Source organism: Trichosurus vulpecula, chromosome 8, assembly GCF_011100635.1.
Source record: "Trichosurus vulpecula isolate mTriVul1 chromosome 8, mTriVul1.pri, whole genome shotgun sequence".
Taxonomy (NCBI): Eukaryota; Metazoa; Chordata; class Mammalia; order Diprotodontia; family Phalangeridae; genus Trichosurus; species Trichosurus vulpecula.
Window position 1 is genome coordinate 51,925,820 of NC_050580.1, and position 71,939 is coordinate 51,997,758.

Here is a 71,939-nt window from a genome sequence, read left to right on the forward strand (position 1 = left end):
CAGGACCAATCTGTAGGAAGGCCTTATTAAATCTAACATTACATAACATTGGCTATGGTAAAGATACTGGTTATTGTGATTTGAGATTACTATATAAAAATCTTAAAATGTTCCCTTGAAATGTTCAATTAATTATCGTTAACTCTGGAAGCATTGGAGTTTTCTGCCTGGGGAAACTAGCCACACCCTGTCAACATTAAATCAAATCCTTAGGTCTCTTTTTGCTTGGGCCAAAAGCAGCAGTACAACTCAGAGTCTTAGGGTTTCAACCCAGATAACCTAGCAGGGAAAAGATATTGATATTTGGCATTAAGAAATTAGTTTTATTTGCCTCAGCTTACTGTTCTGTAAGGGGATAATAATGGAACCCACTTCCCAGGGATGTTGTGAGGGTCACATGATTGTAAAGTGCTTGGCATAGGAATAATGCTATCTGAATGTTAACTGTTTAATTAAATGTAATTGTTTCATACTTGGTAACTTTATATGAGTTATCAGCACAACACCAATGGTGATGAGAAGAATGACTTTCTGTGTAAAGTAATTTGGAAGCACACCCAATTAAATTAAGGTCATCTGGTTTTGGAAGCACATCAGAAGGTCCTGATTGGTAATTAAGTGGTTTTGTTTCAAGTTTAAATTGCATGATTCTAAATCATAATTCTAAATCATCTTATATTGTGTAATTTTGTAAACTATTGCATCACCTATGTTGTTGGAAAAGAAATTTTTCTTGTGATCTAGATGTTGTTAGAGTAAGAATTGTACTATCAGAAAAAAATGAAGGGTTAAGAAACTGTTAGGTCATTCTATCTGACCCTGTGTTGTAATATTTTGAAGTACTGTAATTTAAGAAATCATAACTTCCAAGTTTTGTCTATATTTTAAAAGGGAAGTTTCAGCTAAAATTAAGATCTTCCCTCCACATTAATCCCTTTAATAGGTCTCAGGTGGAGCTGGTTAAAGGAAGCTTGATTAGGGGAGGCTTGTTTATAGGAAGGCCCACACCCTTTTGCTGAGTTGATGTGAAGAGGGTATATATACCCTGAGCATAGCCATTAAGCTCAAGAGAGAGAACTGGAAAGGCTGAGAGAGTGAACTGCAAGGGCTCTCAGAACTGCAGGAGGAGAGGAGGCAGGCAAGCAAGCAGACAGGTATGATTTGTAAGTGAGTGAGTGTTTACTGGAAGGCCCCAGCAAGGGGGAAGGTTGTGGAATGGCTTTTCTCCCTGTGGTGATATTGTGTTTTAATTTCCTTGCTGTTATAATGAGGTGGACTTACTGGTTTTGGGATACAATTGATGCTATGTCGAATTGGAGTTGTTGGCTTTGGGATTTGATCCTCTGATGTCTGAATAATGTTTTACTTCTTCTGCCTTCTATATGGAGAGCCTCATATTCTGTGATACTGAACTGTACCTATTACCTTACTGATACAGGCTCTCACTTCTAAAAATTAGATTGTTAACTAAGCTATCTGGAGAATTTAGTTTATTATAGTAACATCAGGATAAATTGTAGTCTGTTCTTAACAAAGGGAAATACTTTTTTTTAAAATTTTTAAATTTTTTTAATTTTAAATTTATTTATTTAACATATTTAGTTTTCAGCATTGATTTTCACAAGAGTTTGAATTACAAATTTTCTCCCCATTTCTACCCTCCCCCCGACTCCAAGATGGCGTATATTCTGGTTGCCTTGTTCCCCATTCAGCCCTCCCTTCTGTCATCCCACTCCCCTCCCATCCCCTTTTCCCTTCCTTTCTTGTAGGGCAAGGTAAATTTCTACGCCCCATTGCCTGTGTATCTTATTTTCTTGTTGCATGCAAAAACTTTTTTTTTTGTTTTTGAACATCTGTTTTTAAAACTTTGAGTTCCAAATTCTCTCCCCTCTTCCCTTCCCACCCACCCTCCCTAAGAAGTCAAGCAATTCAACATAGGCCACATGTGTATCATTATGTATAACCCTTCCACAATACTCATATTGTGTAAGACTAACTATATTTTGCTCCTTCCCAACCCATCCCCCTTTATTGAATTTTCTCCCTTGACCCTGTCCCCTTTCAAAAGTGTTTGTTTTTGATTACCTCCACCCCCATCTGCCCTCCCCTCCATCATCCCCCCCTTTTTTTTATCTTCTTCCCTCTTCTTTCCTGTGGGGTAAGATACCCAACTGAGTATGTATGGTATTCCCTCATCAGGCCAAATTTGGTGAGAGCAAGATTCACTCATTCCCCCCCTCACCTGCCCTCTCCCCTCCTCCCACAGAACTGCTTCCTCTTGCCACCTTTATGCGAGATAATCCACCCCATTCTATCTCTCCCTATCTCCCTCTCTCAATATATTCCTCTCTCATCCCTTAATTTGATTTTATTTCTTTTAAAAGGGAAATACTTTTATGAAGAAATGTTTTGGGGCAGCTAGGTGGCACAGTAAGTAGAGCACTGGCCCTGGAGTCAGGAGGACCTGAGTTCAAACCCAGCCTCAGACACTTGACAACTAGCTGTGTGACTTTGGGCAAGTCACTTAACCCCAATTGCCCCTGCCTTCCCCACCCCCATGAAAAATAAATTTAAAACTTTTTCTAAAAAGAAATGTTTTGCAAAATCTTTTGTGTGATTTTAGAAGGCCTACTAAATTTCCATTTGCAAACTAATTTGTTGCAGTAATAATTTGATATTGATGACAATTATGTCCAAACCTACAGTGAATTTCGAGTTTCATTCCTAGTTTTATTGTGTCCTTGGACTGGCCTTAAATGGGTGCTTCAGAGAGACAGAGTCTCAGTGGAAATAGCATCAGAGATCTAAGGCTAGTGATTAATACTAAAACATCTAAATTACTGTAATGAGCTGTAAGTGGGAAAGATCTTGCTGTTTTAGATCTGAATTCATTCCATTGCCTAAAAAAAGAGTTAAAATTAGTGTTTGAACTTATCATATGTATAAGATTCAATTCTTGAAGTATCTTGCTCTTTCAGATTGAGTCTGATTAGAGAAGGGTAGATAAGCTTGAGAAACAGAGATGCTAATCTATTGAGTAGTAACTTATGAACTATCTTGTGTTATCTTAATGGGAAATTTGATTTTACTTATGTTATTTAATCAGGAACCTAGAACACATGTAGGAAAGTATGCGAACTACCTAAGGCTCACCTTGAAGATGTTCCCATTGATTCTGAGAGCAGTAGTATTTTTCTGTGATGATGGGCACATACCTGAAACTCCGATTATTGGAACTTGCTATTCAAGACCTTATGGGACAGTTAATTGACATTATTCTTAATCTGACTCCAGGTATGCTTATCAAGGAATGCTATTGAGCCACTGATCCATGATGCCAGTCACCCTGTGGGGTCCATGAATTACATCTGTGAATTGCAGAGGGTGGTCTCATGGGAAGAGTTGGGAGAATGACTATTCCATATGAGCTGAGGTAAGATTCTCTTGACTCAGTTTCCCCAATATGAATATCCCACCTGGCAGACTTTAAGCCTGGCTCAATGAAGTTGGCCATCTACATAACTTCTACCTGGAATTGACATGAAGTTAGAGAAACATTGTTCCTTTATTATGGTTATGTCCCTATTTTTTATGACAGTTTTCTATAATCAAAAAGTTTTATAAACAATATTACCCTGGAACATCTGAGTTACTTGTGTAAGACACAAGTATAAGATTGAGCTATTTGGCCTAGAATTTTAGTCCAAACGACTAAGTGTTTAGCCTTGACATCTGTTACTAGTATATAGTCCTGTATAAGTTAGGTTCCTTAAATTCCTCATAATGGTATGGGGATGATTAGATCAAGGACTTGTGAAACCAGGATATGATTTTGTTATTTAGATAATATCATAACTGTCTCAGTTCTGTTACAATTAAAGAAAAATGGCTTCTGGTCTATCTTGTAAATGGCTTAAAAGAAGCACCCACTTTAATTAGGGGTTATCTGTTTTAACATGGCTAGAAACTGGAATTGTTTCATTATAAATAATTTAATTGATATGTACTGTTTTAAAATTGACTACTCAATATGTTTATGTATGTATTGGAGTCTGTTATTAATTCCTTAGTGGAATCTCATCCTCCTGATGGGGGAATGAATTAATGCAAAGTATAAAATTGGGTTTTAATTTTTCTTAGCTATATCAACAAAAGAATTGGTCAAGGTCCCAATTTTTGATTTTATAATAATAGAGACATAAGCGTTGAGTTAACTTTCATTATTTGAGCTGGTTATTGACAAAATAATTTAGAATCATGTTAGAATCATGTTGTAGGAGAGTGAATATAAGAAAGAGGATCTCTACAAGGAGTCTTAAAGAAGACAGTCTGCTGCATACTGCTTCAACCACACTCCAACCAAAAAACTTCATCAGATGATGTCCCAAACACCAGATTTCTGCATGAGATGAGACTTCTGAGCCTTAAATGGATAATTTTATTCATTGTTTGCCTTTTCCCTTTGTGTCTTTTTAGCTGTATATTCTACTTACTAAAAAGAGGGCTGTCCCCTTTGGTCAATACTCAATCAATTTCTCCCTTTTCCCCCCTCCATATTGTTTCCATATTACTTAGTGATTCATTAAGAAGGCTATGCCTCCCGTTAGAATCAAATGCGGGAATGTGAAAAATGATCTTGGAGACTCAGAGCTCCCACCCCCAGCCCCCTTCTCTAAAGCTCTTCACCAAGGACATTACTGATAATGAGATTGCATTGGAAGCTGCTCAGGCTTGGGTAGAGACAGATTCTTCTGCCTTGATAGCCCAAGGCTGGGAGAGGTCCAGCCCCGTGATGGGGGGCAGAGGGCGGCGGTGTGGGTGGGGGGGGTGGGAGGGGAGGTCCTGATAGAACAGGGATTTCCTCTGTCCAGAAGTAAACAATAAGGGGATGATATCAGCCCCTGTTGAAAAGGTGTATAAACTGGGTACCCCAACCCTGAAATTGAGCCAGTTCTGGAATTGGCCCCCTTAGGGGGGCCCAGTTCTGGGTAGTAACTTCCCTGAAATGCATGTTGCCAGCTTGAGAGAGATTAAAATGTGAACACAGCCTAATTTTTGTTTGTCTTTCTTAGAACAAACTCTGTGAAAGGTTGACAGATTAAACACAATCCAAGGACTTATGGTGAAACATGTTAATTACTTTCTAACAGAGAGGTGATGGGCTCAGAGTGCAGATGAAGACACTTTTTTGGACATAGCCAATGTAGGCATTTGTTTTGTTTGACAAAGTCTGACTCATGACTTTGTAACTGAGGTTTTATTTTTCTTTATTTCTCAACAGGGGTGCAGTGGGGTGGGTATATGGTGAGAAGGAAAGAAGGCAGATTTTCATTGAATAACAAATTTTAAAAATAAACGTAATGAAGACTAAATAATATAATTCTAAAGGACCAATTGGTCAATGAACAAATGTAGAAAAAGAAAATTTCATTAAAATTATAATAATGAAATAGTATAACAAAACTATAGGATATAGCTAAAACAGTTCAGAGGGGATAATTTATATGCCTGAAAGTTTTCATTAACAAGAGAAAGAACAAATCAATGAATTGGGCAACAACAAATCAAAAATCCCTAACTAAATAACAAAGCAGAAATTCTGAAAATTAAAGAAGAGATTAATAAAATTGAAAACAAAAAGACCATTGAAATTGACAAAATTTGGAGCTTTTTTTAAAAGAGAAAACTAATAAAATGAACAGTGGGCTAATCTGATTTTTTAAAAAAAGAGAGGAAAATCAAATTGTTCATATCAAAAATGAAAAAGGGGGACATAGCAATTGAAGAGGAAATAAAGGAATTTTTTAGGAACTATTCTGCTCAATTATTTGCTAACAAAACTGCTAACTCAGAGGAAATGAATCGATGTTTACAAAATTTTAAAATATCCAGATTAACAATAACAAAAAAAGACATAAGACTATTTAAATAAAGTGTTTTCAGAAAGAAACCTTACAAGTCATAAATAAACCCCCAAAGGAAAAAAAAAACTCTAGGACCAGATAATTCACAAGTGAATTCTATAAAATATTCAAAGAATTAATTCCAATACCATATAAACTGCAATAATAAGAAAAGAAGACATCCTTTTCATCTCTTTCCATGATACAAACATAGTCCTGATACCTATACGAGGTAAAAACAACATAAAGAAAGAAAACTACAGATTAATGAACATTGATGCAAAATTTCAAATAAAATATTAGTAAGGAGGGTAAAACAACATATTAGAAAGATTATATGCTATGACCATCTTGGGTTTATGCCAGGAATTCAGGGTTGTATCATCATAAAGAAAACTATAAATATAATAAACAATGTTAATAATATAAATAACAAAAACCATATCTTATATCCATAGATAGTGAAAGACTTTTAATAAAATCAAACATTTATTTCTATTTAAATCTCTAGAGATCATAAGAATAAATTGACTATTCCTTAATATAGTAAATAGTATTTCTCTAAATACAAGAGCAAATATTATGTGGGATGAAAAAGCAAATTAGAAGTCTTTTCACAGACCAGGGGTTAAGCAAGGATACCAACTATCAGTATTACGACTTTACATAGCACTTTAAATGCTAGGTATAGAAATAAGCAGTTAGGTGGTAAAGTGGATAAAGTACTTGACCTGGAATCAGGAAGATCTGAGTTCAAATTTGACCTCAGACACTGGGCGATTCACTTAACCCCTCTTTGCCTCAGTTCTTCATCTGTAAAATGAGCTGGAGAAGGAAATGGCAAACCACTCCAGTATCTTTGCCAAGGAAACACCAAAAGAAGTAATGAAGAGTAAGATGCAACTGAAAACAACAAATAGTAATAAGACAAGAAAAAGAAATTGAATGAAGAAACAGAGAAAAAATTATCACTTTTTGAAGATGATATAACGATCTACATAGAGAATTCTAGAGTCAACTAAAAATTAATTGAAGCAATAACTTCAACAGAGTTGTAGGGTATAGAATAAATACATATAAATCATCAGCATTTCTGTATACAACCAACAAAACTCAGAAAGAAGAGATATAATGTGAGACATTTAAAAAGTTCAAGAGACATAGTTTCTGGATAATTAATCATGTTATTAATAATGCTATCATTTTATTAATAAAAGAGGTCTCAAATGCCAAAGTCAGAATCATGATGGTGGGCTCAAGTTTACATGCCCTTAGAAGAGTAGGTGTTCCTAAGGATGGCAATCAACTCTGATCAGTTAACAATGAATGGAAAGAATGAATGTTACAATGAAAGATGGAACCATTCTAATGAAGGGCTGGGGGATATAGTTCTAAATTATCCAGCCTTGGGCAAACTAATCAAAGAATTTATCCCAGCATAAACCTAGATAGAACACAATGGACTTCCCCACCTTAGATTAAATTCCTTGTTAAATTGGGTGGGTTCTGACCAAGATTAAGGAGATTCAATCTCATTATCAGTAATGTCCTTCAAGACAATGAACTTTGAAATTAGGACTATAGAAAAAGGGGGGGAACTCTGCCCAAATCATTGGTTAATAATAATCATTTCTCTCAAATAAAAAATTTCATTCAAAACAACTACAGAAACTATAAAATCCTTTGGAAAGTATCTTCCAAGATGCATGCTGGGACTATGAATCTAACTATGAAACATTTCTTGCAGAAATGAAAATATACCTCAATAATTAGAGAAACATTGTTCATGGATAGGTTGAGTCATTAGAATAAAAATGACAATGCTACCTAAATCAATTTGTTCATCTACTGCTATACCAAGCTCTCAAAAGAATGTTTTATTGAGTTAGAAAAATAACAAAATTGATATGGAAGAAGAAAAGGTCAAGAATCTCAAGGATGATAATGGGAAAAAGTAGGAAGGAAGGGAATCTGTGAGCATCAGATCTCAAAGTGTAATACAAAGCAGTAGTAGATAACCATAGATGTGCTAAAGACCTAGAGAAGAGCAAATTGTGTCTTAATTTCCAAAGGTAGAAGGGATGAAGTCCACAACCAAAATCAGTGAATCTGGCTTTGATTCTAGGCAAAATTCTAGAACGTATTTTTAATGATCGTGCCCCATTGGTTGGAAGGGGCAAAAGACAGAAGACAATGAAATGTAAAAGGGAAGACCTTTCAGGTGTAAATACTCCACGCCTTAGCAGGGGTCGGGGGTTTTAACAACTCATCTGCCTTGAAAAAATACCACCAAAGACAATGAAATTGAATGTGGGTACAGATTGCCTCCATTCCTTTGTCCACAGCCACACATTTGCATTATACCTGCTATCAAATAAGTAAAGATCCTTCACTGAGGGAATCTATTCTGAAGCAGGAAGAATTGTCAAATAGGAGCAACTAGATGTGTCGGTAGGCAAAATGGCCTTTGTTTTCTTTGAGTGACTCAGTTTATCTCATTGAGCCTTGCTGGGTGCTGGGCTCCTGTTAGGGCTAACTCCGGGGAGGCCCTAGTTTACATGTCTGGGACAGCAGAGGCTTTTAGACCACGTGGGTTTAGGTCTGCCTCTTTGTGACGATTCATGCGGCTGGCTAACAGAGCCATGCCCTATTGGGTGTTAACATAGTCTACATGGATGTGAACCTCCCAGGGTCCTGGGGGAGGGGCCAACTCAAGAACCAATTGGCTCTGGTCATTCAGGCAGAGCTTGATGATGTCAAAAACTCTATAAGAGGAGAGAAGACAGCTTGAAGATCCCTTTTCAGTTGGAGCAGCTTTGGGAGCAGTGGCGAACGTGACTCTGGGCCAGCCCTTGTTCTGAGCTCTCGGGCTGAACCTAGTTGTTGGTAACTATGAATTGTATTGGGTCTGTCTGTTGATATTTGTAATTTGTTTGTATTTTATCCTGAAGTTTGGGGTGCTGGTTTTTTCCCCTGAACTAAATGAATGTTCTAAAGTTCAGGGTGCTGGCTATTTTTCCCCTGAACTAACTGAATGCTATGCTCCCCTGAACTAACTAAATGCTGTCTGTATGCTGGATTAAAGTAAGCTTGTCAACCCCTTCACCGTGCTTTCCTTGGTTTTAAGCAGATAAAAAGAACCTGTGCTTTCCCGGCATGCAAGCAGCCTCCGCCCCCAAAGAAGCTGCTAGTCGGATTGTTAAAACACTAGATTTCTCTCACCTCTTGCCTGGAGATGACAAACCAGAGCTAAGGCCCTCAAGGAGACCAAGAAGAAAAGCTTTTGGCATTCCTAGGCTAAGGGTCATTGCTGACAAGAATACTGTTAAGATTCCAGCTAAAAAGGTCGAAGTCATCCAGGAGAGCCAGAGTCAATGGTTGCTAGTCAATACATATTTATTAAGTGCCCATCATGTGCCAAGTAAGCCCTGAGGATACAAATGTGAAAAAAAAAATAGTCCTGCCCTCAAGGAGCTTACAGTCTAAAGAAGGAAAACAACTTGCCAAAGGAAGCTGAAAAGTGAGGGGGTTGGGTAAAAGGCACCAGATATGGGTGCATGGTAGAAAAGTCAGTCCCAGAAGGCCCAAAATTGTGTAGCCAGGTGAGACATGAAGAGATATATGAACTGAACTCTCTCTTTAAATGGAGATCTGGAGTTCATGGCTTCACTCTCCAGAGAGGCAAAGGGTAGTGGTAAGGTAGAGTACCAAGGCAGATGAGATCTTACAGGATGATGAGGCTATCTCAATGAAGTGCTGAAGACAATAGCTACCTACTGAAGATCTGGGGAAGTCTAGTAGATTGACCAAATGACCTGCTTGACCCACCTAGTAGCAGCCCAGACACTGAGCAACCTGCCCTCACCATACCAGGAGGAAAAGAACTTATTCAGCCAAGACACTACTCCCTATGAGGAACGTATGAGTCCAGCAGAGCCACCTGCCCAGTGGAGATACTTTGCCTTATGAGAGGCCTCTTATATCCTAGCTGCAGAGCAATTTGTCCATCACCAACACCGATGCTCTTTCCCTAAAGTGAACTTTGTGAAGACTCTAGAGAAAGAAAAGACATCAAAGCCTACTATTCCAGAGTTGGGAATTGTCTTGGCTGTGTGAATTCCCTACATATATGCCCCAGTTCCTTACTCTGAGTTCATTCCTACTCCTCTCTCTGCCCCCATGAACACTGTGTGCATTTGTAAGAGAGTGTGCCTGTATTGAATTAGGGTTTTAGGCATGATGATTGAACCAGTCAATCATATCATCCCTACCTAAAGTAACTAACGAGATGCTCTGCTCCTTAATACCTTTCCAAACTATTTTGCTCAATTATTTGCTAACAAAACTGCTAACTCTGAGGAAATGAATGGATGTTTACAAAATTTTAAAATATATATAAAATATGCTGAATCCATAAAGGGAATAAACTTAGGTATAAAAAGGTTTAATTCAATTTGGAAGGAGCAGAATGCTTACAGTCATTTGGATGAAATGAAATGACACATACAGGAAATGTGTTGGGATTGGTTGTAGAGGTGATCATGTACTCTGGGTCTTCGCCAAAAACATCCAGTTAGTTAAACAATAGAGAATTCCAATAATAGGTTTGCCTAGAGGTGAAGTTCCAACTAAGCCTCTGAGAGGGAATCTCTTGGGGGGAGGGGGTGCAAAAAAGAACTCCTTCCTCTCCTCTCCTCTCCTGTCCTCCCTCACCTTAACCAGAGGATAACCTTGTGAACTCCCCAAATTGGAAGATTTGGGTCTTGCCAACAGGGTAAGATACTCTGAGGGTAGCTGTTAAGCTCTCTCTCAAAAGAAGAGGAGAGGACCCAGACAAGCAGACTGCTAGGATTTGTAAGTGAGTGTTTATGGGAAGGCTCCAGCAGAGGGGAAGGTTATGGGATGGCTTGGCTCCCTGCTGTGATATTATGATTTAAGTTCTTTGCTGTTATAATGAAGTGGACTTGCTGATTTTGGGATATAATTGCTGCTATGTTGAATTGGAGTTATTGGTTTTAGGATCTGATCCTCTGGGGTCTGAATAAACGTTTTACTTCTTCTGCCTTCTATATGGAGAGTGTCTTATATTCTGTGATACAGAACTATACAGGCATATTCATGGTCACCATCAATATTGTGATACTTGCTTTACTGATACAGGAGGCAGGTCTATGGTTCTGAAGAGATTATGATCAGCCTATATATCATCCACTAATGCTTGTACAGTGGCAGACAGGTGAGCAGGTCACAGGGAGCAAGGATTATTTAACCAGTGACCACAATAAATCCCAGGTAAAACTGGTGAAACCACTATACCTGTAGCCAGGCAACAGTGCTACAAAGAGCTTACATGTAATTCTCATTTCAATTGCTGTGTATTTAATATGCTCCTGTTTTATTTTTTGCTACGTTTATTTGCTTTGAGCGGCATCATGCATTTATTATTTGTTAACTCTGCTTAATTTCTTCTGTGTGTGCACACAATCTGACATTTTGCGTCACTTACTGATGTTATGTTGCTTTGCTGCTTTGGCACATGGATATGTGTGTACCGCTGAGACATACCCATGTAGTCAAAGAATATCCATTTGGTACCTGTGTGGATAGATTAGGGGGAAAGAGGGTGGCTGTACAGAGACCAATTAGGAGGTTTCTCCAGTAGAGAAGTGACAAGGGCCTGAACAGAACAGTGATTGCAGCATCAGAGGAGAGAAGGGGACAGATAGAAGGGATGTCATGGAGCTAGAATCAATAAAACTTGGCAACTGAAAGAAATAGAGGGTGAGTGAGCAGGAAGAAACGAAGATGGCTTCTAGGTTGTGAATCTACCTTCACCAGAAATAGGGAAGTTAGGAAGAGGAATGAGTTGGGGGAGAGCTGATGAATTTGCTTTCAAACATGTTGAGTTTGAGATGCCTATGCGAAGTCCAGATTCACATGGCTAGTAAGCAGTTTAAGATGTGGGACTGGAACTGAGAATAGAGATTTTGGAATCATCTTCCTAGAGATAATAGAGTCCATGGGAACTCACACAATCACCAAGAAGAATTGTAAAGAGAAAATAGAAGAGAGTCTAAGATAAAATCCTGGAATCCATCTAGGCATGGCAGGGGGCGGGGGGGGGGGGGGCGGGCAATGTGGTGAGAACAGGAATGTTAACTTAGCATGAGTAACTCCATCTTGCATTAAGCCTCGATGTGGTGACGGAGTTCATGGGACTGAACTGTTTTTCTGATGGTTATTTTTCAGTAACAAGATAAGCATTTGTGTGGTACAATTTGGTAAACAACATATGTGTGTTCCTAAACAACTGATAAGCATATGTGGACCCTCAGATAGGACAGCCCACCAGTGAGATACTATCGTAAACAACTTTATCATTGGTTTATGTAATCAACTACCAATCATATTACATGGCAAACAAATTAGGTAATAAAACACAAATCAGAACTTGGGTGTAACCCATAATGCCCCTTGCTAGAACTATAAGAAACCCCAATGGAGGCTCCACTCACGAGGCCCGTTCCTGAGTCACTGTTAGGAGAGACTCCTGCAGCGCTTGCACTTGAGACTTGAGCAGGCTGCATTTGCTTGAGAGCAGCGTTGAGTGATGGAGATTTGTCAGAATGCTGCCTTGGAAGGAGACCCCCCAGCCCTGGGTGGGCAGAGAGAAAACCTTGTGGGCACCAATGTAAGACACCATGATAAGATAACACTAGCCAGAACCTTTAGGAATCAAGTCAGTGATTTATTACTAGAGGTATTTGTGTTTGTATTGCTGATACTTTACATGAATAAAGATTGATTGCATGCATTGATGAATGTAAGTCTGATTTAGCATTTCCATCCCATGAATCCAAATACATAGTGGTAAATCCGGTATGGCGCATGATCCTGGGTGTACAGAACATGGATGATGATCCAGCAAAAAAGACTGAGAAATCAGACAAGTAGAACATCAACCAGTCAAGAACAGCATCCTGAAAACCAAGGGAAAGCACAGTCAGAAGGACAAAGTGGTCAACAACACCACAGGCCACAGAGAGATCAAGAAGGAAGAGAACTCTGAAAAACCCACTGAGTTTAACAATATTCTTGATAACCAACATTTAAACAGGATGGACATTATCTCTTCAAGAGGGGCAATCAGGAAAGCCCTGATAAGATGGAGTAGTTCCCCAAACAACCTGAAGAGATTGCAAGGAGTCAGACACTGTTGATCTTTGATTCAAATGGAAGAATTCTCCCAATCAAACAGAGGTGACTGTAAGCTGGGCCACAGTATGCAGGCCTGATAGGACACTGGGGACTCCAGATGTCTGGCTGATGAAAGCTCAGCCACTCCCAGTCTTGATCTATAAAAGTAAATTGGGCACATTCTTAAGAGGTCTCCAGAGGGCTAGCTTTTCCCTCTAACCTTCTTCCAGAAGTGGGGGTAAGAGAAGGAAGGGAAAAGTTTGGTTTGTTCAGCAAACTCCAAAGCATGCTCACCTTTCAAATGGAGTCACAACTATAGGTGGGACTATGAATGGTGGGAGAAAAGTGTAAGAACTCTGTGGGAGAGAAGGACTCAACAGAATGGCAGGTTGCCCCCAGTTCAGGTCCTTTGCAGGGTGGGACTGATAGGGTCTGTGAGTAAGAGTCATGCTTCTGTATTTCTTCTTAGGGGTCCTTTGAGGACTTAGTCTCACATCTTTTGTGGGATGAAATAAAGGCTGTTCCAAACCCAATAACTAAATGTAAAGTGTCTATGTAGGATTTGGAGAATCTACCACCCAGAATAAGAGTACCCTGAACGTAAACTATGCTTAAGTTTTACTTTGGAGTTTTCCTCCATTAATCTAGGTGGAGGCAATGAGCTGAGCCAATAGAGAAATTGACTCATGTTCCCACCATCCAACCCAGGCCATGTGAGCCCAGAGTCCCAGGGGGCCATTGGTCATGGGTCACACCTCATCTGTGCTTACAACAACCCTGCGACATAGTTAATATGGGTATTATTGTTCCTTTTTACAGATGAGGGAATGGAGGTTCAGAGAGTTTTGCCTGTTATCACACAAATAGTAGGTGTCAGAGATGCAATTCACACCGAGGTCCTCCAGAATCCTGATTCCAGAACTCGATCCACTACATATACTGTCTCTCTTGGGTTTGTTTTTGACTTTGCAGTTAGGAAGTTTCAGCCAAGTGTTGGGTTCCATGAGGTTGGAGAGTGGGAACCCTCTTTACAAAGGACAAGAGAATTCCAAAACAGCTTCAGAGAGGCAGTGATGTGACCTCTCAGCCTGAGAGGTAGTGACTGTGGACAGGGAAATCATGGGCTTATATGGTGTCAAGACCTTCTGCACCTTCAACTGGGGCCATGTTATATGGCCTGGCAACAGGAGGAGCAGCAAGGTGCTAAACTCCAGTATGGAGCAAAACCCTGGGCTTTTCCTTCTGCCATCACCATAAGAGATTTTGATGTTGTGAGTCTATCAATCCTAAAGGCTCACTGTTCCTGAGTCACTTATGTTGTAGCCTTTTTTTTTTTTTTTTGGTACATGAGCTAAAAAGTAATCTTGTACTTGAGAGGAAAAAGCGAGTGGCAAGTGAAAAATAGAGGCAACAGCTATAGGCAGTAAAAAGGCTGGGGCCTACAGGTGCAGAATGTTGCATACACCATAACAGTCACTGTTCATTGGTTTTACAATCCTGTTTTTCTTTGTTACAAGGAAAGTTATGCATATAAAGACAAAAGACAGTAGTAAAATATTTCACTTATAAAGAAATTAATTTGGTTGCTGTATACATGATGTGCTTGGGGCAAGGAAAGGCTAGAACTGTTCTCAAATATACTGGGGAAGATTAGCAGAAATTGCCTAAGATTCTGTGTGTGTGTGTGTGTGTGTGTGTGTGTGTGTGTGTGTGTGTGTGTGTGAGTGTGAGTAAGAGAGAGAGACAGACAGACAGAGAGACAGAGACAGAGACAGAGACTGAGAGAGCCAGAGGAAGCAAGAAAGTAACAGAGACAGAGAATACCAACTCTGGGGCCTAATCTAGCCTAATTTTTAGGAGGAGCTGGTTGCTTTGTGGTGGAGCGGAAAGAGCCCAGCTGTGGAAATCAGGACTCCTGGATTGTAGTCCCTGTCCTGACACAATTGTTGCTTGATTTTGTGCAAACCCTTTGCCTTCTCTGGACCTGTTTCCCTCTCTGAAAAGTGGGGGAAATGGTCTTGATAATGTCTAAGGTTCTTTCTGAAATAGATGTAGCAGCAGGGTGCAGGGGAGCTTAGGAGAAGTATCAGCGGTGGGGACCTGAAGGGGGTGGGGTAGGATCAGAGACCTGGGGGGCTCTGAGGGAAAGAAAGGGGTATAGGCAAGCGGGAATAGGAGAAGTAAGGGCATGGAGAAGGGGCTGGCTGCCGGGTGATTCCTGGGCATCTCCGCAGTAAGCTAACATCATGCAAATGAAATGTAAAACCACATGCAAATCAGCTCCAACTATGGTTTGGCACTCGGGGCTGTCTGGGGCGCCTCCCTCAGAAACGGGATGCAGCGCCCCAGTCCCGAGTAGAGGAGCTAACGGCGGCGGGCGGGCGGCAGCCCAGAGCTCCGCCTGCTCCCGCCCCCGCCCCCGCCCCCGCCCCCGCAGCGCCCCCTCCTTCCCTCTCCCGCCCTCCCACCCCCGGCCATCCCCGGCAGGGTAGCGGAGGGTGCCTGGGCCAGCTGCGCCCCAGTCTCTCCCTCTGCCTGTCGGCGTTCACACCGCGCCTCCTTGTTGACGAATCCGCCAATTGTCCTGGGGCCCCGGGTGTGCCCCCACCCCCCACACCGGCCCTTGGCTCTCCTGTCTGCCGGCCCTGCCCTCCTCCCTCCACCTCCCCGGCCCTCGGCTCCTCCCCGCCCCCTTTGCCCGCCCGGGGACTGCAGACTGCGCCCAGCCGCCGCGGGGAACGGCAGTCCTGGAGGCAGCTCCAGCGGCCCGGCTCGTCGCTGAGGTCTGCTAGCGGTTGCGGCCACCCCTCGGGGCGCTCCGGCTCCCCGCAGCCAGGAAGCCCCCGCCTCTCCGGAATACCCCCCCTCCAGCCCAGACCACCCCCCCGCCCGCGGCTCCTGGAAGATGCCCCAGCGGGCACGCACTCCAACAGGAGGGAGCAGCAGCGGACGAGCCAAAAAGCAACAGGTAAGCGGGCTTCCTTCTTCTGCCGCCGCGCCTCCCCCTCCCCGGCCCGGCCGCCTGGCCCAGTCTAGCCCCCGGCCCCGGCCCTCGAGCTTCCTTCCGGACTCAACGCGGGCCCTGGCAGAAAAGTTAGGCTGACTTGACTTCCCATTCTACTGGTCTGGGCTGAGGGGACTGAGGACCCCCCTATCCCTCCCACTGGCGAGCCGTGCGCAGGGCTCCGGGTAGCTCAGAAGCCCCCTTGCTCCGCAGCCCCCGTTGCATCTCCCCCATCCCGACCGCGGAAGGTCTGGGATGGCTGTCTCAGGGTCTTGGCAGGGGAATAGGGAGCCCCCTCCAGCAGAGAGGCGGCCGGGGGTGTTACTGCATTATTGCATCAGGTCGCCTGCCCAGGGGACCCAGAGCTGGGCCGTAGTGGGGTTTCGGGGTGTCGGTGGGGAGTGGCGAACAGTGCCAGCCGAGAGCCAGCACCGCACTCCCAGTGACTGGCCGAGAAGTTCGGGAGCCCGGGGGAGGGGACAGAGGGGCAGCGGGAAAGAGATGGATACAGCCCCTGCCCCGCTCCTGCTTCTCTCTCGGGATGGCTGACCTGGCAACAGCCGGGGGTGGGGGGCGAAGAAGGGTCTGGCCATGTGGCCTTAGGAAGGAGCTGATGTCGGGGTCCCCTCTCCCAGCGCCCTGTCCTGAGGCCTTGTATCTATGGGCCAGTCCGGTCACATACACCGTCAGCCCCCCTCCCCAACGCACACACCCCCCTCCATCTCTTTCCCCCTCCTCCCCCACAGCTGTAGCCTGTGATTGGGCTTTCCGGGACTTAGAGAGAAGGGAACCGGCCGGCCTGCGGGCGGCGGAGCAAGCGAAAACGACCCAGGGTCCGAGGGGCAGGAGCCGGCGGGCCGAGCTGCCAGTGGGCCTAGGGCGCCTGGTGACCCGTTGGGCCCAGAGAGTGACGCCGGATGGGTGCATTTCTAGGCCAGGGACAGAAAGCTGGGCCCAGTACCTGCGTGAGCATGTCCAAGCGTGCATCTTGTGTGTGTATGTGCGTGCACTTGTGAATGTGTGTTTACCACTGTGGATACATGAGTAAGCCCACACGTGCGCTTGTGGCTTTGCTTTTCCGACGGCGGGTCTTCCTGAAGGCTGCGGCCCACTGCAGCTCCTCAGTCAGCCTTGTGTCAGTCGATCCATGTTCCAGAGCATTTCTTTTGCTGGGGACCGACGCCTCGGCATGAATGGATGTGGTGCTTGTGCGCCCCGCCCCCAGTCGGGACCCGCCGGCGGGTGGTGGTGGTAGTGGGGTTTGGATCACAAGTCCCCGGACCCCTTGACCCAGGAACCTGCTGCTCCAGATAAAAGAGCCTCGGTCGGGTGGGGGGCGGGGAGCACAGTGTTCCTGCCTCGGTTGAGATGAAATGAAAGGCTGTCTTTGTGCTGTCTGTGTGTGAGGCCCCAGTGCCCTGGAAGGAGACACCAAAGTCACGAGTGGCTGGGGTGGAGCAGGCCTGAGGCCATTTTAGGCCCCCTTCAACTCAGAACTGGGGAATAGCCAGCTCGAAGTGTTGAAGGGGGATGCACCAGGCTGTCAATGAAAGGACCATGCACCTGGAGGAAGCTAGTGGTGGGCACCATTGGTACTGCTGTGAGGAAAGGAAAACAACCAAGAGAAAGGCTGTGGCTTTGGCCCTTCCTGCTGCCCTCTTTCCACAGTTAAATGGGAGACTCCACCATGGCTGCCATTAGCAGTAACTTTTCTTAAAATGTTGAAATGGAAGGAACCAGAAAGATAGTATAGTCCAGGGGTTTTTAACGCTGGGGGTGCAACAGACATACCACCTCCATCATGAACTTGGATGGGGAAAAAATTACATCTGTAGATCCACTGAGGCCTTTAGCACAGTGCCTGGCACATAGTAGGCCTTTAACAAATGCTTGTTGACTTACTGACTTGACACTCATCTTTGTTTGGTTTCCTTTGTTTTCTTATGTATTTTATTATATGGATTTAAAACATTATGTGCTAAGGTCCATAGTCCTCCCCAGACTGCCAAAGGAGCCACTGATCAAAAATGGTTAAGCACCCCCAATCTAGTCTAACCCCCCTCATTTTACCAAGAAGTAAACTAAACCTAGAGGGAGGAGTTAACATGTCCAAGATAACACCTGGAATGAGTAGTAGAGTTTGGATTAGACCCAGGTCTCTTGACTTTTGTTTCATGATTTGACTTTAATCAGACAGGATCTTTTCCTTCATGGTTGGGGTTCCCAATTTTTTTCAGTCCAGTACTCTTGGCTTTCAATAAACCTTTAGCTAGCCACCTATTCAATATGAAGGAAATAAATTAGAGTTTGTCATACCTATACAAATAAATATTAATTTCTGTGGGATAATAGTTATTTGCCAAATATTGGGAGTTGTTTGCCATTACGGTATCTCAGTTTGGGAACCCCTGCTTTATGAGATGACCTTTTGGCTCCTTTTTGGGAGAGTGAGGTAAAGAAGGGAAGTCTAGCCTTCAGAACTGTACTGATTTGGTGAACCAAATCCAGGGATACCTGGCCATATTTCTCTCCCGCATCCCCTCCCCAACAGCACCCTTTGCACCTGGGGTCCCAGGAGGAATCAGAAGAGAAAGGGCTGGAATGTCTCCAAATTCTAGGAGAATTAGAAGAGCCCTGTCCCCTTTCCCTAGACAGAGGCTGGGGTCCTGCTTTGGGGAAACAGCAGTCTCTGCTATAAAACTGTGCTTAGAGCTCCCCCTGCAGGAATTGTGTGGACTTTTCCTCGAGGTCCTTTCCTGGGAGCATCTGCAAAGAGTAGAGACTTGACCCTTTGAATGAATAACACCGTGGGATTCCTAGGCTCTAGGAATGAGTGGGTGTCTCCTCACACCCTCCTGCCTTAGAATGAAAAGAGCATCTGCTGGTTTTTTTTCCCTGGGTTTGGTTCTGTGTGTGTATGTCCGGGGAGGGGGACAGGACCCGAGAACTGTGATTTCATCTGCAGAGAATTCCCAGTGTGGAAACTCAATCAACATCTGGCAGAAGGCTAGCCTTAGAGAGATGCCCAGGGGACACTAAGAGTTTAAGACACTTGTCCATGAACATATAATGTGTGTCCCAGGCAGGGCTTGAAAAGAGAGCTTCCTATTGCTAAGACCCTCAAGCTGCCTCTGTTACTTGGATGAAGGAGGCTGAAGAGATCCTTCATTGGCCTTTCCATCTTCTGGGTGAGGTGGATAGAGTGGTGAACTTGGAAGCAGGAAAAGCTAAGTTCAGATCCTACTTTGGACACTCAGTAGCTGTGGGATGATAGGCAATCACATAAAGTCTTTCAACTCTATTTCTCATATGTAAAATGAGGCTAGTAATACCACCTACCTCCTAGGGTATATGAATAAAAATGAGATAATGTGTAAAGGGCTATGTAAATGATAGCTACTATTTAAAGTTCCTACTACGGGTAAGGCACTGGGCATATTAAGACAAAATGGGGCAGGGGGCAGGTCCCAGCCCTCAAGGAACTTGTATTCTTCTTGGGGGATATGACATGTAAATAGAGAAGTATAGGTATATGATAGTTTGAGTAGAGAGTAGGGAGCCAGGACTAAGGGGTTGGCGCTTCCCAGAGGAGGCAGCCTATGGCACATGAGCTGAGCCATGAACAAAGCCAGGGACATAAAGAGGAGGAGGGGCAATGCATTCCAGAATGGGGGGAGGGGCAGCATAAACAATATGTAGAGTGCTGAACATTCCAGAGAACAGCAAACAGCCACCAGTTTGTCGGGAATCTAAAGGGAAGGAATGTCCAGTAAGCTTAGGAAGAGTCACCTACTTGAAGAAATCCAGCACTCTCCTGCCTCCAAGCGCACACTTCTTCAGAGATGTGGGCGGAGAGTGGTCAGGAGGTACGGATAGGTGTTCCTTTGGGGATGGATGGGAGAGTTCTTGGTGCTGTTCTTTTCTCACTTTAGGGTTGGGGAAAGACCCTTTGAAGTTATCAGGGAATTCTGTGAGATTCACTTAGGAATGCGCCCTTCTCTTCTCCACACTCCCAAGGGGGGAGGTGCTCATAATCTGAAGCAGACTCTTTCCCTTTAGGGAAAACGGCACCTCACCACCCCCTGCTCCCCTTCCCCAACTTAATCTGATAGTCCCTGAAGAAGCTAGGTGGCTCAGGGGAGCCAGGTCAGACCTGGTTCAGAGCTTGGGGGTAGAGAATGACAGGGACAGGAAGGGAGGGTGCACGTGGGCAGGTAAATACCCCCTTGTGGTCTACTAGAAGGGAAAGGTGGTCTTCCAAACTGTCAGCCCTTTGCCCAATCCAGGCACATGCCAAATTGTTTGATATCTGAGTGGTTATTTAACAGGTTGGGCTGACTCTGCCTCTATTCCCCGAGCTCCCCCTCCCCTGAGAGAAACTAACTTTACAAGCCTTTTGGTAGGGAGGGGGATTCCCAGAGAGACCAGGTTAATTAGGTGCTACAGAGTTGAAACTCTTGAGAGCTCCCTGGTGGGGGCCTACTTGGTTCCTGCTCTATAGTCCATGGGTACAGAACCTGAACATGCAGGGAGGGAGGAGGGCACTCCTCCTACTCATCCTCCAGGATCCTTCCCTGCTCCTCTTACCTCTTCAAAGCAAATTCTTCTTTCTACTTTCCACCCCACTAAAAACCAAAAGCACTAGAGGATTCAGTCCTCCTGGGTTTCTTTTCCTCTAGGCCTGGCCAGCATTAACCTTTGCCCTAGAAAGATCAGGCCTCCGTTTAGAGAGTGGGGGAGGTCATCTGAGCTTCCAGCTTGAAGGTGAGCTGGGTGAGATGGAGATTAGAGGAGAGCCCCTCCCCAAGGAGTTGTCGAGAGAATCGAAGCAGGTGGGAGACCCAGCATCACTCAGCTAGATGGTAGGATCCTCACTCTGGACCTGGAAGAGACCTCAGTCCAGCCCCCTCATTCTACAGCTAGAGAGACTGAGTAAATTGTTCAGGGTGACACAAGTAGTAAGCATTAGAAGTGGATCTTCAATTCTCTGCTTTCAGAGCTGCTTGTTTCTTTCCCTCTCTTTCTGAGTATCAGTTAATTTTTTGGAATTATCATTAGTTTTTTTCTTCCCCCCCCTCCAAGAAATGAAAAATAGAATCTTTGTGACAAATTATTGGTCAAGCAAAAACAAATTCCCACATTGGCCATGGCCCCAAACATGTCTCACTGGGCATTGTTAGTCTGTCACCTCTCTGTCAGTGGGTGGGGAGCATTCTTTATTTATCTGTCCCTGGGAATCATGGGTCATTGTTGCATTAGTCTTTCAAAGTTGTAAATTTTTTTTTTTTTTACAATATTGAGGTTACAGTCTGAATCGTCTTTTAGGTTCTGCTCATTTCTCTTTGGTCAGTGCTTGTGCTGTGGTCCACACTGTCTGTCTTTGAGGGCTGAGATAAGGAGCTGAACTGCCCCAGGTTAGAGCAGGTTGACTTTATAGAGTCACTCTCTTCTCAAGAGGAAGTAGGCATAGCACACACCTTCCTAGCTCCTGGGCCCAGAGTTCCTTACTTACTCCACCCCAAGGTGCTGCCAAGAGGGTTCCCATGAATGGAGGCTATGTGGGAAGGAGGGAGATATTGCTTCAAGGGACTCTGACAATTGGTCCCAAGCATCCCTGTCCTGCCTTCACCGTTTCCTGGCCGAAAGCCTGATGTGGCTGCATGTCATTGGTGGTTAAGAGGGGCTTCCCCTTCAGGTGCCAGTCACGCTCCTGGGGCTGGCATATCTGAGGGCCCTTGTGACATGAACTGGAGTGTGGGGATGACTCATATCTCCTGGAAAGGAAATAAGACCCATGAGTTCCATGCCTTCTGTTTAGGTAGCAGTCAGAAGATAGAACCTTAGGGCAGAGGTGGAACTGTGTTGAGACTCTGCCCCATGGAGTATAGGGAGTCACTAATTGCATGGTGTGCTTCCTAGGAGCCCTCCCTCTCCCCAAGTGGTGTGTAGTGGGAGAACCAGGAGGCCTGGCCTCCAGTCTCAGCCCTGTTACTAGCTTGCTGTGTGGCACAGGCTAACTTACCTCCCCTCTCTGAGCCTGAGCTTGATTTCATCATCTGTAAGATAAAGGGTTTAGACTGGTAGATGGTCTCTACAAGGTCACTTCCAGCCCTTTTCTCCTCATCCCCACTATTCATCCAGCCACAAAGTCCTGTCTAGTGTCCCTTCCTAGCAGAATCTCATTCTTTCTTCTCTCTTTCCGCTTTCCCTACTCTCTTGTAGACCTCTAACAACTCCAGATGGGACGGCCCCAGCATCACCCTACCTACCTGGCTTAGGGCCTCTTTACCTCTCTCTTGGGCCATTGTCCCAGGGCCTCTTCACCTTTGATTCACCCAGATACATCTTAACTCTTGAATCATGTCTCTGTAATTTGGGCAAAGTATCTGGCACAGAAATTGGAACTAGATCTGTGATTTCCTTGGTATGAGGAACTCCCAGGTGAGAAATGCCATCTACCATTGGTGGGCACCAATTTAATCATAGTTGCCTAGAACTCTAAGAGGTTACATGACTTTGCCCAGGGTAATACAGCGTATATGTGTCAGAGTTAGAATTTGAGTTTGAGAATTTGAGTTCATCTCTTCCTGGCTTGGAAGCCAGCTTTATCCACTAAGCCACACTGCCTCTAACATAATAAACGGGTTCAGTTTTGGCCATGAACTCATTATCTTTCCCCTAAGACCCTTCTCTCTTTCTGACCTGCCCTAAGGGCTCCACCATCCTCTCCTCCCACAGGTTCATAACCTAAGTATCCTCACTCTTCCTTCTCTCTCACCACCCCCATACTTACTCAGTTGCCAAGATCTGCCTATTCCCCCTTCTTAACACTCTCCTATGCGCCCCCTTTTCTTTTCCAACCCAGCCACCAGCCTGGTACAGGCCATTATCACTTCATTCTCAGCTCAGTCTTCTGGTTGGCCACAAGTCTCTCTCCACTCCAGTCCATCATCCACTCAGCTGCCAAAGTGATTTTCCTAAAGCCCAAGTCTGATCACGTTACTCCCCCAACTCAATAAACTGCCGTGGCTCCCTATCACCTCTAGGATCAAATATACAATCATCTTTTGTTCAAAGCTCTTCATTACTTGCCTTCTCTTATTTTTTCAGTCTTTTTATACCTTATACCACCTAGCCCCACATACTCTATAATCTAGATGCTTCCGTCTCTTGATGGTGTTTTCACTGGCTGTTCCCCAACCCTCTGCCTCCTCATCTCAACCTTCTTGCTTCAAGTTCCAGCTAAAATCCTACTTTCTTCCAGAAGCCTTTTCCAGTCCTCCTTCCATCAATCAGTTAATATTCATGGAGTGCCTTTATGTGCCAAACATGAAAGAAAGGCAAAAAAAAATCCCATTTTCAGGGAGTTCACAGTCTAACAGGTAGGCAACATGCAAGCAATTATGTATAGAAAGCCTAACTATAGGATCAATTGGGGGCAGTCTCAGAGAGAAGGCACTAAGATAAAGGAGGACCAGGGAAAGGGGACTTCTTAAGCCAAGACTTGAAGGAAGTCAGGGAAGCCAGGAGATGGAGATGAGGGAGAGAATTCCAGGCCTGGGACACAGCCAGGGAAAATACCTGGAGCCGAGAAGTTTTCTATTTGATCCTGGAAGCAATAGGAAGTCATTGTGATTTACTGAATAGGGGGTGACAGGGTCAGACTTACTTTTTAGTGAAGGATGGACTGGAGTGGGGAGAGTCTTGTGGTAGGGAAGCCAGCCGGAGGCTAAAGCAACAGTCCAGGTGTGAAGGTGATGGGGGCCTGGGGGTGGAGGTGGGGGGGTGGGGTCTGGCAATGTCAATCAAGCCAGTCAATAAACATTTATTAAGTACATGTGCCAGGCACTATGCTAAGCATTGGAAATAAAAATACAAATAAAATCCAAGACAGTCTCTGCCCTCAAGGAGCTAAGGGGGGGGGGGAGGTCCCCATCACAGGGGCACAATGAAACAAAGCCCAACAGAAATGTAGCTTAGGGAGAAATAAGAAGACTGTGCTGAGCCTCCTCCTTAAATGGAGGGCCTGAAGCCCGTTGTCTTGCTTCTACTCAGGGGGAAAGGGGACATATAGGAGAGATGAGAAGACTATAGAATAGAGAGGACTTAGCAATAGATTGGATATGGATATGGGGGAGTGGGTAAGAGTGAGGAGCTAAGGACAACACCTTGGCTGTAAGCATGGGAGACCAGGAGGACGGTGCAACTAGATGTCCCAGTGGAGAGATTACTGGGTCTAGAGTCAGGAAGACTGAATTCAAATCCAGCCTCAAATGCTTATTGGTTCTGTGACCCTGGGCAAGTCACTTAACTTCTGCCTGACTCAGTTTCCTCAACTATAAAAGGGGATCATAACAGGATAGAGGGAAATGTAGCTAGTCTTTCACAACATGACTATTATGGAAGTATTTTGCATGACTGCACATGTATAACCTGTATCAAATTGCTTGCCTTCTCAATGAGGAGGGAAGAAGAGAGAATTTGGAACTCAAAGTTTTAAAAAAACGAATGTTAAAAATTGTTTTCACATGTAGCTGGGAAATAAGATACATAGGCAATGGGGTATAGAAATCTCTCTTACCCTACAGGAAAATAGAAGGGGAAGAGGATGGGAGGTGGGGCTGGTGTGATAGAAGGGAGGGCAGATCGGGGGAAGGGGTAATCAGAAGCAAAACACTTTTGGGGAGGGATAGGTGAAAGAAGAGAGAAGGTAGAATAAATAAGGGTAGGATGAATAGGATGAAAGGAAATACAGTTAGCAATAGTAACTGTGGAAAAAGATTTTGAAGCAAGTTTCTCCGATAAAGGCCTCATTTCTCTAACATATAGAGAACTGTGTCAAATTTATGAAAATAAGAGCCATTCCCCAATTGATAAATGATCAAAAGATATAATCAGTTTTCAGATGAAGTAATTAAAGCTATCTATAGCTGTATGAAAAAATGTTATTCTAACTCACTATTGATTGGCGAAATGCAAGTTAAAACAATTTGGAGGCACTAGCTTATACCTATTAGATTAGAGAATAGGATGGAAAAGGTAAATGACAAATGTTGGAAGGGATGTGGGGAAAATGAGACATAAAGGTACTGTTGTAGCTGTGAATTGATTAAACCATTCTGTAGAGCAATTTGGAACTATGCCCCAAGGGCTGTAAAACCATGTATACTTTTGACATAGCAACACCATTACTAGGTTTGTATCCCAAAAGAGATAAAAAGCAAAAAGGAAAAGGACCTATATGTACAAAAATATTTATAGCAGCTCTTTTCTGGGGGTAAAGAATTAGAAATTGAGGGGATGCCCATCAGTTGGGGAATGGCTAAATAAGTTGTGGTATGTGATTGTGATGGAATACTATTGTACTATAAGAAGTGATGAGCAGGATGCTCTCAGAAGAACCTGGAAAGACTTACATGGGCTGATGCAAAGTGAAATGTACTGAGTACAAAGTAACAGTAATATTGTACGGTGATTAGCTGTGAATGACTTAGCTATTATCAGCAATACAATGATCCAAGAGACCTCTGAAGGACTTATGATGAGGAATGCTATCCATCCCCAGAGAAAGAACTGATGGTGTCTGAATACAGATTGAAGCAACTTTGGGGTTTTTTCCCACATTATTTTTCTTTGAGTGTTTTTTGGTCTATGTTTTCTTTTACAACATGACTATTATGTGACTACATATGTATAAAACCTATATGGAATTGCTTGCCTTCTCAGTGAGGGGAGATGGAGAAGGAGAAAGAAAAGTTTTAAAAACAGGTTAATTGTTTTTACATGTAACTGAGGGAAAATTAAATGCTAAATTTAAAATAATGGAATCAAAGTATCCCAGCAAATGGTGCGGAAATAATAATTTAAGAAAAGGATCATAGTAGTGCCTACCTCACAGAGTTGTTGTGAGATAATATTTGTAAAATGCTTAAAGGCCCAGTGCCTGGTATATAGTAGGCATTTACTAAATGCTTGTTTCCTTCCCTTCCTTTCTTCTCCCCTCTCTTCCCCTCTGAAATTGTCTACACTTCTGTATATATTTTGTTTGTATGTAGTTGTTTGCATGTTGTCTACCTTATTAGACACTATGCTCCTTGAGAACAGGGACTGGTTTTCTTTTGTCTTTCTTTGTATCCCCATCACTTAGCACACAGTAGGCATTTAATATGTATTTGTTTACCTGGCATAGTTTTTCATCTGTCTCTGAGCTTCAGCATTGGCCATCCCCCTGGCCTGGAATACCCTCTCTCCTCATCCCAGCCTTGAGGAATCTAACCTAATTGTGACTTTTCTTTAACCCCCTTTAAAAAATTCTGAACTTAAACTTCAACTAATGGTAGCACTTCCATATTCACAGGAGAACAGAGAGGATTAAGAGAAACTGTTAATCATGTGTGCTTGCTGTTGGCTGTTGGCTTGACCGTTTGTTGAAGCACACTTCCCTCCCCACTCTGGGCCCTTGGGATTCCGGGCTCTTCCCCAAACTGTAGCTCTCCCCTGTGGCACCCCACCTACCCTTCCAGCTGGGCCTTTACTCTCATTGCTGCCTTGCATGAACCCTTTGTTCCAGCCAGACCAGGCCAGACGACAAACTGGGATCCCGGAATCCAAGGCCTATACTGATCTCTTGCTCCTCAGAACTTGCCTAATGATTTTGGCTCCCACCAAAGAACGAGCCCTTACATTAGCTTTTAAAGACCGATTCGGCACCCCAAAACTGCACAGGGCGGGGAAGAAGCCAGGATACTTACTGCCTGGCTAGGGCAGCACTCTGTTGGGATGCTGCCTTCTTATATTAACTCATGATTCTCTGGTCTGAGCTCAGCTGTCTCTCCAAGTGCTCTCATTGTCAGTGCCCTGGGACAAAGCCTCATCACCCTGTCCTAGTTTCAAATCTTTTTTCCTGTCTTCCTCTGATTCGCCTTTGTCATCTCGCTCTGGTTTGGGCACTCATGCCCCAAGTACCTCTGCTCCAGCTGCTCTGATGATCAGAAGAGCTGGCACTGGAGCTTCATATGTTACTGCAATATTCCCAGAAATTCTCTCATTTGGGGCACTGAGGAGCTGGTCCATCCTGGAGGCAGAAAAGGGGACTTCCTTTGACCTCGAGATTAGAAGCCCCGATATGCAGTCAACTCAACCCACCATTGGGAATGGGATGGCTAAGTCATTTTTTGTCTTTATCCCCAGCATTCCTCCCAGAGCCAAGCATAATAGATGCATGATGATTTATTGATAAGTGAAATCCATTGATTAATTCAATTGATCAATCATAGGATCTCAGGTCTTCCTCTATCACCATATCTACGCCATCACCTAGTGGTCTCTCAACAAAATGAAAATCCTGATGTTTGAAAAAAGATTTTTCTTAATGATGAGCCTGGAACTTTTTGGTGTAAAATGAAAAAATCTTCTTTTAGGCCCTGAAAGGGTAGAGCTGGAAGGAACCTAGGTGGCCATTGAGTTCCACCTCATCATTTTTATAAATAAGGTTGGGGTTGAAACCACCCCATTTTGGACTTTGATACCTTACTTAGGTAAAAAGGGAATGAAAAGTTAAGTGACTTGCCCAGGAAGTCTAATAAGTCTCTGAGGAGGGATTTGAACCCAGGTCTTCTTGATTCCCAGGACTAATGACTTATCTACTGCAACCACATTGTAGTTCTAAAGGTTGATGACCAGGAAGGGATCAACAGGCATTTATGCAATGCTTGATTCATCATGCAACTTAGCTAAGCAATCATTAAATAGCTTCTTTGTGCCGATGCTCTTCAATTAAGGGAGCTACAGGTTTAGTTACATAGTTTGGTGAGAATTGTCTGCTCAAGGCAGCAGTAGAAGCACCACATGGAGATGGCAGAGAGGCAATTTCAGACTGGATAAAATAAGAAAAAAAACTTTCTAGTAATTAGAAATGTCCTGGGGCGGGGGGATGCAGAGCCAAGATGGCAGCTGGAAATCAGGGACTTGCTTAAACTCTCACCCAAATCCCTCCAAACACCTGTAAAAAATGGCTCTGAACAAATTCTAGAGCTGTGGAACCCATGAAATAGCAGAGGGAAGCAGGGCTCCAGCCCAGGATAGCCTGGATAGTTGCTGGGAAGGGTCTATCGCACAGTGCTGGGAGAGGAACGCAGCCTAGCATGGGCAGTGCTGGGACAGACCCGACCTGGAGTGGACCTGGAGCAGGCTTTAGGGCCATGAATCACTGAGCTGTGGCAGTTACCAGACTTCTCAACCCACAAACGCCAAAGACCATGTAGCAGGTTAGTGGGAAAACTGCTAGATCGGGTTAGAAAGCCATCAGGCCCCAGCCCTGTGGGTGGCGAAGGTGGTGCGGCAGTGGTGACAGCAGCAGCAGGAAGCTCTTTCGGCTGCTTCCAGAGCTCCAATGTCGGCTGCTTCCAGAGTCCCTGGCTCACACAGCGGAAGGAATCAAGCAGCAGACCAGAACGGGAGTGCAGGGCTTGCTTTGCCCTGCTTGGATCTGGGTTGCAATCCTGGTTGGTGGTTCTTGGGGGGAGGAGGAGCACTGCTGTGGCAGAGTTTGTGGTGACAGTGGAGTAGAGGTAGCTCTGAAAACAGCAGTGCAGCCCCTAAAGCTTGGGATAAAGCAAGCACTTTTCACTGTTCAAGCAGTCACACACTGACAAAAAGATCAAAGATCCAGTAGCTGGCTGGGAACACGGCCAGGCAGCGAAAAAGGACACAGACTCAGACTCTAGAATCTTTTTTTGGTGACAAAGAAGATCAAAACATACAGCCAGAAGTCAACAAAGTCAGAGAGTCTACATCAAAAGCCTTCAAGAAAAATATGAATTGGTCTCAGGCCATGGAAGAGCTCAAAAAGAATTTGGAAAAGCAAGTAAGAGAAGCAGAGGAAAAATTGGGAAGAGAAATGAGAGAGATGTAAGAAAACCATGAAAAACAAGTCAACAACTTGCTAAAGGAGACCCCAAAAATACTGAAGAAAATAACACCTTAAAAAATAGACTAACCCAAATGTCAAAAGAGCTCCAAAAAGCCAATGAGGAGAAGAATGCCTTCAAAGGCAGAATTAACCAAATGGAAAAGGAGGTCCAAAAAACCACTGAAGAAAATGCCACCTTAAAAATTAGATTGGAGCAAGTGGAAGCAAGTGGAGCTAGTGACTTTATGAGAAATCAAGAAATGTCCTGAAGTAGAATAGACTGTCTCAATATTAATAGTTAGCATTTTTATGGTACTTTACAAATACTATTCTGTTTTATAGCCACAATAATCCTGGGAGGTAGGTGCTATTATGATCCCCATTTTACAACTGAGAAAACAAAGGTAGATAGCAGTTAAGGTGACTTGGTAAGGTCACACAGGTCCAGTAAGGATCTGGGAGCTGCCTCAAGAAAAAAGATTCCTGCCAATCCAACCAAGATTTGGAGGGAAGCAGGAAACTGGGAAAGAATTTTTACAACCAGCGTCTCTGATAAAGGCCTCATTTCAATTAATTTTTTTTTGGAGGGGGGAAGGCAGGGCAATTGGGGTTAAGTGACTTGCCCAAGGTCACACAGCTAGTAAGTGTGTCAAGTGTCTAAGGCCCGATTTCAACTCAGGTCCTCCTGACTCCTGGGCCAGTGCTCTATTCACTGTGCCACCTAGCTGCCCCTTAAAGGCCTCATTTCTAAAATACATAGGGAACTGAGTCAAATTCATAAGAATACAAGTTATTCCCCAATTGATAATTGGTCAAAGGATATGAATAGGCAGTTTTCAGAGGAAGAAATTAAGGTTATCTATAATCATATGAAAAAATGCTCTAAATCACTGTTGATTAGAGTGATACAAATCAAAACAACTCTGAGGTACCACATCACACCTATCAGATTGGCTAAGATGACAAAACAGGAAAGTGACAAATGTTAGAGAAGATGTGGACAAGTTGGAACACATTCGTTGTTGGAGTCGTGAACTGATCCAACCATTCTGGAGAGCAATCTGGAACTTTGCCCAAAGGGCTATAAAAATGTGCATACATTTTGACCCAGCAATACCACTTCTAGGGCTGTATCCCAAAGAGATCATAAAAGTGGGAAAAGGACCCATATGTTCAAAAATATTTATAGCAGCTCTTTTTGTGGTGGCAAAGAATTGGAAATTAAGGGGATGCCCATCAATCGGGGAATGGCTGAATAAGTTTTGGTATATGAATGTCATGGAATGCTATTGTGCTATAAAGAAATGATGAGCAGTTCAAGAAAATGAACTTCGGGAAAACCTGGAAAGAAATATATGAACTGATGCTGAGTGAAGTGAGCAGAACCAGGAGAACATTGTACACAGTAACAGCCACAGTGTGTGAGGGCTGATTTTGATAGACTTAGCCCTTCTCAGCAGTGCAAGGACTTAAAATTTTTTTAAGGGACTCATGGAAAATGCCATCTCCACATCAAGAGAAAGAACTATGGAGTTGGAATGCAGAGTGAAGCAGACTCTTTTCTCTCTTGTTTTGTTTTCTTTCTCATGGTTTCTCCCATTTGTTATAATTCTCCTATGCAACATGACTAATGTGAAAATGTGTTTAATAGGAACGTATGTGTAGAGCCCATATCAGATTGCATGCCTGTAACAGCAATCACACAGGCACTCCCCAGATGGCTGCTAGCACAAGTTCTTTGATCTGCTTTTCTAAAGGAAAGCAACTTTAAAGAGGTCAGCAATCTTACTTTAATTAAACATATATATGATTGACTTAGTTCAGGGGAAAAGTTAGCACCCTGAGCTTCAGAGAAAATATAAACAGAGATTACAATCAGAGAAAATAGCACAGATCAGCAGACGGCTTCTAACTGTCTGACCAAAGCAATACATACATAGTTACCAGAGAGAGAAACACCAACATCTCGGTTTTCAAAGCAGGGGGCAGGGGAGAGGCCGGGGCAGCGCTCTTTAACAGCTACCCAGAGTCTCATCTGGCAAAATCCCATGAACATTCTTCCAATGAGTCAGCCCCAAAGCAAAATGCTAAGCTCAGTATACATACACACTTCTCAGAGCCAGAGGTCATTCTAACCCTCTTTGACCCAGTGCCTAATTAGAAATTAAGCAAAAGGTATGAACCTTCCTACAAACAAGCCTCCCCTACTTTGGGGAAGATCTTCCCATTCTATTAACATTACAATGCCCTCTTGGGGAGGGAGGGGGAGAAAGTTTAAAACTTAGGGAAATGAATGTTGAAAACTGAAAATTAAATATTTTTTAAAAAAGATTCCATACTCCTAGAGTTTAATACACAATGGTCTCCAAAGTGGGTGGTCAGTTTAATCAAAGAGTGGGAACATGGGTCACATCCCCCGCCATAGGTAACTGCATTTGCCTCACAGGCAGGTTTCCAACACACCCTGTCTCCTCTTTCAGCTCTAGAACTAGGATAAGGCTAATGACTCCTGTGGAACCCGCTTGAGCCCCCTTGAAATGCTATCAGAGTGAACCCCAAAACTAAGATGACTGGGAACATTCTCCTGTTTATGACTGATAAAGACCAGGCTCCTTAAACTAGACACTATCTTGATTAATGGCATTCTCTTGTTGTTTTATGGACAGTATCATATTGTGACACTTTTCTTGTTATGACATTCCCTTCTTTATGGCTGAAAGAAACCAGACATCCTGGGGGTACTCTCTTGTTCTATGGAAACTATAATTTTGGCTGACACAGGCATCCTGAGTCAGGAGGAGAGAACACTTCCTTACTCTATGGATATATAATCTATGCAGCCTGGCCCCAAAGTGAGCTCATTTCCAAATGAAATTTGGAAAGAGAATTTGGAAATTTGAGAGAAATAAACATGCACACACAGCCTAATTTGTTTGTCTCTTGAGAGAGAATGGACTCTTTAAGGTTGACACTCCTCAGTCTTACTTTCTCCCAAATCCAGTCAGTCACCCAATTTTTAATTACTACCTTGGCTCAGAGGATAGAGCACACACAGGGCTGGGAATCAGGAAGATTCATCTTCCTGAGTTCAGATCCAGCTGTGTGACCTTGGGCAAGTCACTTCACTCAATTTGCCTCAGTTTCCTTATTTGTAAAATGAACCTAAGGAGAAGGAAATCACAAACCACTCCAGTATCTTTGCCAAGAAAACCCCAAATGGAATCACTGAATCAGACAGACTGAACAGTAACAGCTCCACAACACATCTCTCATATCCATTGCCTTCCTCTAGTCACATAGCTACCACCTTAGCCCAGTGCCTCCTCATCTCCCACCTCCAAACTGACCTCTTTGCCCCCAATCTCCCCTTCTCATCTTCCCCAAAGCTGCCAAAGTAGTTTTCTTAGCCTCAGCCCTCACAGTGTCACTCCCCTATTCAAAAAATTCTAGTTACTCTAGAATCAAAACTTAGTTCATCTTTGTATCATTCTTCATTTCTATTTTTGTGTTTTCTGATGTACATATTAGTACAGGTGTGTGTGTGTGTGTGTGGTATAACTAAGTACATATATATCTTAGAGGGGGGTGTGCAGAAAAGTTTTACTGCTAAGGCACACCATTAGAAAAATTTGGAGAATGATGTTTTTTAAGCATTGAGAGATGGTTTTTGAGGGATTCCTGCTTGTATTTGAATGGGATTAGATGACCTCTGAGGACCAACCCTGATGATTCTTTGCTAAGGGAAGAGACTCTTTCTAGAGAATTGGCACATGCAGAGAGGTCTAGACTGGGCTGCAGAATATCTGGGTTCTAGTTCTGGCTCTGACCCCAATCCCTGCGTGACTTATAGCCCTCATTGCCTCCTTTTAAATGAAAGACAAGTATTTGTAGATCAAATGAGATTTTTAAAGGGCTTAGGTACCTAGCAGTCAATAAATAGTAAGTATGTACTGAGTGTCAGACTCTATGTTAAGTGCAGGAGATTCAGATGGGGACAAAGACAGTCCCTGCCCTCAAGGAGCTTACAATCTGAGAGATGATCAGAAAAGGAAGCTGAAAGAGGGTGGGGCATCAGAGGGTACTCAAGGATGGGGGAGGGATATTGGTGGAGTTGAACCAAGCCAAGCACCTGCTGAGAAATAAATTTGGAGGAGGTGGAGCTTAACTATCTCTTCCCTCTTCCCCACACCTGACTTTTTAGCAGCCATCATAGCCAAGAACGACAGGAAAGTAACTGCCCTTAGATTTGTGTGTTGTGGTGATTGAATGGAATGGCATTTCCACTGGGCCAGAAGAAATGGTGACTGAGAGATTAGTAGAGCCTTGGATAGAATTAATTGTATCCACTTGTGAAGAACAGATTAATTGGGACCAATGCAATTGGCCTAAAGATCACAAGGATGTAAGGGGGGTGGGGGATGGGAAGTACTGTGATGTGATTAAAGATCTTCCCTGCCCATTAATCCCATTAATAGGTCTCAAGTAGAACTAGTTAAGGGAAGTTTGATTAGGTGAGGCTTGTTCATAGGAAGGCCCATACCCTTTTGCCAATTAGGTCATGAGGGTTGTCAAGCCCTGGAACTCTAAAAAGGGTATATATACTCTGAGTGCAGCTGTTAAGCTCTCTCCCAGAAGAAGAGGAGAGAATGGATGCAGGCAAGCAGACAACTAGGATTTGTGAGTGAGTGTTTACGGGAAGGTCCCAGCAGAAGGGAAGGCTATGGGATGGCTTGGCTCCCTGCTATGATACTGTGTTTTAAGTTCTTAGCTGTTATAATGAAGTGAGCTTACTAGGTTTGGGATATAATTGCTGCTATGTTGAATTGGAGTTACTGGCTTTGGGATTTGATCTTCTGGAGTCTGAATAAATGTTTTACTTCTTCTGCCTTCCATATGGAGAGTCTCATATACTGTGACACAGAACTATATGGGCATATTCATGGTCACCAATAAGTACTAACCTGGCATCCATGAAGTTTTTTTAAAATTCTGATAACTATACACATTTAACTATGACATAGTATTTTATAAATAGTTATACATCAAAATGTTTTGATAACTATATGATTGTCTTGTTAATCCTAAGGATTTTACTTGACTCATTAACATCCTGGTTCTGAGAGGGATCTGAGGCTTCACCAGAGGGCCAAAAGGTGCCATGACCCCACAAAGGGTCCCTAAGTCCTGCTCTGACTTTAAACTCTGCAATTCCCCTCCCATCCCCCCTACCCACCCAGTGACTGACCTGCTGGGCTCATAGCAGGTGCTCAGGAAATACTTATTGATGGCAATAATAATAGCTCATATTTGCAAAATGCTTAATATATTATTGCCTTTGATTCTATCATTCCCACTTTACAGATGAGGAAATTGAGTCTGAAGGAGGGTGACTTGCTCAAGGTCACAGAGCCAGGGTTCGAACTCAAGTATTTCTGAATTTAGTCCAAGCCCAGTGCACTCTCCACTACACCCTCTGACTTGCCCATGGTGAAGGAGGCACGTCCTCAGATTTTCCCCCATTTGGTAGCATGAACTTCTGATAGCCCTTGACAATTGTCTCCATTCTTTCTCTTTCAGAGCGGCTGGTCCTCAATAGGCTTAGGCCCTACGCAGTGATGACAGGGAAGCGGCCACCTGGGCCTCTGGACCCGGTGATATACAACAAGTTGGCCCTCCTCGAGGCAGATGCTGGGCACAGGCCACCTGCTGGGATCTGCAAATCAGGACCCCTGCCTGGCCCAGGCAGTGAAGGCCACCTGGGCTATAAGGGAACATATTTCACCTATCCAGTGGGGAGCCCTGAAGTGGGCCACGAAAGCTTTGCTGGATGGAATCCCCATATGTCCTATGGGGGTGTCATGGCTGGGCAGTCCCTGAGGGCAGACAGCATGCTCATGAACTGTCTGTTGTACCAGCGGGAAGCAGAGAGCATTCAGCCCATGGAGAAGGGCCGGGACCACGCAATGAGGAATCTTCTCCTGGCCCAGGAGAAGTGGGCAGGACATCTAGACCACCGAGACCCACTACTGCAGACCACCCGGGGTTCTCCATACCTGGGCATGAAGGGGCCAGGGCCACCGGGTTGTGCCCCACTGGCAGCACCTAAGCCTATATATCGGAACCCAATGTGTTATATGGATCCAGGCTATGGGCCACCATCATGTTTGGCACTGGGGACCCCAGGGACCGAGAGTGGGACCAAGCGGCCACTGGACATGGACTGGACAGTAGCTGCACCTTTATTGCCTCAGGGCAACCCCCACTGCTCATTGGCCTCAGCACCCACCAAGAGTCAGCACCTAGAGGCTACCTTCCTTCCTTTGCCTCAAACTGGGACACCAGGCAAGGAATCAGTGGCCAACCTTTCTTCCTACCAGGTAGCCTTGGACAAGTACCGTGCCATCCGGAGTGCCCTCTTCCTAGATTCCAAATACCCCCCACCATATGGAGGGCACAAGAAAGCAGCTGAGGGGCTCTCAGGCTCCTGGACAAAGCTACCACAGCCCCCAGTACCCACCTACCAGGAGCGGGCACCTTCCCACTACCCACTAGCACTGCATGAGCAGCCTCTGCTGTACCCACCAGGATATCCACCCCCAGAGAAACCTAATAGCTCTGTGCTTTCCCTGCAATCTCCCAGCCCCTACAAAGGTTTCAACTATAGGGGAAGTGGGCTACCAGGGACCTACCCCCAGCAGCAGACAGCCCGTGGGCCCTGTATCCCCTCCTCCAAGCTGGAAGGCTGTGCCTATCCCACAGGCTCCATTCAGGTGAGCTCACCTGGCCTAAAGGCTGGGACAGCTACCTCCCATGAACCTGAGCCGCCACCTACCCCCAAGTGCCAGCTAGACTTCATCTCTCAGACACCAGGTTATGCCTTTGCTCCTCGGGATAACTTGTCCCTTTATGGTCCAACTCTGGGGGCTGGAGGGATGTCACCTGCCCAAGATGCTCCCCAGGGCAAGCTAGGAGCTAATCAACACAGTGCATTCCAACTTGTATGTCAGCCCACAGGAAGTGGAGGGCTGAACCTGAACACTGGTTCCCAAAGGGAGGCCTCTTGTCCTGTCTCCCGCCCTGGGAAAGCTGAGAAGCCCAGGCAAGAATCTGAGGACAAGAAGTGGTTGTATAGCTTTGGTAAGGAAGAAGCCAGATCCAGGCCTGGCTTGGAAGAATCTCCCACTACACCTATTGTCATTCCAGACAGCCCTGCCCCAAGAACTCCACCTGGCACCGGTCCCCGGAATCCACTACCTTCCCCCAGGGAGCATCCGCAAGGCCTCAGGCAGACCGAGGGCACTGCACCTCCCTGCTCCCCACCCATGCCCATCATCAACAATGTCTTCAGCTTGGCGCCCTACAGGGACTATCTGGACAATCGATGTGAGAAGGTGCCTGACCTCCCCCTGCCCAAGGCCCAGTCCCTCAGTACCACATGCTCCCTGATGCCTTGCCCAGCTGCAGATTCTGAGGCATTCAGCGAGCTGCCCAAGGAAGCAGAAAGCAAGAATAGGCATGGCCAGGAGAGGGAAGTACTGCTCCTTCCTCCATGTGGGGAGCCCCAAGTGGAGCCTGGGCCTGATGCTAGCAGCCAATGCCCACCCAAGGAGGAAGTGGCACTGGATTTGAGCCTCAAGAAACAATTGGCTGAGCTCTCCAAGGCAGCTCTAAGCCAGGGGTTGCCCACTGAGCCTGTGGCAGAAACTAAGCAGGTTATCCAGGAGGAGCAGCCCAGGCTGCCTGCCCCACCTCCCCTGGTACCTGCCATGGTGGAAACCATCCCAAGGACTAGCTTCCACAGTTCTGTGGCCTTCATGTTCCGAAAGTTCAAGATCCTCCGGCCAGCACCCCCACCCACCATTGCTCCTGCCCCTGCCCCTGCCCCTGCCTCTGCCTCTGCCCCTGCCCCTGCCCCTGCCCCTACCCCTACCCCTACCCCTGCCCCTGCTCCTGTCCTTGTCCCTACCTCTGCCCCTCCGCCTGTCCTTGTCCCTGCTCCTGTCCCTGCCTCTGCCCCTGCCCCTGCCCCTGCCCCTGCTCCTGTCCTTGTCCCTACCTCTGCCCCTGCTCCTGTCCTTGTCCCTGCTACTGCTCCTGCTCCTGTCCCTGTCCAGTCTGCCAGCCTCAAGTTCATCACCCAGCCCTTGCAAGTAACCTGCTTCAACGTGGCTCTTCCGGAGCCTGTGGCTGTTCCAGAGCCTACACCTCCTGCGCCTCCTGTTGCATCTGAGCCACACCCCCCTGCAGGCAAGGCCAGCAAGGGCCTGGAGGCTGCTCCCACCCAAGTGGGCAGCACAGAGCAACATTTCACAGGCCTCCACATGTCTCTGTGTGATGCCATCTCTGGCTACGTGGCACACACCTCACCAGAAAGGCTCCGGGAGTGGCTGGACGAAGCTGAAGACAGCCCATCTATCCCACTGCCGCCATCATCCTCCCCAGCCAAGGGCCAGAGCAGGGCCCGAGTGGCTGAGGGGCGGGCTAGGGACACATGGTTGAGCTGTGTGGGTGGGAAGGGGCTCTTGGCAGAGCTGCTGGCCCAGCTGGAGACATTCCTCTTCACCCACAAATGTCCCTTCCCCCACGTGGTGCGTGCTGGAGCTATCTTTGTGCCCATCTACCTGGTCAAGGAAAAGTTGTTCCCCCGGTTACCGGGGTCCTCCGTGGACCACGTACTACAGGAGCACCGCGTTGAGCTACGCCCCACCACACTGTCAGAGGAGCGGGCACTACGTGACTGTGCTCTCGACGGCTGCACCTCCCGCATGCTTAAGCTCCTGGCCCTCCGGCAGCTCCCAGACATCTACCCAGACCTGCTGGGCCTGCAGTGGCGGGACTGTATCCGAAGACAGCTCGGTAAGGACCCCCTTCTCACCTTCTCTCCACTCCCCTGACCCTGGTTTTCTCCCTTCTTCTCCTCCTGCTGTTTAGTCTCAGCTCCAACACTGCCAGTCTGGGTGGCCTTAGGCAAATCATTTCAACCTTCCTGAGCCCCATCTCCTTCCTTTGGTTGAATTATTGGATACCCAATTTCTTAAGAGCCATAGAAGCTCCTGGGGTGGGAAGAATGGGTATGCCAAACTCTGCTTAGTTGGCCTCAAGCGACTAGAGAGACAGAATCCAGCTGTCTCCATCCAGCTGGGTGGCCAAGTTTCCCCCGTGATCTTCAGCCCTTGCAGACTGCTCAGTTCATCCCCTTCTGGCCTCAAGCCCTCTTTACATCCTGTTGGAGAAGCCTGGGTGTTCTGACTACACACTACGCTGCTTATACCTCACCCTAGCCGAGCCCTAACCATATCTATTCTGGCTCAGCTGCTAGTATCTGGGGACAAAAACAAGTCTTAAGAAAAGAAGTAAAGTCAAATCAAGTTAATATGTAGATAGCTAGAAATTAAAAGATCCTTGAAGGCAGGGACCCTTGGAGGTTTGTCTTTGTATTCCCCCTGTGTGCCTGGCCTAGGGAGTTTAATCAGTATTTATTGTTTAGGAGGTCACCAGGCGGTACAGTGGAAAAGACACTTGATTCAAAGAATGCAAGGCTGGACTCAGTTTCCACCTCATTTACCAGCTGTGTGACTCAGAGTTGCTTATCGTGCTGAGTTTCATTTGTAAAATGAGAAGGTTGGATTTAGATGGCATCTAAGGTCCCTTTCAACTCTGGCTAACAATCCTGAGAAACCTGCCTGACTTGGCAGACTTAGATATAACATAGATGTGCTCTGAGAACCACCTAGCATCCTAATATTTGGATAATCTCTAGTCCCTCCCTTCATGAAGCTTACATTCTGTTAGGACAAGATACCAATACAAGTAGCTACAATAACCCAATATTACATTTAAGCACATTAGAGCATCAGGTCAGGGGGAAATTCATTACTCTCGCTACCTTGCCAGTTTCAGGAGCTGTTAATGCCCTGCCTCACCGAACTGACCCACACAAGCTCCCTATTCATTAGAATTGCGAGAAGGATGGATGGTGGCAGGTTCAGTGAACATTTCAACCAGCTGCTGGCTCTGTCCACTTCACTTGTGGTCCTCAAGTTAAAAATGAGCCATTACTTTCAGGTTGACTTCTGCCCTCAGAGCAGTGGTTCTAGAACCTTCCGCCTTGGCATGGACCCATACCTGAAGGGTGACACCTCATTATAGTAAGCCTGAGAGGTTAGCAAGGCATTGCTGAAAGGGAATATCTGAGTCAGTATGTACTGGTTTTAGCAATCCCTTGCCATGTGCATTTCACTTTCACTTCTCTGAGACTAGGTTTTCTTAGCTTTAAAATGGGGCTAATAAGTACTCTGTAAACTGCAAGACTTTTAATTAATTTATTATGCAAATCACTGATGTTCCATGCCTTAGCGGATGGTTTCTTGAGTTGCTATGGCTAGAAAAGTTCACCTGGTGACAACTCTTCTGTGAGCTTCTCCTCAATAAGCCCATGATGGACACTTCATCCAGGCCCCACTGTCCAAGTTTTGCCAGCCCAGTAGGAGCCGCTAAGCATGCGTTTTCCTGATATGGGCTTTGAGAACCACCTAGCTGCCTCCTAAATGATAAATACTGATTATGCTCCTCTGGACCAGGCACTGTACTGGGTCCTTCCACTTCATCATGTGGCAATAGAGCAAGATGTCCTGCATGTAGCAAACATTTAATGAACGTTTATAGAATTGAGCATTTCACTCTAAGGCCTTAGCAGGTAAGGCCAACTCTTGACTCTTTAAATGAAAGACAGAATGGAGAGACAGGAGAGATGTGGCTCTGTCACTGGCTCACTCTGTGACCCCTTAGGCAAGTCATTGGGCTTCAGTTTTCTCATCTGTCAAATGGGGATAATAATCCTTCCCCCAGCCTTGCTTCCCTCCTAGAGCACTTCTGATGATCAAGATAGATAACCGGGGAAGGGTCTTGGAGCACATGAGCTAGACTGACTTGAAATAATCTATAGGAAATCCCTCTTTAACTCAGATTCTAGACTGGGTCTCTTCCATACCATTGGCAAATGAACTTAGTAAATATGTGACTCCCTGTTTTATCCTTAACCTGATATTAATGATCAAAAGGTCATTGAAAGATGTTATCTTCCTTCTATCTTTAAGGAAATCTTGCATAATTTTGAAATGTTCCTGGAAGCTCCTTTGTGTGAAGGGGGAGAATTTTACCCTACTGAATCAACTGCTTTTTTAATAGTCAAAAAATAGTTTAGATCTTGTATTCTTTTTCATCTTCCAATCTGACCATTACATGATTATCAAAACAGTAAACCTAAGACTTAGTTGTTTCCCATGTTATCACTTCCCAAGTTAAAGTTCCCATTCCTTGGCCAGGCATCAAAGGGCCTTGGCAGTCTGGTACCACAACCCTATCACCTTTCTATCCTCATATCTTAATTATCACATTTCGCATGCTCCCTGTTCCTGACAAACTGATTTCCCAAACACACCATCACACTCCACTACTGCCACCACATATTTTCTCATGCTTTTCCTTATACCTAGCATGTTTTCCCTCCAACTCTTTACCTAAGAAATCTATACCTAGCCTTTAAAGCTTGACTCACCTGCCAACTGCCTTCATGAAACCTTCTAGGATCAGTGGTCAATAAGTAATAAATACCATACACACACTCTGTTTTGTGTCTCTGTTGAGCTTATATAATACTGTATATTATAGTATTACAGTATATGTATCATAGTTATGGAATAGTATGTATCATGTTGGTGTCTTATTCTCCTATTAGTCCATAAGCCCTATGAGGATAGGGGGTCAGTGTCTTTTATGATCATTGTATCCCCTGCTTTTACCCCCAGTGCCTAGCACAGTGACCCTCCCCCCACACACACACAAACACATACACACACACACAATAGGTGCTTAATTAATGTTTGTTGAGTTTATTTTGTTGAATTTGCTTACCTAATCTTAGTGTATACTTGCAGATGCTGTGAAGTCCCCAAGAAAAAGACTCACAATTATGATTCATCCAGTTCATTGATCAGTAACCAGACTGCCCAATAATGACTGTCATTGCTAAGGCAGTGGTTCTCCAAGTGTGATCCAGGGAGCTTTCCAGCACCTGCAAAGTCCAAACTATTTTCATAGTAAAACATTTTAATGTCTACAACATAGTAAATATTTGTAGATATAACCTGCTGCTACTAGCTCACTTCATGACCCAAGGCAAGTCATTGGGCCTCAATTTTCTCATCTGGCAAATGGGGCTAACAGTCTCTCCCCTGCCTTGCTTATTTCCTAGAGCACTTCTGAGGATCAAGCTAGATAATGGGTATGTGGGGCAGAACCTTAAGGTGTTCTGTAGAAGTTCTATGCAGTTGGTCATTACAGGCAACCCTTAACCAGCAAAAGCTCTTTGAGTGGGGTCCTCATCAATTTTGGGGAGTATTAAGGGACCTTGAGACAAAATTTTGAGAACTGCTATGCTGAAGAAGTCAAAGAAAGAACCCTAGCCTCTTAGCTAATCTGATTAAAAAAGAAAGCAGAAAATTAGATTAATAAAATAGCAAAGAAGGTAAAAATCACAGCAATGTCAGAAGAAATAAAAATAATTTTCTGAGCATATTATGTATTTTTTTTAAAAAAACTATCAGACTACAGTGATTATCAAAAAATCATTCATAGTGATCAAATGATCAAGGAGAGTTATGCTGGGGATGCAAAGATGATTCAATATTAGGAAAACAATCAACATAATTAATCATATTACAAGTTAAAACATTTAAAGTGTGTGATCATCTGAATAGATCCAAAAAAAGCCTTTGACAAAGTACAACACTGTTTTATGCTAAAAATCCTACAAAGTATAGACATAGAGTGACCTCTTAGAAAATATCATAAAAAGCATCTATCTAAAACCAAAAGCAAACTTCATATGCAATGAGGATACACTAGAAACTTTTCCAATAAATATGGGAGTGAAGCAAGGATGCCCACTCTCCCCGTTATTATTTGATGTAGTTCTGGAATAGTAATAAGACAATAGTAATAAGTATGTGATAGTAATAAGACAAGAGAGAGAAATTAAGAGGATAAAGAAAAAACCATCCCTGTTTGCTGATGATATAATGATTTGTCTGGAAAACCCCAGGGAATCAGCCAAGAGACTGAGAAATTCAAAAGCTTCGGCAAAGTTGCAGGCTACAAAATAAATCCTCAAAAATCAACAACACTTCTATATAATGACAAAAATGCAAGAGGCAATAATAGAAAGGAAAATTCCATTCCAAGTAACTATAACATGCATAGATATCTGGGGACCAAATTCCAAAAGTACATAAAGACTTATATAGGTTGAATTACAAAGTTCTGAGAAATAAAGAGTAACCTAAATAGTTGGAGGAATATTCAGTGCTCATGGCTAGGCCATGCCAATATAATAAAAATAAGAATATTACCAAAATTAATTTTTTATTTTTAATCCTAAACCAATCAAATTGCCAAAGGATTACTTTACAGAACTTGATAAAATAATAACAATCCATCTGGAAAAACAAAAGATCTAGAATATAAAGAGAAATTATGAAATGAAGTAAGGATAAAGGGGGATGGGGTAAAAATTCCACTTCTAGAACTTGAACTATCATAAAACATCAGTTATCAAAGCCATAGTATTGGTTAAAGAATAGAGAGATCTATGAAACAGACTAGACAAGAGATTCAAGAACAATATAACCCAATCTCATGTTTAATGGAGTGGGAGAATAAATTACCTAGGAGACAATTCCCTATTTAATTAAAAAAAAACTGCTGGGAAAACTAGAAAGCAGTCTGGCAGAAATTAGGCTTAGACCAACATATGGAGTGTCAACCACACTCCACAATACATTCTAAATAGATCTGTGACCTTCATCTTAAAGGTAAGTCTGTTTTAAAAAAAATTATAAGAGAAACAGATCTTATACCTCTCACATCTATGGGTAAGAGATTTATTATTAACCAAACAGGAGATAAAGGCAATTACAAAAAATAAAAATAACTTTGATTACTTGAAACTAAAAATCCTTTGCTCTGACAACCTTAATGCACCTAGAATAAGAAGGGAAGTGGCCAAATGGGGAGAAAGTCTTTATATCAGATTTCTCTGGTAAGGGTTTGGTATTAAAGATATAGCAACAATTAATAAATATATATTAGTCATATATGACTAATAGCCATTCCCCAATAGATAAACAACCAAAGGATATGAACAAACAGTTCTCAAAAGAACCGCCAAGTATGTACAATCCCATTAAAAATATTCCAAATTAATAATAAGAGAGATTTGAATCGAAATAACCCTGAGATTTCACCTCATACCCTTCAAATTGGCAAAGATGACAAAAAATAGCAACAGTCAATGTTGGAAGGGTTGTGGAAAGATAGGCACACCAACACTTTGTTGGTGGAGTTGTGAAATGGTATCACTGTTTTGGCAAGCAATTTGAAATTGTACAAATAAAGTGACTAAAATGTTTAAACCCTTTGAACCAGCGATTCCATTACTGGGCTCCATTACAGGAAGCTATCAGTAAGGGGAGGGAAAATCCCCATACGTGCCAAAATATTTCTAGCAGGACTCTTTCTGAAAAGTAATTTTTGATTGATGTTTTCTCTTTCTTATATTACTGTAGTATCCTATATGTCCATTCCCATTCCCGAGAGCCATCCCGCGTGACAAATAGTGGGTTGTGGTTTTGGTTGTTTTGTTTTTTGAGAGGAAGAAAAATCAGCACAACTGATCAATATATTAAGAAAGTCCAAAAATATGTTCAGTGTGTAACACTTGTGACTTCCACCTCCACAAAGAGGGGATAGGTTAGGAGTGTCTTCTCATATCTCTTCATCAGAAGAGTACCACTTGATCTTTATAATTTTGTTACAATTAGTTTTGATTTTTTTTTTCTTTACTTTATCCTGAATACTATAGCAATGGGGCACAAGCTGCCAGGCTGGAAAAGCTTTTAAGAAGTAGGGTCCTCGGTGTTGGAGGAAGAACCACTTTGTTCCAAGTGGACCATACTCCTAGAAATATTGAAACAAGAATGCCCGTAACCCACCGTGTGGGTGCTTCCAAAGAAATGTTCCCTTCAATTGGCTAGACCCTATCTCCTTAGCATATGGTTTGTACTCTTCATTTGTTCCACAAACTCTTTCTCTATAAGTGGTGCTGAGGTAAACTTTTCTGTTACTGTTATTCAGTGATTTTTTAGTTGTGTCTGACTCTTCGTGACCCCATTTGGGGTTTTCTTGGCAAAGATACTGAACTGGTTTGTCATTTTCTTCCCCAGCTCATTTTACGGATGAGGAAACCAAGGCACACAGGGTTAAGTGACTTGCCCAGGGTCACACAGCTAGTAAATGTCTGAGGCCAGTAAACTTTAACAACTCCTTTTCTTAACTTGTTGGGTCACAATTAAAAAGGCTTAACTAGTTAAGTTCCTGCCCCACTCTGACTTTTATCAGAACCATTCTTTTTTATATCTACATCATCTAAATTTCCCCCTGTATCCCTCCCCATCCCAGACAGACATTCCTTAACAAAGAATTTAAAAGGAATAAAAGAAAGGGAAGAAGAAAAAAATCAGCAAGGCTAATCAATACTTTCTTTAAAAAAACCTGAACATATCAGAAAGCGATATCAGAAAGTCTAGGTTGGCTCTGAGGTCTCTTCCAGCTCTGACATTTTATGTGAGACGATGATTCTGAAAAGTCAGATTTGATTGGCTCCTGATATCCAGGGTTACTCCTCCTTACCCGTAAGGCTTCAACCTGTGAGATCTCTCTCTCTCTCTCTCTCTCTCTCTCTCTCTGTCTCTCTCTCTGTCTCTCTCTCTCTCGATCTCTCTCTCTCTCGATCTCTCTCTCTCTCTCGATCTCTCTCTCTCTCTCTGTCTCTCTCTCTGTCTCTCTCTCTCTCTCTCTCTCTCTCTCTCTCTCTCGATCTCTCTCTCTCTCTCTGTCTCTCTCTCTCTCACACACACACACACACACACACACACACACACACACACACACACACACCCTGAGATCCCTCTGTAGACATCTCACACACTACCAGCCAAGACTGTTGCAAGGGAATTATGTCCCAGACATGGGGCATCTGGAGGTTAACTTTTCTCCTGTGAGGACTGATCTAGAACTCAGTTGTTGACCCTTTGGCCAAGAGGAAGAGTATAAAAAGCATTTCTTCCAGGTTTTGGTAGGAAGTTTATGAGACTCCAGGGAACTTGATTGCTGGTAGCTTTTTATTGGTTTCTATCTTTCTGAACCGGTTCTTAAATATGGTCCTGGAATGCTTTTAGTAAAAGGACTAGTTGTTTGGGCTCTGCCTCTGAGTGAGCAGTGACATGGATTTAGTAGTTGTTGGCCTTTATCTTGCACTTACATGTTATTTCCTTTGATCCTCACACAAAACACAGTGAGGAAGGGATGAGCAAAGTGAAGGACTCACACAGGGTCACACAGCTGTCCAAGGCAGGATTTGAACTTGGATCTCCCTGACTTCCCAGAGTCTGTCACTCCATCCCCAATGCCACTTTACAACATATCTGTTGTCTTAAGGACCAGCCTGGCTAAGTTCTCAAGAGGTCAGTCCCTAAGGCAGTTGTTGAGTGATGTATGTTCTTGCTACAGCAGTATTCAGAGACAATCTCCTATGGCATAAAGATATTGGGACCTGTACTGGGGGAGGGATGACCCACACTGTCTAAATCACAACTCTTTAAGTAAATAGGTTTGGGGTGTAAACTGTCCCCTTCTTCCTCTGCACCCAGCACACTTAGTACATGTTTCCAGCTTTCTATACACAGTGCCTCAAACTAGAAGAGCAGCTGCAATGGTGGCATTTCAGGCCTATATGGCAAGATGGTAGGGGAGTAATTGTACCATCTCAGCAAGGGAGCCACTGCCTGTGCCTATGGGGAGGTCCCCCTTAAACAGGAATCCTTAGAAACAGTGAGCGGGACCACTAAGGGCCAGCCATGCTGCTAGATTGGAAATGGGCCGAGAAGGGGCTAAAATGGCTGGAAGGCTTTTAAAAAGAGCTGTGCAAATGATGGAGGGCCTCTTCTGCCTATTGATATCCAGCCCTAGGAAGCCTTGGAATCATCTCTGTGAAGGGCCCTCCAAACCATTCTGCCCAATTCCTTTTCTAGAAGCTTAAAATGAGGCCCAGGGAGGGAGGGTGATTGATGCTTATCCTGGGAGTGACTGACAAGGGATCGAACTCTGCTATCAATATGTATACTCCAGGGATCCTTCCACTATACTCCACTGCCCTACCCCCAAGCTCACAGAAAGAGGCACCTTTCTCAACTCTTCTCCCCAAGCAGTGAGGCCCAGACTCTTGGCCTCCCCACTGGACTCAGGGGCTCCCCCTCCTTCCCTCATTCAAACCCTCCCTCTTTTCAGAAAATTACCCCCACCTTTATTTCTTACAGGTTCCTGTTCACAGCCTGGCAGCCATGCCTCCAAGTAGGTACCGTTTTGTGGAGAAAGCTTAATAAAACAATTCATGTTGCCCTTCTCTTCATGCTCTGCTTTTCCTGCCTGGCTTCCCTCCTACTCTCTGGAGATCTTGGGTTTTGGGGTGAGATGGGGAGGAGGAGAGGGCATAGTGTGGTGACTGAAGAGGTCCGTACCCCTGTACCCAAGTGGGCAGTACCCCCTTCCATGACCCTGCCATGCTGTCTGTTCAGAGGGATTCACTCTGGGTGGCCAAATGTGTGTGTTCATGCCTTTGTTTCTGTCTGCATCACCTGTCCTCAGGGGAGGAGATGGGGGGCTGTAGAAAGAAGGGCTGCCTTTTTTTAGCTAGGACCCTGAGGGGTCAAGGAGAGTGGGGGTGGGGGAGAGTGGTCATTCTCCAAGACCACAGATGAGGGGCTAGGAGTAAGAGCAGCCATCAGTCATCCTTCCTGCCTGTCTAATCTCAGTGTCTTCTCTTCCCCCCAGGAGAACATAACAGACAGAGTCCCCAGGCTAAGGCAGAAGCTACTCCCTCAGAAGGCTCCAGGTTCCGAGAAGAAGTCAGCTCAGTCTCAGCCAACTTAGAGCCCCGGGGCTCCAAGGCCAAAAAGAAGAAGAGGGGCACCCCTGGGCCATGCTCTGAGGAGTCTGGACAGCCAGGGGCCACCCCTGAGATGGAGCCTGCCCCAGATGGAGCCTCAGCAGCCAAGCCCAGGGCAGAGGCAGAAGGCCAGGCCCCGCTTGCACCGCCTGGCTCCCTGCTCCGTGCCCGCTTCCATCGCCTGCTCCAGGCTGCCTGGCAAGATGGCCTACCACTGCCCACAGGCAGGCGAAGAGGCCTGGCGCAGACCCAGCCCCCAGCCTGCCCAGAGCTGGTAGGGTAGTGGAGCCTAGCACCAAGTTGAGGAGCCATGTCAGGGCAGGAGTTCCCTTCCAAGGCTGAGTTGAAGGTTTTATGTTTTAAGACTATGCTTGCTGTGGCTCAGCTAAGACATGAGCCTTAGGTCCAGTGTCCCCTGGATTCCAGAAGGATGAGCAGGAGGGCCGGCTCTGGCTCCAAGGATCACCTAGGGCCTGGCTACATGCCCTGCTGACCTTCCAAGGCTGAGCACCAGAGCGCCAAGGATTCCCTGCCCTTACCTCCCTGTTCCAGTCTGCGCTTGCCTCTCTCCCACCCCTCTTCCAATATTCCTCTCCAGAGCAAGGACTTGAGTGAGAACTGGAGACTCCATTCTCCTTGCTTTCTGTCCCTCAGGACTTGAACCTTAGGCTGGTCCTCTTTTCTTGTTTCCCTTTCCTCTACACCCTTCTCTTTGGCTTGCTACCTCCTCTCACTAGCCCCAGGCCAAGTCTTTCCTCCAGATATCCCCATTCTTGCTCCTCCTTGGCCCTGGGGTGGAGACAAGAGACCCAGGTACAAACCCCTCTGCTGCTTCTGCCCCAGGCTCGCCCAACTTCAGGTAGCAGGTGGTGAGGGGGGAGCTTCCAGGGAGCCTCCTAAAGCACAAAATTCCCCAGGGAAGTCATGACCTCCTTCCCCTCCCCACCCCCTACTTGTACAGATTCTGCCCTGGAATATCTTGTTAGTCTGGTGAAAAACATTGCCAGATATTTGGGCATAAATGTTTGCCTTGATGATCTTATTTGGTCAGATTCTGATTCTGGCCATTAAGTCATGGGTCTGGGTAGGAGTCAGCTTATTCACCCATTAAAGGAAGGGACACAACAGAAACCGAGGCCTACCCCAACACTAAGGAGAGCTGACTGCCTTAGGTGGGCATCTTGGCCCCTCAACCAGACCCTGGCCGAGAACAACTTCACCCAGGATGGCCAATCAGCTTCCCCAGTCCTGGTCTCAATTCAGTTGCATTTATTTTGGGGAATACAAAGGCAACATTAAGCACCCCCTGCACTTAAAAAGCTGTGGGGACATCTTGGACAAGTGTGCCACACCCATTGGGGTATCTCATACTGGCCCCTGGTCTGCCTCTGGCACTGCTCGAGGGAGGGGAGGAGAACCTGAGACATTTCTAAACTCTTGAGAAATGCAATCTCCTTTGAGCATTTGGCCCAGGGGAGGCCATACTCCCCATCTGCTGTGTCCAAGACACATTCCTGCCTCCAGGGGGAGGGCTGGGCTGTAGCTCTGTCCAGTTCTGTCCATCCACGGCAGTCCGTCAACATCCCCTTTTAGTACCCTGGCCACAGGAGGAACAAGGAGTGGGATGGGCACAGAGCCCTCACCATCCCTGCCTCTCTGGAAGTCAGCCCTTAAGAATCAGCACACATTTAAAGAGACAGAAAAACCACCCCCACCTCATCGACCCCACAGGCGGCCTGGCCTGGCTCTCTGCCCCAGAGAAGTGACGCTTCCCCTCCCTGCAGCCCATGGCCACAGATGAGGCCTCTTTCCTTGTGTGTGTACAGTTTGTACAGCTCTTGGCCCAAGTCAGTCCCTTCACTATTTAATGTTTTGTAAGGAGGCGGCCAGCCCCGGTGGCAACACGCCAATAAAAGTTATTGGATTGTTTTAGAAGTGATAGTCGTGATTTGGGAAGGGGGTGGGGCTCCTTGGCTGGGAGGCTTTTTGTGGTCTAAGAAGGGGCTGACCAAAAAGATCTCTTGACTGGGGAGAGCGAGGAGACAGTTCAGCGGGTCCATTTGGGCTTGGCTGTTCCATCGGAGGTGGTGTTGGAGTAGTGCCGGGGTGGAGTCATTGGGGGCAAGTGTAGAAAACAGAAAACCTCTGAATTAGATGAGGCCTTAAAGGTAATATAATAACCTCTTCCAAAGCTGGGCCCATAGCCTTTGCTGAAATACTTCAGTGAGGGGGAGGTCACTGTCTGACAAGGAGCCATTTACATTGTTTCACAGCTCTGCTTTCAAGAAAATGCTTTGGTTTTTTGCTGAGCTGAAATGTAATTCCCTGGAACTTGCCCACTATCCTGGACAGCCTCCACTGAACATACTTTACCTTAGCAAATGTTCTTACAGCAGCAGTCATGTTGGGGCTTAGTGACCAGAAGGCTGGAGTAGTCAGGAAGCCCTGGCCTCAGACGCTTAACAGCTGTGTGACCCTGGGCAAGTTACTTAACCTCTTAGATCCTATAAAATGAGGATGCCAATACCTGCACCGCCTTCAAATAAGGAATTGTGTGCTAAAGTGCTTGGCAGACCTTCAAATCACTATAGAAATGTGAGCCATCTAAATTTTGGAGTCCAGAACCAAGTGCCCACTACGTGCCAAGCGGTGTACTAAGTGCTGGGGATACAAAGAGGAGAAAATAAAATAGCAAACACCATGTCAGCCTTATCGCTCTTGGGTGATAATTGAGCTTGGGGTCCACTGAAACAGATTTTTTCCACATGGACTATTTTCTAGCCATGTCCCTGTCATATAACAAAATATATAGCAGACCAAGAGCTCCCAGAGTGCCTACCCTTGACCCACTCACTTAAGGTACGGCGAAGTTGAGTGACTTGGCCAAGGTCACATGGCTAGGATTTGAACTCAGGTTTCCCTCATTCCAAGACCAGTTTTCTGTCCTCTGCCTTTTATCATTTATTCATCATTCCAGTCTGACTGGTTGAGTTATTTTGGTATTCTAATTCTAGCATCCAAAATGACATCTACAAATCACTCCCGCCTTTGAGTCGCTGATAAAGATGTTGCTAGGGAGCAGGACCAAGGACAGAGCCTTCCTTCAAGGCACTTAGTGGAGACCTCCTGATCCGTCCTGCCCCTGGCCTTCGATGACAATGCAGGAAAGAGTGAGGCTGACGACTGCACCACTCTGCCTCACTTAAATCCAATTCACACACGTCAGGACATGGTTCTGTGATGTCATTGGTCTTCTGAAAACAAAGGATGAACAACAACAGACCTCCCTTCTCAGGCTGCCAACAGACTTTCATTACCTGTGATCTGACCATTTCCAAGTCCTTACTGAGGGGTGACAGCAAATACCTTCCTGAAACCCAAATATGCAGCAAATTTATAGCATTTCTTATCTACCACTAAGGTAACATTGTCTAAGGTGGAGGGGGGGGGGGAAGAGTTTCTTTTCCCTGGGAAGGAAGCTCACCATTGAGTCCACTTTGTCATTAGTCTGTAGGTATGATTGCGACCCATCCACACTGATGCCTATGAGTACCTGTCCTTTGACTGTCCCATAGGGTCCATCCTACATGCTAGACTTCTTCTCTTGGGCTCAGTTTCCAAATACAGGAAAGGAGATTAGACCAGAAGGCCCCTGGGGTCTGTTTCAACTCCAGAGCCCTAATTCTGTGACATCACTAGGGTGCTAGCACGACATGGGCTGTCCACCAGTTACCCTACCCACTTCCTTTTCCCAGATGACATTTAACAAGCTTGGGATCATAGCTCTAGAGCTATGATGATGATGATGATGATGATGATAATGATAACTAGCATCTCTAGAGTGGCTACTATGTGCCAGGCCCAGTGCCAAGCACTTTACAACTATCTGATCCTCATAACTGGGAAGTAGGTGCTATTATCCCAATTTTACACTTGAGGAAACAGACAGGTTAAGTGACTTGTCCAAGGTCACGCAACTAGTGTCTGAGGCAGCGTTTGAATTCAGGCTTGCCAATTCCAAGCCCCAGTACTCTATCCACTGTGCCACCAACTGCCTTCAAATACCCTGTTGTCCAGTAGTGTCAAACTCAAAAATGGGGCGGGGAGGGGGTGGTCATTAAACTATATATGAGAATCCCTGTGGCCACATATTGACATTATCTATATTTTATTGTATGTTTATTTAGTTAAATATTTCCCAATTACATTTTAGCTTGCTCAAGCTGAATTCCCTCATTTTACAGAGCTTGCCCAAGGCCACCTCCATCTCAGAGATAGGATTGGGACTCAGGCCTGACTGAGCTATGGTGTCCCTCTGCTTCTTGCTCTCCAATGACAGGCTTTATGTCCCTTCTGTATAATCCTCTCGGTAACATAGCCACCTGTTCACGCCCACCTTGTTTCCATTGTCCTTTAGTGCCTGATCACTGTGTATATGTCTAAGAGCATGGCCTAGATCACTCCAGTTAAGTGACTCACCCAGGGTCACACAACTGTTGTGAGGCCCAATGATGCACTGCAGAAAGTGCCGACACTGAATTCAGAAGAGTTGGGTTCAAATTCCCGCTTTGTTTTTTTATTCCATCATGTGACCTTGGCCGAGTCACTTTGCCCTGGGCCTCAGCTTCTATAAAATGATGTGGTTCAACTAGATGGACTTGAAGGTCTTTTTCAGGTATAGATCTGGGCTTCTATGGCTCAGAGGCAGAGCCCTTGAATACAGGTCTTCCTGAGTCCAACGCCAGTATTTTTTCTTATTTGTTTTTGAAGAGTGGGTCTCCCTGTCTCATCCTCACAGCCTGACTCTAATATTGATTAGTAGGAAAGTCTTAGCCTGCTTATCTTTCCAACCTGGGCCAGTCTGCCTCTCCTTAGGTAGCCTAGTGACCCCCAACTCTTAGGGGTTCAACATATCAGTGTTGCAGAAAGCCAACTGATGTTAGCCTTACTACAGCTAAGATCTCCCGAGCTCAAGGAAGCCACCAGTTTCTACCTTCCCAGGAGCAGGGACTACCATGACGTTATCCCACAGAAGACTATTGGTTAAAAAAAAAAAAAGGCAGGCCCTTGTTCCATGGAGAATTTGTTGGGGGAGGTTATCAGTGCAGTTTATCAAAGGCCACCTACCTCTGGTTGGGAAGGTCAAAATGAGGAGGCTGATTTGGTCTGGGGGGAGGATCCACACCGAGAAGGAATAGTCTTAAACACAGACACCCATCACCTCTAAGGCTCCTTCTGGCTTTAAAATCTACAAGCCCATGATTCTCCCAGGAGAAAAGTCAATCTGAGCAGAGCACAAACCTCTTGACTGAGAAGCCTGAAGAAGAGACTAAGTCAATCTTTAGAAAGCCCCAATTGGAGTGGGAGACAGAGCCCCCACATGCTTCACCAAACTTTTTCCACCACCCCCTACTTATCTTTCCATTGGCTCTATTAATGGTGGGGGCAGAGTAGTTTCCATTCTTGTGAGGTGTAAAGTGAAAATATGGGAATGAAGGGGCAGAGGGCTGTTGAGGGTGAAGTTTTGTTGCCTTGCAGGCTCCTGCCTCTCCATCTGGTCTTCCCAGGCCTCTAAGTTCCAAATAGGACAGCTCCCTCCGTACCTGTTGGGGATAGAGGGCTGGAAGCTGAGATCATGGCCAAAGAAAGCGGGGATTCTGCCTTCTCTCAAGAGAAGCCCAGCAGGAGATCTCCTTACCCCACCCCACCCCACCCCCATCTCAGATCTGCGGACTCGCCCTCCCTCTCTTCAGTTGTAGAGATCTCACAGGAGGCCTAAATCATTGGGATGAGGATGATGAGTACTTGACACTGGCCTGGTCCCAATTAAGTTAATGAGGCAAAGACTTGTGTGATGCCCTGCAAGGCCAGAAACTAATAGGCAAGGTATAAAAGAGTTGAGGAGGGACCTGTATCCAATTGATCCTGTGTGGGAGGGGAATGAGAATCTGAGTGGCTGGTGCTAAGGTGAGTAAGCCTGGGGATGGGGAAGAGGTGAAAAGGAGACCCTTTCTCTCTAGTGACAAGGTGCCCATCCTAGAGACTGGGGATGTTGAGCCTCTTGGGGCAGCATTAGTCTGTGGCAGATGTTAAGAGGGCAAAATGTGATTGGTGTCCTCCAACTACTTCCTATGCCCCTTCCTTGGGACCCTGCTTTCCCTACCCTTCCCCCCATTTCCACTCTAATTCTCCTTCCTTTCTCCTACTACCTGGTCCTACCTCCATCAAAATTCCTCAGTTCCAGGTACCTCTCAAAGTCCTTTGTCCTTGCTGAAATCATCTTCCCTGAGGATATGAAGAAATAAGTTGGGGCTTTCTTTCAGGAATATTAGCCCTAGTGTATGGGGAATCATAAAATGCTGGATATCACAGCTAGAATAGACTAGATCTGGCCCCCACCCGACTTCCTCTTACAGATCAGAAGGAGCTTTAATATAGTGTCTTGCCCAGAGTCAAATGGGGAATAAGTGGTAGAAATGAGACTAAAACTAGTCTTTCCAGTCCATCACATTGATCAGCTGAATGACAGCCTTAATGGGTAACCCTCAGAGATGATGGAAGAACTTTAGCATTTAAGATGTTATAAGGAGGGTTCTTTCCAGTGTTGCTCTTGGACCTATGGAGGTAGCTGCTTTCTTCAAGGGTCTTTTCTGCTGAGGGTCAGAGTTCTCAGTGCCTGGGTTCAGCCCTCAGCAGGCAGCCATGCCAGGTGTCCTGGCTGCTCAATAAAACATCCCCTGTGCTCTGCTGAGGACTAAATGCTGGACAGGGATGTAAACCCAAATGTCCTGACTCTAAGCCCAGGGTACTTTCTGCTCCACCATGCTGCCTCCAGGGTGTTAAGGTATCAGTTCTGACTACAGAATTTCTCCTAAAAGAGCTGAGGCTGTTCAGCAGCCTGCCCTGACACTTTGGGATCCCTGATTTCAGGAGACAGTAGCAGAATCAGCTTTGTCATTGAGTCCTGCAATCTGGATTCTAGTCCTGGCTTTGCCACTGAGCAGTTGTGACTTCAGGCAAGCCACTTCACTTCTCACCTCAGACATAAAATGGGAATGCTAAGCAACCTTAAAATAATCAAATGATACAATTCATGTGAGGCACTAATCATAAAATGCCATGTTGTGAGGCAGCAGTTTTAGGATCTGAGACTATAATGATAGAGATTGGCTTCTGTCAACTTTGGGGAAGAACTGAGTGGTGGCTTGATTGTTTTTTGTGTTACTAGCTCCGTGAGCTCGATCACCTTTCTCAACATGGAAGAAGGGAACTCTAGTAAAGTGCTAGGTGTCTCCATGTCATCCAAAAGGTCCATCCCCTTTGGGAGAAGGTTGGATGATGTTATTGCAAAGCTCTAGGAAGGGAATACTGCAAACTGGCAAACTTTAGGGAAATAGAAGATTTGAGCTACATGACAGAGTCATGAGTCCAGCGGCAGGATCTAAACCCAGGCCTTCCTGATTCCAAGATGAGTGAGTCCTTGTGGGTCTCTCTCCCTTGTAAATAAGATCTAGAATGTGTGGTGGGAGGGGGAAGATGAAAGAGCAAGTGAATGTTAGAACCAAACACCAGAATATAATGGTAGCAAGAAAAGAAGGCTAGAAATCTTAAATCGGTCATCTTCAACCCAGGGAGGTGAGATGAGGAAGCTAGGGGCCTTTGACCCAAGAGATGAAGACTGGCAGACTTCAGAAATTGACTGAATGGAGATACTTGGGTCAAAGGAAAGACTCCCTTAGTCCCAAAAGGAGGTGGTACTCCAGGAGGCTGACATCCAATAAGGCCTAAGGGTGAGGGTTCTTTGTGGTTGGAGGGCAGGGGGAAGGTCAGACCTGGAGTGGGGGAGGGGGAGAGTGAAGAATAGATGAAAACATCTCTGGTTTGCAGAAGAGTAGAGAGTAGGGTCTGAATGTACGACCAGAGAACCCTAGAGCTGGAAGGAACCTCGGTGCTCGTCAAAAATATCATTCGTTTGACATATGGTAAGTACTTAAAAATTGTTTGAATCTGAACCTAGTCCAACCCATCCTCTTACAGATGAGAAAACCCAGGTTTTCTGATTCTAGGTCTCGTTCCATTATACTATGCTACTTCCTGATACCTGGGCTCTCTCCTGGAGAAATGTTCTCTTTTTACCAGCCCAACATAGGACTCCAGGGCAGGAGCAAATGTTACGACCCATTTATGTGCAGGAATGAGGATGGTAGTTGGGAGTGGATTCTCTTGAGCTGATGTCTCATAAAGCAGCGGCTCATCCCTTCCAAAGCCTTTCCCCATCCATGGACTCTTGCTGCCGTCAGCCCCAGTAGGACTGGTCTTCTTTTTTGACAGGGCATGGGAATAAGCATTTATTAAATACCTACTATGTTCTAGGCTTTACAAATGTTATCTCAGTGGTTCATCACAACAGTAGTGCTATTATTAGCTCTATTTTTATGGTCAAGCGACTCTTCCTGCCAGTAAATAAATGTTTGAGGCTGCATTTGAACTCGAGTCTTTCTGAGTCCAAGCCCAGAGCTGTACCCATTGTACCACCTAGCTGACGGATGAAGAAACTGAGGCCTAGAGGGTGGGAGTGAGGTGGAGTAGGGGGATTCCCAAGTAATTTGGTAGCAGATATGGGGAGGGAGGGCAGCATGCTTGGAGTCAGGAAAACCTGGATTCGAATCCCACCTCCTACATTTCCCATTTCTCTACTCATTAAATGGAGACAATTGGACCTACTTTGTTTTTTGGGTTTTGGTGGGGGATGGGGCAATTGGGGTTAAGTGACTTGCCCAAGGTGTCTGGTGTCAGAAGCTGGATTTGAACTCAGGTCCTCCTGACTCCAGGGCCGGTGCTCTACTCACTGCACCACCTAGCTGCCCCCCAAATGGACCTACTTTGAACAGCCCTCATGAGGCTTAAATGAGAATGTCTACAACCTACTTTAAAAAACCAAAGAGCTACATAAACATCCATCAGGCATGTTATGGTATATAAGTAATAGGTCCCGACTCCTCAGCCAAGGATCGCTACCTTGAGCAAGTTTTTACTGAGCACTTACCCTAAGGGGTGTGTGTGTGTGTGTGTGTGTGTGTGTGTGTGTGTGTGTGTTAGATATGGACAACAGCAGTCCTTCCCCCAAAAGGAGCTCATGTAGAAGGGAAGCACACCTTTTAACAATAACCCTTGGTGCTTTAAGCACCAAATGAAGAGTACAAAGAGTTAGGATCCAAGGACCTCATCCCTGTGGGTTGGAGTGATCAAAGATTCATGAAATTGGGGTTGGAGCCAGGCTAGAGAGTGGATTGGATTAAGGGGGAAAGGAGGAAGGCATCCCAGGGGAAATGATGGGACTGGATTGTGTCGAGTAAGTACCAGGAGACACGACCAGAAGGCAGGCTTGGACTGAAATGCCACCTGCCCTCCACAAAGAGCATTTTAAGGTTTGGAGGTTGCTTGACATACATTATCTTGCTCGATCCTCAGTCCTCAGAGGAAAATGTGAGTCTTGTCTCCATTTCTACAGATAAAGAAACAGACTTGGAGGGTGAGTAGTTTGCTCTGTGGTGACAAAGCTCGGTGTCAAAGGTGGGCTTCAAGCCCAGGTTTCCAAATCCAGCACTCTGCTATCAATAGCTAACGTTACCAACTGGTGGAAAAAGCTTTGGTCTTAGAACGCCTGGGTTTAAATCCTGACTCTGGGCAAATCACTTCACTATTCAGCTTCTGTTTTCTCATCTGTAGAATAGGAATGACACATGAACCTCAGACTTACCAGCCTCAATTTTCTCATCTGTAGAATGGGGATGATACACATACCTCAGATTTTCAAGGAAAGTATTTTGTAGATCTAGAGCTAAAGGGGGGCTTAGAATCCATCTAGTTATTCCTTCTCCCCACCCTAACCCCAGGGAAACTAATGCTCAGAGCTGCACTGGCCAAGAACTGAGGTCCTCTGACTCCACATTCGGTATTGTCCATTATATAACCCCCCCACTGATCTTAAAGCACATAGAAAAGTCAACTTATTTCTGCACAGAAAATGACCATTTCCTATCAGAGAGTAAGCATACTCTTCACATCTGCTATGGGAATGCTGTCTTTTGGCAGGGTCAGTCCATGGGTCAGAGATTACAGAGAGCCTTGAATTGCAGGCTAAAGGAACTTGCCAATGATAAGTCCACTGAGAAGTCATATTGGGTTCTGAGGAGGGATTGTGACTACTGATGCTTCCTTCGTCCCAGGAGAATTTCTTCTAAATAAGTTTTTATTTATATCTTTTAAAATATTGCCATATTTTTCACCAGTATATCTCCCCCTTTTCCTAAAGAGCCACCCCATATAACAGTATTTTTGAAGACCAGAAAAAGTTTTTTTTAATCAACATAACTGATAAATATTGCCCCCCCAAGAAAAACCTCTGATAATGTATGATGTCCTTCTTTCCTTCCTCTCTCCTCACCCCTCACCCCTCAGTAACCCAATTGTCCACCTCCCTCCCCTCTGTGATGGGGAAGGGAAGAAGGAAAGAATGACGCTTCATAAGTAATACTTGTAATTTTTAGAGGTTCAGAAATAACAAAAGCAGGTAAAGCCCTGCAGACACCGAGCACTAGGGGTATGCCCAGCCTGGGGAGCATTGACTCCCCCACTCTCTCCAAGGGGCCAGAAAGAAGCTTCTTTCTAGAGACAAGAAAGGGGGCTCCCTGGAGCTTTCCCTCTGAGGGCTGCATCTCTTGGCCCTCCCCACAGGGGCCTCAGGCCCAGTCCTACCTTTACCCTCCTCTTCCCCACTTGCCAGAGCCCACTCAATTGTCCTCAGACTCTTACTAGCCCAGACTTGAGAAGGAGTAGGATGCCCTCCATTTCTAACCCTAACTCAGGGCTACAGATGGCAGAAGAGGAATTGATACTTGGGATACCACTTGAGCCTTCCTGTTCACTTGCAAGGTGACCTTGCGCTCTCTCCAGAGGCTTTCATTTCTTCTTTCAAAAATGGACTGGGTTGGACTAGCAGCTTCGAGATTCTTTTCCATATTAGGTTCCAGTGTCTAAAGCTCTCATTTTCTTTGCTTACAGGAGGCTGATGGTAACATTTTTCTTCTCTGGGGACCCTACCTGCACAGCAAAACTGCCAAGATATGAGAGAGGGGACCCTGGCCACCAAAGGTCAGGCCCACCTGTGTGGCCTTATACCCCTCCTAAGCCAGCTCATCGTATGGACACCTCAAGACAGAACACAGACAACCTACTGGAATGTTCCCCCATGATGTCTGAAGGGACTGGCCCAGAACCAAGGGGTTGGTGGCCTGGACTAGGAGTCATAATGGTCTGTTCTCTCTGGGTTTCTGCCTCTTTGGCCCTGGCCAGCACCTCTTCAGAGCAGCAGGGGCTTTTTCCAACCTCCTCCACTCTGACGCCTGCTAGATTTCCCTCAGGGGACTTCTTCAGTTCCACCCAAATGCAAAATGACGTGGACCAATCCCAGGAGCCTCAAGAACTAGCTGGAGGGGTCATTTCTCTGCATCCTGAGGTCCCAACAGGTTCTGTAGGAAAGAGATCAGCCCCTGGGACACCTTCCTTCTCTCATGTGGTCCCTGAAGGTTCAGATGACAAAAGGGCTTCTTGGTGGGCAGGAGACTGGCAGAGCCAGACCCCATTCTCACAGGGCATTTCTCTAGATTTCAGGTCAAGGCTTCCCCCCCAAATCAAGGCCTTGCATGCCAATGTAGCCCTAAATCTCAAGACCCATGATATGGGTCCCCAAAAAGACTACACCAAAAAGTTCCTTGCCCAAGTCAACTGAATAGATGATGATGATGACGACAACGACTCCCTAACCACTAGACTGCCTCCCTCCTCTCAGACTCCAGGCATTGACCCTTTGGGGATAAAGAGATCAACAGAATCAGTGGTACCTATAGATGGTGAAAAAATTGACCTCAGGCATCACAGTCTATCCACAGAGTCTGCTCCACCAGCCTCTGCCTCCGAAGTTCAACTGAGTATTAAATCCAACTCTAGGGTCTTGTCCCCTCCCAATTATGAGGTCAGCTTTGCCCTTTCCTCTTCCAAGGAAGCCTTGGTATCCATGGGAACACATCCAAGCCCTGGCCCCTCAGAGGCATCCAGGTCTTTGAGCCTTCCAAAAGAGGCCACAAGGGCATTTAATGCCACCTCTTTCCCAAGCTTAGGGGTGTCATGGGATACAGAGACAGAGCCCCATGTTCCCAAGCTTTTGAGATCCTGTCTTTTCTCACACAGCTCAGAGAACCCTAGAGAGCAGACTATTTCCACAACTACTGTCCCAACTCCTAGCTCTTGGCCCATCAAGTCTAGGTTCCATTCCAGGAGACCTGAGAAAGTAGCCTCTACTTCTAAAGATTCTTCTCCAACCAATCCCCCAGCTCACATCTGGATCTCTGCCATCCCTCCACCCACCAGGCCCCTTGAACACTCTCCCAGTGTGATTGGGTCTGATCAGGAATTCTTGGCAACTACCAAAGAACATGAAGGGTATTCCCAAGTGACCGGACTTGGGAGATTGGCAGGCTCTCCTAGTGACCACATCCTCCAGCATGACACATCCACAGGGAGGTCCAGGCTGCTGTCTGGACCAGCAACCAGCTTGGGGCTCTTTGAGTCTGCAGCTACCCCTGGCATGGATGTTTCCTCAGACTTGGAGTTTCTATTGTCTCTTCCATCAAGAGGGGTTAAGCCTAAGCAAGGCCCCTCACCTGTCCCTACACCAAAGGGTCCAAGCTTCTTAGCCCTGGGAAATGAGGTAAGTCAGTCTGATGCTCTTAGCTCCCTCTTCCCACATGTTCCTAGGACTGAATTATCTTTCATACAATAACCCCCCAGGTGCAGCCTGCAGTCAGGATGCCTGTACCTGGGCTGTTTAGTAGAGATTCAGTAGAACACCTAGATAGTGACCAAAGACCTCAGCACAGGCCTGGCCATCCAAACTACCCCAAGCTCAGAAGGGCCCTCCTCAGAGCCCTTGGTAACTACATCTTCCAACTCTCAGGACATTTCTGTTTCTTTTCTGCAGGAGACAGACTCTTCAACATTCCCACTTGAGGCCCATAGGGCTACCCCAGAGCTTCCTCAGCCTGTACCAACCTTGGCTGGTGAAATGCCTGGTATTAGAGATGCCTGGAAGCCTTCCATGGCACCATTTCCAACAAGCATGAGCCTGTATGGATCCATAAGATGTATGATCCCTCAAGGTGTTAAAACTCTTCAGCCTGGTTCCAGCCTTGACCCCCCAGGTGGGTCTGCTTCCAGCCAGCCCTGGCTTCATGTTTTTACAGATGCCTCTTTCCCCAGTGGCATGGCACAGGACTCTGGCTGGACAGGAGAGCCAAAGACCTTTGTGCCCAGTCCATCTCTTGCCCCCTTCACAGAGACCCCTCTAGAGGCTGCTCCAGTGGCTTCAGCCAAACCACAAACCAGTCAGGTTCTTGTTCCTAATGCAGCCAAAGAAGCTTCCGAGAGCATTTTAAATCAGGCCTCCAGCCAGGGCAGCTCTGTAGCTTCTGCCCTCCAGCACCAAGGCAGCCCAGTGGCTACAACTGAGCTGTCCCATAGCTCTGAGAATTTGGCCTTGGCCAGAAGTAGCAAACTGGGCTCACTGGGGACCAGGACCCCCGGGAAGAAACAGAGCTCTGGACAACACAGCCATTCCCAGCCCATGCTAGGAGCCCCAGGATTCGGGCTGGGGGAGGCAGAACAAAGCCATCACCATTTCTGTCCTCCCTCCAGACTCCTGCCCAGCTTAAGAAAAGGGCCACAAAGGCTTCAGTCACAGCAAAGCCCTCAGCTTCCTCTCAGCCTGTGAACCCAGGGTCCTCAGAAATGCCAGAGGAATGGCTGGAGAATGTCTCAGAAGTCAGAGCAGGGGCAGCAAGCCTGAATCTAGTGGTTCCCACGGACTTAGCCACATTCTTGCCTGAGCCTCCAGCCAAGGGCTCTACCCTGGCCCCATCAACTACATGGGCCAATACTTTGCCATGTGAACAAGAGAAGTCCCAGACCTCTCCTACCAAAAGGCAAGAGAAAGTACCCTGGCCTCCCAGCATGGTGTTCCACCCTGCCCAAGGGGCTCCAGCGCATGTTCTTGGGTGGCTAGGTAGCAGGCCTTCCCCATCAAGCCTGATGACAGAGCTCACCTCTCCCATGCCTTCTCACCCAGGGCCTACCAAGGGAGGCTCAGAGTCCAGGTGGGTCCTCACAATCAGCCCACAGTCCACATCTGGAAGAGAAGGTCTGATTGATTTCCCTACACCTGGAATAGGCGGTGCTGGAAAGATACTGTCTATATCCACACCGATGCTGCAGAAGGTCCCTGTCTGGGAAGAAGGGGATCCACAGCGGGGATCTGGGTTTAAATCCCTCTACACAATCCCTCTGCAGTTCTGTCTGAGTCAGATCTCCTATATCCCAGCCCTGGCAAATAAGTACTCAACCCACTTCAGGAGACTCAAGTGTGAAGTCACATTAACCGTAAGTAGAATGCTACCACCCAATGTCTCTGGCTAGAGCCTTTGCCCCTTGGGGTGGCTGATCCAACTGTCCATTGCCAGGAAGCCAGACCATGGAGGCTGAGTCTGTTCCTCCCCTATTTCCCTCTGCCTATTGTAGGAAGAAATCTAGGTTCCCCGAAAGATGGCTAATAAGTGTTTTGTGTCTTTGTCTTCACTTGATTGATAAGAAAACAATCTATGCCCCACTCTGAGTGACTGTGAAGACCAAATCGGAAAATATGAATGAATGGAAGAAAAAGGCACTTATTAAACCCTTACTGTGTGCCGACCTTTGGGCTAAGCTCTGGGGAAATAGAAAAAGGAAACTGAGATCACACCTGGTCTCAAGGAGCTTCTGTTCTGATTCATGGAGACCACATGCCCAGAAGGGGGCCGAAGCAGGGCAAATGGAAGGGCCCATAGCAGCAGAGCAGAAAAGTCATCATCTTTTACACAATATTGTTGAAATATAAAGTGGTAGCTTGACCTTTTGGGGGGACCTCTTTCCCCTAATTCCTCACTTCTATAGCACTTTATAATTTTTGAATAATAATTTCGTGGCAACCAGGGCTTCAGCGAAGTGAGCCATAATTTGACAGATGAGTCTAAGGCCCAGCCATCAAATGACTTACCCAGGGTCCTACAAAGTTAGAAGCACAAAACAAATTTAATTAATAGTATTGATGATCAATATTAAGTTTTTAAGAAAATAGCATTTTTAAAAAAGTTGGTTGCAGAGCCAAGACTGTCAGGGGAACCAGGTCAGGGGTTTCTATACATATCGCCCTTAATGAGCTCTCCTTAATGAGCCAGAAACCATGTTAGCTGTGGTCACTCTACTGATTTCTAATCCTGCCTCTCTGGACTGGGCTTCAACTAGGCCAGGGGCTGGGTTCTGGGAGTCATGGTCAAGCTTAACCCTACCTACCCCTCTCCCCTGCAATGCCCTTGGGGTTCCCAGATAGTCTGTGACTTAGGTTCTATTCTCTTTCTAGTTTAGGCAGATGTTGTCCCACATGAATGGATTCAAGGAATTCTACATCCTCCTCTTCTTGTAAGTATCTCTGAAGTTTCCCCTCCCCAGCCTTGCGGAAGAAACTGTTATTGAATAGCCAACGATTCCCAAATCTCCCCTCAGAAAAGAGACTGGGTACTTGTGGACTTCTTAAGTGATTGGGCCCCCTGGCCCATGCCCTGCCCCACAAATGGTGTCAAATAATACTCTAGGTGCTTGGGTGCCTACTATATGAACACATCTTTGGAGCAATGGATGCAGTCAATCATTTCCTCCTTCCTTAATGTTCTCTCCTATCACAGTTTCATGGCACTACTTTCTCTGGGCTCTTATCTCAGTCTGGTCCCTTTCTCAGCTTCCTTGTCAAGGTCATGCCCACTAACCCTAAGTGTCCTCCAAAGCTCTGACCTCTCTTCCCCTTCCATGCTGCCTCACTTTGTGGTCTCATCAATTCCCGTGGGTTCAGTTGTCATATCTATGCAGATGATTTTTTCAAATCTCTCTCTGTCCAGCCCTTGACTCTCTCCTGAGTCTCACATCACCAAATGTCTTTTGGACATCTCAGACTGGATGGTCCTGTAGCCTCTCAAATTTAACACAGCTGAAACAGAACTCATTAACTCCCCTTGCCCCACCTACCCTTCCCTCTTCCCCACTTTGCTATGACTTGTCAAAGGTACTACCATCCTCCCAGACTTCAATTCTAGATATCCTGCTCAGCAATTGGCTTCGCATCTCCATTCTGCTACCAAATCTTGACATTTTCCCGCTACAACATCTTTCCTATAATTTCCCTTCTCTCCACTCATGTGGCCACCACCCTGGTTCAGGACCTTCCCTCTTTTTGCCTGGACTATTACAGTGGCCTTCCCATTGGTCTCCCTACTCCAACCCTTCTTTTACTCATATGCCAGAGTGATTTCCCTAAAGCCCAGATCTGACCATGTCATGAAGCCCTTCCTTGCTCAGTAAATGCCACTGGCTCCTACTATCTCTGTCATCAAATATAGGGTATCCTTTTTGCCCTACAATCTAGCCACAATGGCTTCCTTGTGATTCTCTGCCTCCCTAATACATACTTTTACTGAAGGCCCCCGTGCCTAGAATGTTTTCCCTCCTCACTTCCACCTACTGGCTTCCTTGAAGATGAGTTAAACCCCATTCTCTGTAGAAGGCCTCTCTCACAGAGATTAATTTCCATTTATTTTGTTCATCCCTAGTTATTTACATTTTCCCCCATTAGAAAGGAATCCGTTTGAGAGCAGGGGCTGTTTTTGCCTTTTTTTGTATCCCCAGCCCTTGGCACAGTGCTTGGAGAGTCAACAGAAGAGCAAGCATTTACTAAGAACTTACTAGGTATCTAGCACTGGGAATCCAAAGAAGAGCCAAAATAGCCCCTACTTTCATGGAGCTCACGGTCTAATGTGGAGATAACATGCAAACAACTCTGTACATACAAGGTACATACAGGAAAAATTGGAGAGAGCCTCAGAGGGAAGGGTATGGCAGTAAGGGGAACTGAGAAAGGCTTCTTACAGAAGATGAGGTTTTAGTTGAGCCTTGGAGGAAGCCAGGAGGTGGGAGATGAGGAGGTCATACATTCTAGGCATGAGGGATAGCCAATGGGAAGACAGAGTCAGAAGATGGAGTGTCTTATTGGAGGACCAGCAAGGAGGCCAAAGTCAACCAGATTGCAGAATATGTGAGGGATGGGGAATAAAATTTAAGAAAACTGGAAAGGTAGGAATGGCTCAGGTTACAAAGGGCTTTACAAGCCAGAGGATTTTATATTTGATCCTAGAGGTGATAGGGAGTTTATTGAAAGGAGATAGGGAGTGGAAGTGACCTGGTCAGACCTGTGCTTTAGGAAGATCAATGTGGCAGCTAAGTGGACTATGGGATGGAGTGGGACACATCTGGAAAGCAGGGAGACCAAGCCTTCTGGAATATTGGGATAGTCCAGGTGTGCAGCAATGGGTCTGTAATGTCAAAGGAGAGAAGGGTGTGTGTGTGTGTGTGTGTGTGTACACACACATACACACATATTGATGATCTGAAGGTAAAATTTACAGGGTTTGGCAATAAATTGGATATGGCGGGGAGAAGGGAATCAAAGAATAAGTTGAGGATTCTACAGAGGCTGTGAGTCTTGGGTAACTGGGAATATGGTGGTGCCATCAACAGTAATAGGGAAGTTAACTTGTTCACTGACTAATCCCTGGGGCTAACAGATAATTGTTAGGTTGGCATATCAGTAATGCCAAGATAGGATGATGAAGGGTGGAGCAGCTATGCCAATGTAATATAGGAGCAAATCAAAGAAGGCTTCCCAGAAGAAGCATTTGAGTGATGACCAAGGAAATCTGCAAGAGAGAAACCAGGCTCCCCTTAACACATGAAGGACTATCGGGGAGAGAGCTATACAAAGGCTCCTACAGCAGTATTGATTCTTCTGGGCCTGGTAAAAGGTGCTAACATTGAGTTTCTCCTTCTTCCGACCCCCAGCAATGGGTCTGTGTTTGTCCAGAGTGAGGTGGAAGTGGAGGAAGACTTACCTCCGACAAGCTCAGACCTCATCCATTGGATTGTCACCATGGTGCATCAAAAGATGGATACGTACTTCTCATGGAGGGTGGACCTCCCGTCTCTGTACTCCAGTGGTATGGACAGTTGGCCCTTAACCTATTTTCTCTTTCTCTCTAGCCATGCTGGTACTCTGGGGCAGGGGAAGAATGACCCCTTTGAAAAAGCACCCTCTGGTACATTGTTTCCAAAGTACTCCCCCATCAGCTCTCATTACACCTTCTGCCTACTCTGAAAATACCAGGGGTGGGGGGTAGGTTCCCCACCTCCCAGAGAAAGAGAGCCATTTTTGCCAGAAGTAGTGGCGGAGAGGTGAATTCTAACCCAAACCCCAAGTGTTCTGTTCTCTCCACTAGAATAAGTTGCCCATCATCCTACAATCCTTCCTATTTGCTGGTGTCCCCTTACTTTTTAATGCCCCTGCCTCTTTCTCCTTACCATAAATTTATAAGCTCCCTCCTTGCCTTGATGTCTTCAAAGGTTATAGTATAGAAAACTTAGAACCAGAGAAACTGCCCATTGCCTTTATAGTTCCAAGGCTTGGTTCCCTGGCCGACAAGGCGGATCTCCAGCACCTTCAAGAAAACCTGAGGGAACAGGTGAGCTACCTTCCTCTTGACTTATCATTTCACGGCTGGGGGCAAAAGCCAAGCTCTGTTGCCTAGGAAGCCAGCCTATGGAAGAAGGCTGGGAAGGAGGGAATATGTGAGCCTGAGAACATGTTTCTAGGCAACCAGTACATGCCATCCTCAAAACCTTTAAGGCCCAACTAAAATCCTGCCTTCTACAGAAAACCTTCCCCATCCCCCTCTTGATCCCAGTTCCTTCCCTCTGTTAGTTATTTCCTGTTTATCCTGTATGGAGCTTGTTTTGTATAGATTTATTTGCGTGGTGTCTCCCACAATTGGATTGTGAGCTCCTTGAGGGAGGGCAGGGACAGTCTTTTTGTATCCCCAGAGCTTCGCAAGTGCCCAACATGTGGTAGACACTTAATAATTGACATAATGCTGACCTTTTAAAGATGTCTCTACATTCCATCTTCTACAACAAGTGGTCTTTCTCCCAACAAGTGACGTTTATAAGGTCAAACACCAGAGGCAGAGTTGGGAGCAGAACCAATGTGATAAGTAGCAGAGTGTAGAGGGGAAAGTGCTGGGCTTGAAGCTGCGAGAGATCTGGGTTCAAATTCTGTTTCTGACACTAGCTCTGGGACCATGGACAAATCCTTTAATCTCATAGAACCCATCCCCCTCTATAAAATGAGGAGAATGAGGACCTACCTCAGGGTCTTGGACTCAATGAAGATTCGTTTTAAGGGCTCAGTGTCTGCTGTTTGTCTCCACATCCAGTAAGTGGGCAGGGTTAGTCCAGTCAGGCTCTCCAGTGACCCTAGGGAGCATTGGAATGTAGTCTTAGAGCTGGGATGGACCTTGAAGCTGAGCAAGGCCAACTCCTATATTTTACAGGTAAAGAAACTGCATTCCAGAGGCTAAATTAACTGAGCTTAAATGATTGTGTGATAGAACTGGGTCCTCTGGCTCCAAATCCAGGGTTCTTTCCACCGTCCTCCCCGCCCTCCTCCCATAACCATGGCCCTTGTTCTCTTTGGCAGGTGATCCAGGATTTGGGGAAGTTGTATCCTATGGTGAGATTCTCTTTCCTTGATATCAGGTGAGGGTTAACTTTATTTCCATAGCCCTGGACTATACAAAGCCACATTTTTCTAACAATTCTCCAGGTAAAGTAGTTTTTTTTAAAAAAACCTCCATTTGACAGATGAATAAACTGAAGTTCTGAAGTTAATTGGCATGGCCAGAGACAGGACCAAACCTTGGCATTCTGATTTCCCCAATCCAGCTTCTACCTCCTACTGGACCCCCAACTTTCTCAGGCCTGTTTCAGACAGGACCTAGTTATGAAAACCCCACAGCAAAGCTTGGATTTTTCCTTTCCTGATCCCCAAAGGGAAGACCTGGAAAAGGTAGAGGTAGTGACTTTTGGCCTATCTGATAAATGAGGGACTTGAACTAAATTGACCTCTTAGGATGAAAAGGAACATGGCATAGTGAATAGACTCGTGTACCTGGAATCACATCCAGGTTCGAATATTGCCTTTGACACAGAGGGGCTGTGTAAATTGGCCAATTCACTTAGCTTCTCAGGGCCCCAGCCTCTCCCTCTCCTTGTAACTCTAAGACTAAGGAATATGGTAGGGCCTGCTCTGCACTGGTATCAAGAGTTTCTTTGCTGGGAGGTCCCCATTCTAATGAAATCACATGTCCAGTCAAAATAAGTTGACTGAGGTATTCCATTGCCACATAAGGGGTGTTAGCTAGAAATAGGGAGTAACCACGGTTTGGAGAACCTCTGAGCCCTGCAAAGCTCGGTCCAGAAAATACCCTAAAAGAGACTATACAAGAACCCAGAACTAGATAAAGTTCAAGAGGGAAAGATTTTATTCAAGGCATATACTGACCCTGGAAGAGATCCCCAGTTCCTAAATAACCATGTCTGCCTTCGGTCTAGTAGGGACCAAGCCATATACCCTGGACTAAAGCCAAATATAGATTGGCTTTTTCCAAAGTACAGCTTCCTCGCTTCTCTGTGATTTTGTTAGTGCTTCCGAGTTTGTCATTTTTTGAATATATTACTGCCTTCCCTTGGGATAATAACCTAAAGAGAGTTAGGGGAAAACAGTTAAGCAAAACCAATACTTAGAGGGGCCCAACTATAATATACTGTCTACTTTTTCCTTGTACAAGTTACTCTCACTTAGGTAGTGTCTATTTTTTTTCCTAGTTTTTCAGGAGCAGCAGGATTGTGCAGTGGATAGAGCACCAGGCCTGGGGTCTGGAAGACTCATCTTTCTGAGTTCAAATCCAGCCTCAGTCACTTACTAGCTGTGTGACTCTGGGCTTAACCCTGTTTGCCTCAGTTTCCTCATCGGTACAATGAGCTGGAGAAGGAAATGGCAAATCCACTCTAGTATCTCTGCCATGACTGAACAACAATTTTTTCCTTCTCCCCTTTCCCATGGTTGAGGGAAGAAGACAGACGGATGAGAGACCTAGTATTTGGGGAAGGGGGAGGACTAGAAGGAGAATGAAGAAATGTGCCAGCAAAGCCAAGCATATTACAAGATGAGGAGAACCATGGCCCAAAGCCTCAGGTCAGTGGTGAGGATGAAGCTTGGAGGTGGGGGAGCTGGATTTGAATTCCAGCTTTGTTACTTATTACCTGTGTGACATCAGGTAAATAACTCCTCGAGACCTCAGAGTTCCCATAATGAGGGGGAGGACGATAGATGACCTTCACAGTCCCAGCTATAGATCTGTGATGCTATGTTCCAAGATGCCTTATTTGCCTTGATCTCTGAATTTTAAATTTTCCCCCTATAAATGGCCTTCTACAACCCAGTTGGTACTAGTATATACTAGTAGAAGTACATATATGAGGGCAGAGGGCCCTGGCAGGGGAATGAGGCTTACTCTCAGCTCTGAACATTGGCTAGCAGCCAGGAAGATTAGGAGGACAAGGTTAATAACTGATAAGAGTTCAACCCTGGAAACCAGCCTAGCCAGGCTGCTGAGCCAGGGTTCAAAGGACCAGGGAGGGGCTTATTGAGTAATGATGGAATATAACTATATGTCAACTCCCCCTTTGAAAAAAAACTTTCTTCTTCTCCCTTCCCCATCCTCAACTTCTCCCTTCCCCATCCTCAACATTCAGGACAGGGTTAGAGTAAATGCCCTTCAGGAAGCAAAGCTTTCTACAGAATCCTGTCCTGGCTTTCTCACACTGACCTCTAAGTAGGAAAAGGAAGCCTATCCCTGTTGAAAAGTGAAAGGTTACAATTCCAAAGCTGAGTATTTGGCCAAATTCACAGAAGTTCACATGCCCTAAGATTGGGTCCAATGTTCCTACCATCAGACCAGCAGCTAGAGTAGAAAGAACACTGAACTTGGTGTTGGAGGCCCTAGATCTGAATCTCAGCACTGTTTCCACTACGTGACTGTAGACAAGTCATTTCAAAACTTTCCAAGCCTCAGTGTCCTCGTCTGTATAATGAGTGTTGGACTTGATGATGTCTAAGATCCTTTCCAGCTTTGAATCTAGAGGGAAGGTGTGAAGGTCTGAGATTGTGCTGCCTGGAAAAGGCAGGAGAAAAGACCAAAGGATGCTTTTGATGCTCCCTGGGTCCCAAGATGCCTAGTACTTAAGAATTAAATCAGTGTCAGGATGCTAAGAGTTCCCAGCTGTCGCTAGATGTCACCCAAGAGCCAAGGACCAAAGTCAGAGCTTCACTGACACCCCCTTCCCTGGAAAGTTTTTTCTAGGGCCCAGAATGTGGCACTGTCCAGGCTTGAGGCCCATCAGCCCCTAAGCTTTCCCGTGACTGGTTTGAATTGGACCTAAAGCAAAGTCCTCATCTCCAGACATCCCCTGTTGAACTGCCTAGGTCCTCACCAGAGGAAGAAAAAAGCCTCTAGACCTTTCCTGTCACCATGTGGTACTTTCAAGCTATCCCAGCATCACCTTGGAAGGCCCAGAGATTGAGTGAGCAAGGGGGGTAGCAGGATGGCTGCTAAAAAGGGAGAGAGGTCAAAGCAGACTAAGATTGAAATCTGTAAGATGTCCCTTTCGACAGCCCCTGTCAGGGAAGAAAGACGCTGTGTCAGTGTGTGTGTGTGTGTGTGTGTGTGTGTGTGTGAGAGAGAGAGAGATATTGAGTGCGGGCACGAGCTGGTTTATCCAGGTTTCCCTCTAAGGCAGTGATTACTCTGCCAACCTTTCCCACCAGCCATTCTTCCACCGAAGACTTTTAACTTCAGGGGCTAAGGGTTGTCTTATCACCTTCTGCTTACTGAAAATTCAGCCTTAACGATGGAGGTTCTAATTCCTCTGTATAGCCAAAACAACAAACAAACAAACAAAAACCAACCCATCTTGTATGTATGGGCCTTTTGTTTGTTTTTAATCAAGACCTAGCCCTACTGAAGGGTCCTGTGTGGGATGGATTTTACGAATCCAAGAATTAAAAACAGAGACATCTCAAGGTGAAAGTAGAAAGGAAAATTTATTACGATCCCGCGGGAAAGGGCCACCCGGATACCGAAAGGACTGGGGGTCCTCTCAGTGTCAGAGCGCACTGGACACAGAAAATTGGGGTGTTTATATAGGTCCCTAACCGCAATTCCCCCTCCCAACCTCCTTCCTCTCAGCTTGCAGACGTAAGCTTTGAGGGTACAATCTGGACGCGATAAATCTATCCCAGGGACAATGGCAAGGAACAAACAGTATGGTTATTTTTGACAAGCAGGTGACAAACATGAACTTCCCACCATTCTTATTTCATTCTACCATCAACCTCAAGGTAGTAAATCTGTCTTAATAACAATGACAATGACGATTGAACAAACAGTTCAGTTATCGGTAACAGGCAGGAATTAGTTGTTGGTTACCTCATTTTCACATCTGTGGCTACAGCGGATATCCCCAGTACCCTTACACCTTGTCTCCCATCATTCATACCTAACTGGTCTTGCACGTCTACATGGCACCTGGCTTTCCGGCTTTTCATCCATTTTTCTGCTGAGCTGAGGGTCCCTTATCCTGGGGTCAATGCACAGGGGGTGAGCATCCTGTGTCCTATCCTTACTTTCAGAGGATTTTATGGTTGCTGATTTATTCACCTCAACCCTTCTTTCTTTCAGGCCTCTCGCCATTAGGTAAATACACAGGATGCGAGCATCCTGTGTCCTGTCCTTAACCTCGGGGGCCTTATGGTCACTAGCTAAGCTTGTGGAGGGAAAAACATCTAAGTAGAGAAATGGCTTTACAGAAAGGAAAATATCTAAGTAGAGAAATGGGACTCACTATCCTACTTATTTCTATTTATCTAATTTGTTCCTTTTTATGAGAGGTCTTTACTTGTCCCACACAGTCCCTAGCAAAACTCTCAGCAGGGGTATAGAAAGGCACAGATCTGCCCCCATTCAGTGACATTGTCTCTTCCTTCAGGGAGAGCCGAGGCAAGCTGTTGGTTGGGGGCGAGGCCTACGTCCACAGCCAGGCCTGGGCAGATACCCCTTGTGTCTTACAAGCCCTGACTGGTCTGGCCAACCAGTCGGTGGATCTGAGTTCACTCACTGTGGCAGGTTGGTATCTTTCTTTCCCTTCCTTTTCTGCCCTCTCTCTGAGGCCTGGCCCTACAGATCTAGGCAATCCCCAGGCACAGCTACAAATGTGTGTCTTTGGTCCTGTTTCCTCCAGGGTCCCACCTGGATCTGCAGCTCTTGCCCATTTCCTTCCTTGTCACCAATGGGAATTTTGAGAAATCTCAGCTGGAGCCCCCATCCCTTGAGCATCAGGCTCTCTTCAGACAACTGGCTAGTACGGTGGGTGAGGATAGCCTGGCTTTAGATGGGCAGGGGTGGTGTGTGGGGAAGGACACTAACCTCATATGGGCCTAGTCCCCTCCTGAAGGGTCGGTCTCTCTTCCTTTGGCTCCCTGCCCAACCTGGATACAGGGGTGGGGTATCCCCACATTCTCCACAGGCATTCAATATAGTGAGCCCTTTAACAAGCCAGAACTTAATGAGATGTCTTTGCAGGGCTCAGGGTAGGGAGGAGGCCAGGTCCAAACCTTAAGATTCTTAGTAGGAGTCAATCTAGGGATCCCTACCCCAAACTGACTGGGTTCCAGGGAGTATCGCAGAGGCTGAGATTCCTGGTTGTTGGGAGATATCTTTT

The 71,939-nt window shown here is 45.6% G+C and overlaps 1 protein-coding gene across 1 annotated transcript; it reads left to right on the top strand.

The window, feature by feature from the left end:
• Positions 1 to 12,513: 12,513 nt before the first annotated feature.
• On the top strand, positions 12,514 to 49,007 carry C8H15orf39 (chromosome 8 C15orf39 homolog). The gene is made up of 4 exons (XM_036736504.1): positions 12,514 to 12,594; positions 15,588 to 16,068; positions 34,592 to 37,870; positions 46,961 to 49,007. The coding sequence occupies exons 1-4, from the start codon at positions 12,514 to 12,516 to the stop codon at positions 47,356 to 47,358; spliced, it is 4,239 nt and encodes a 1,412-aa protein (XP_036592399.1). The 3' UTR covers positions 47,359 to 49,007.
• Positions 49,008 to 71,939: the final 22,932 nt, after the last annotated feature.

Coding starts and splice junctions, on each gene's coding strand:
- C8H15orf39 (XM_036736504.1), top strand. CDS start 12,514: ATGGAGATTTGTCAGAATGCTGCCTTGGAAGGAGACCCCCCAGCCCTG. Junction 16,069..34,591: donor GACGAGCCAAAAAGCAACAG/GTAAGCGGGCTT, acceptor TTTCTCTTTCAG/AGCGGCTGGTCCTCAATAGG. Junction 37,871..46,960: donor CTGTATCCGAAGACAGCTCG/GTAAGGACCCCC, acceptor TCTTCCCCCCAG/GAGAACATAACAGACAGAGT.